The following is a 72,089-nucleotide window of genomic DNA, read 5'->3' on the forward strand; positions in this document are numbered from 1 at the left end:
CTTGCAAGTTGATAATTGACGGTGCCAGCTTTACAAATGCCATTAGCAAAGATCTCGTGCAGGCATTAGGTTTGTCCATGTGACGACACTCGCAACTGCAACACGTGGAGTGGCTCTACAACTCTGGAAAATTAAAGATTACACATAAGGTACGTGTGTCATTTGCTATTGGAGATTATATGGACAAGGTGGATTTTGATGTCTTGCCAATGGACGCTTGTCAGTTACTATTAGGAAGACCGTGGCAGTTCGATCATGACGCAATGCATGCAGGAAAATCGAACACATACACATTCATGCATGATGGAAGGCGACACGTACTTAAACCAATGGCAGATTCTGTGATCAAAATAGAACTGCACACTCCGGAAAAATTAACTGTATCGAAAATAGACTCGAAACCGAGGACGGTTTCGTTTGAAGGGAGAGAGGATGATACGGGCATGGCACCGTTGATTGTTGATGCTAATAAAACTGAAGCGGTTAAGGAGTTGAGCAATGAGTTATTTAATGGAATGGTTGATTATGTTCAGTGTTGTTCTAGAGAGGCTCAAAAAGAAAAAGAGTCTGCGATCCCACATAAAGTGCATCAAGGCAAAGATGGAAAAATATGTGAGGTTTGTGGACCTGGGATTGCTAAAGTTTTATCGCGACACATTTTATCTATTGTGCAGCTGAGACAGAAAGATAATTCACGTAATGCATGCAACAAACAAAAAACATTGTGTCGGGGCAAAAATACAGTGCAAGAGGTGCACCAAATATGCGACGGAAGATCATGCGGCAACAACCATGAGGAACTGGAGCCTGCAGAGGTAAAACCGACGTTTCGCACGCCTCCTGATTTTATAAGAATCGGCCTCGTTGATCTCAGTTTGCATGACAAGATCACGTTGCATGCAAATTAAGATGGTCTCTTGAAGTCCACGTCCAAATAGAAGACAAGAGATAGATTTCCTTTTGAGTTTGTGCTAGCTAGCCAAGTAGGAGTATGTTAGTTGGCTTCTGCTAGGATTTAGTCATTAAAATAATATGATTCCTTTTAGAGTCCAGATCTTTATTACTTTCTGTTTAAGCGTACGAGAGCCGAGCCATATAAGAGGCTGGCTTCGGCCAATGTAAAGGGGCAGATTAGTTTTGAGTTTATTGAGGAGTTATGAACAACACGGTAAAACGTTCAGGTTTTGGGCGGCCATATCTTGTGTATTTTCTGTGATTTTTCCATCGTGGAAATTTACTAGTGACGGAGGGTTGATCATCACATCGATGCCTACGTGCTGATTCAAAGGGGTCATTATTTTTAATTTGCGTATTTTTGTACGCGGGTGAAAATTATCTTGGAGGTTGCAAGGAGGAACAAAGGGACGAACTGTTGATCAAGCATCACCGTGAAAGATCGGGCCATCTACAAGCGCGAATTAGCATCTTGCTAGTTTGTGCTTCATTAATTATCGCAGTCCAAAGTGACCGGGGAGGAGAGTATAAGAAACTCAACTCTTTCTTTGGTGATATTGGTATTGCTCATCATGTCTCTTGCCCTCATGCTCATCAGCATAATGGCTCTGCCGAGCGTAAACATCGCCACATCGTTGAAGTAGGTCTATCCCTTCTAGCTCATGCGTCCATGCCATTAAAATATTAGGATGAAGCCTTTATTGCTGCCACTTATCTTATCAATCGTCTTCCTAGCAAAGTTATTGGACACATTACTCCCTTGGAAAAATTGTTTCATCAAACACCAGATTACACTTCCCTAAGAACTTTCGGATGTGCTTGTTACCCTAATCTTCATCCATATAATCACCACAAACTTGAGTTTTGGTCTACTCAATGTGTGTTTCTTGGTTATAGTAACCTTCACAAAGGGTACACGTGTCTTGAGATCTCCACTGGACGTATCTATATTTCTCGTGATGTTATATTTGATGAAACAATATTCCCTTTTGCAAAGCTCCATCCAAATGCCGGAGCCCTACTTCATGCAGAAATTGCACTCCTTCCAGAGTATACGTCTAGTCCAGATCACGGGGGCGAGTTAAATAGTGCTGATGATGTGAATAATCCAAAGAATTTTTTTCGATGATAAGAGTGCATCTACAAGGTGTGATTTCATGCAAGGAGATGCTGCCAAAGTTGTCACGGGATCCCAGGATGGTCCAGGTAGCAGCAGAACAAGATCCAAGGAAAATCCCCTTGTCAGTGCGTCAGACACGCGATCCCAGGAGGATCTCTGCGCGTTGCATGTGCCAGGAGCCGACAGTCCCAGCAGCGTGGGCCCCTCCAGCCAAGCCACCACGGGCTGATGCGGCTCACCGAGCGCCACGCGCATGGTGGATGGGTTGGTGGCCGACCAGACGACAGGGGTGGGGCCCAGCCTAAACGCCTCTCCCCGTGCGACCGAGCGGGCGACCAACGAGGGAGACACGCGGCTCGCTTCTACTGGAGCGCTGGTCACGGGGGATATCTCCTCGGATCTAGAGCGGTCTGGTGCAGCGAATCCGGCTGGATCTTTTGTGAATGGGGATTCTGCTGTCCCTGCGTTTCCACATCAACACACTAGATCTCAGTCTGGTATTGTTAAGAAAAAGGAGTAAACATATGGTACTATAAGGTATGGCAAAGTTAAACGTGCTTTTCTTACTAGTATGGGTGAACCAACTCATTTGCATGATGCACTTGCTAGTAAAGAATGGAAGAAAGCCATGGGTATAGAATATGAAGCACTTATGAAAAATAAATCATGGCGTCTAGTACCAGTAACAAGGGGCAGAAACGTTATAGATTGTAAGTGGGTATACAAAATCAAGAGGAAATCTGATGGGAGTATAGACAGATATAAGGCAAGATTACTTGCAAAAGGTTTCAAGCAGAGATTTTGTATTGACTATGATGATACTTCCAGTCCTGTTTTCAAGGTAGCTACTATTTTACTTGTGTTATCCATTGTGGTTTGCAAGGGTTGGAGTTTAAGGCAGCTAGATGTTCAGAACGCGTATCTTGATGGTGTTCTGGAAGAAGAGGTTTTTATGCGCCAACCACCAGGTTATGAGAACAAAAGCACACCTCATTTTTTTTGCAAGTTAGAAAAAGCTTTGTATGGTTTGAAACAGGCCCCAAGAACCTAGTACTCAAGGTTGAGCACATAGTTACAACAACTTGGGTTTACACCATCCAAGGCAAACACCTCACCATTTTTCTATCAAAAAGGCAATGTCACTATATATATTCTAGTATATGTTGATGATATTATTGTTGCTAGTTCAAGTTCAGATGCCACCACTTGTTTACTCAAGGATTTAAAGATGGAGTTTGCTCTTAAGGATTTGGGAGATATTCATTATTGTCTTGGTATAGAGGTCAAACAGATAAAAGATGGTATACTTCTGTCCCAGGAGAAATATGCTCGTGACATACTCAGGAGAGTAGGATTGGAAAACTGCAAATATGTAAGTACACCAATCTCAACTTCAGAAAAACTCACAGTTGAAAGTGGCGAAGCACTTGGACTAGAGGATGCAACAAACTACAGAAGTGTGGTAGGTGCATTACAATATTTAACTTTCACTCGTCCTGATATTTATTATTCTGTGAACAAAGTTTGTTAGTATTTGCATGCACCTACTACTGCACACTGGACAACAGTTAAAAGAATTGTGAGGTATCTACAGTTTTCCAAAGGACTTGGACTCAAGATTGTCAAGTCTTGATACGTCCATTTTGCATCATGCTTTTATATCGATATTTATTGCATTATGGGTTGTTATTACACAGTATGTCATAATACTTACGCCTATTCTCTCTTATTTTACAAGGTTTACATGAAGAGGGGGAATGCCGACAGCTGGAATTCTGGGCTGGAAAAGGAGCAAATATTAGCGACCTATTCCGCACAACTTCAAAAGTCCTGAAACTTCACCGGGGCACGTTTCATAATATATAAAAAATATTGGGCGAAGGAAGTACCAGAGGGGGGCCACCCACCATCCACGAGGGTGGGGGTGCGCCCTACCCCCTGGGTGCGCCCCCTGCCTCGTGGGCCCCCTAGCAGGCCTCCGGTGGCCATCTTCTGCTATATGAGGTCTTTTGCCCTGGAAAAAAATCATAAGCTAGCTCACGGGATGAAACTCCGCCGCCACGAGGCGGAACCTTGGCGGAACCAATCTAGGGCTCCGACGGAGTTGTTCTGCTAGGGAAACTTCCCTCCGGGAGGTGGAAATCATCACCATCGTCATCAACATCGATCCTCTCATCGGGAGGGGGTCAATCTCCATCAACATCTTCACCAGCACCATCTCCTCTCAAACCCTAGTTCATCTCTTGTATCCAATCTTTGACCCAAAACCTCAGATTGGAACCCATGGGTTGCTAGTAGTGTTGATTACTCTTTGTAGTTGATGCTAGTTGGTTTATTCGGTGGAACATCATATGTTCAGATCCTTTATGCATATTAATACCCCTCTGATTATGAACATGAATATGATTTGTGAGTAGTTATGTTTGTTCCTGGGGACATGGGAGAAGTCTTGCTATAAGTAGTCATGTGAATTTGGTATACGTTCGATATTTTGATGAGATGTATGTTGTCTTTCCTCTAGTGGTGTCATGTGAACATCGACTACATGACACTTCACCATTATTTGGGCCTAGGGGAAGGCATTGGGAAGTAATAAGTAGATGATGGGTTGCTAGAGTGACAGAAGCTTAAACCCTAGTTTATGAGTTGCTTCGTAAGGGGCTGCTTTGGATTCATATGTTTCATGCTATGGTTACGTTTACCTTAATACTTCATTTGTAGTTGCGGATGCTTGCAAGAGTGGTTAATCATAAGTGGGATGCTTGTCAAGTAAGGGCAGTACCCAAGCACCGGTCCACCCACATATCAAATTATCAAAGTACCGAACACGAATCATATGAACGTGATGAAAACTAGCGTGACGATAATTCCCATGTGTCCTTGGGAGCGCTTTCCTTTATATAAGAGTTTTTCCAGGCTTGTCCTTTGCTACAAAAAGGATTGGGCCATCTTGCTGCACCTTATTTACTTTCATTACTTGTTACCCGTTACAAATTAGCTTATCACAAAACTATCTGTTAGCGATAATTTCAGTGCTTGAAGAGAATACCTTCCTGAATACTGCTTATCATTTCCTTCTGCTCCTCGTTGGGTTCGACACTCTTACTTATCAAAAGGACTACAATAGATCCCCTATACTTGTGGGTCATCAACACTCTTTTCTGGCGCTGTTTCCGGGGAGTGAAGCGCCTTTGGTAGGTGAAATTTGGTAAGGAAAAATTTATATAGTGTGCTGAAATTTACTGTCACTTGTTGCTATGGAACATAATCCTTTGAGGGGCTTGTTCGGGGTATCTTCACCCCCGACCAGTAGAGCAAAGAGTTGCTCCTCAACCTACCGAACCTATTGAAAATGTTTATTTTGAAATTCCTTCGGGTATGATAGAGAAACTGCTAGCTAATCCTTTTACAGGAGATGGAACATTACATCCTGATTTGCACCTAATCTATGTGGATGAACTTTGTGGATTATTTAAGCTTGCAGGTATGCCCGAGGATGTTATCAATAAGAAGGTCTTCCCTTTATCTTTGAAGGGAAAGGCATTGACATGGTTTAGGCTATGTGATGATATGGGATCATGGAACTACAACCGTTTGAAATTGGAATTTCATCCGAAGTTTTATCCCATGCATCTTGTTCATCGTGATCGCAATTATATATATAATTTTTGGCCTCGCGAAGGAGAAAGCATCGCTCAAGCTTGGGGGAGGCTTAAGTCAATGTTATATTCATGCCCCAATCATGGGCTCTCAAGAGAAATTATTATTCAAAATTTCTATGCTCGGCTTTCTCTCGGTAATTGCTCCATGCTCGATACTTCTTGTACTGGCTCTTTTATGATGAAGACTATTGAATTCAAATGGGATTTATTGGAAAGAAGTAAACGCAACTCTGAAGATCGGGATCTCGACGAAGGTAAGGAGTCAGGTATAACACCTATGTTTGATTGTGTTAAATCTTTTATGGAGACCAATGCTTTCCGTGAATTTAGCACTAAATATGGACTTGACTCTGAGATAGTAGCTTCTTTCTGTGAATCCTTTTCTACTCATGTTGATCTCCCTAAGGAGAAGTGGTTTAAATATAATCCTCCCATTGAAGTAAAAGTAGTTTCACCTATTAAAGTTGAAGAAAAGACTATCACTTATAATGATTCTGTTGTTCCCACTGCTTATATTGAGAAACCACCTTTCCCTGTTAGAATATAGGGTCATGCTAAAGCTTCAACTGTGGTTCGTAAAAGTAATACTAGAACACCTACACCCTCTGAGAAAATTAAATTTGAACCTAGTATTGCTATGGTTAAAGATCTGTTGGCCGATAATATTGATGTGCATGTTATTTACTTCTGTGATGAAGCTGCTAGAATTGCTAGACCCGATACTAAAAATAAACATAGACTTGTTGTAGGCAGGCCTATTATTTCTATTAAAATAGGAGTCATTGCTATCATGGCTTATGTGATATGGGTGCTAGTGCAAGTGCAATACCTCATTCCTTATATAAAGAAATTATGCATGATATTGCACCTGCTGAGATAGAGGAAATTGATGTTACAATTAAGCTGGCCAATAGAGACACTATTTCACCAGTTGGGATTGTTAGAGATGTTGAAGTCTTGTGTGGGAAAGTCAAATATCCTGCTGATTTTCTTGTTCTTGGTTCCCCACAAGATAACTTTTGTCCCATTATATTTGGTAGACCCTTCCTGAATATTGTTAATGCTAAGATAGACTGCAAAAAGGATGTTGTTACTATTGGCTTGGGGATATGTCTCATGAGCTTAATTTTGCTAAATTTTGTAGACAACCCCATGATAAAGAATTTCCTAGTAAATATGAAATTATTGGTCTTGCTTCTATTGTCGTGCCTCCTAATGATCCTTTAGAATAATATTTGCTAGACCATGAAAATGGTATGTTTATGAATGAAAGAAGGGAAATAGATGAAGTATTCTTTAAACAGGGACCTATTTTGAAACACAACTTGCCTGTTGAAATTCTAGGGGATCCTCCTCCACCCAAGGGTGATCCCGTGTTTGAGCTTAAACCATTACCTGATACTCTTAAATATGTTTATCTTGATGAGAAAGAGATATATCCTATTATTATTAGTGCTAACCTTTCAGAGCATGAAGAAATGAAATTATTGAAAACTCTGAAGAAGCACCGTGCTGCTATTGGATATACCCTTGATGATCTTAAGGGCATTAGTCCCACTCTATGCCAACACAAAATAAAATTGGAGAAAGACGCGAAACCGGTTGTTGATCACCAACGATGGGTTAAATCCTAAGACGAAAGAAGTGGTAAAAAAAGAAATACTAAAGCTTCTGGAGGCAGGTATAATTTATCCCGTTGCTGATAGTCAGTGGGTAAGTCATGTCCATTGTGTCCCTAATAAGGGAGGTATTACTGTTGTTCCTAATGATAAAGATGAATTGATCCCATAAAGAATTGTTACAGGTTATAGAATGGTAATTGATTTCCGCAAATTAAATAAAGCTACTAAAAAGGAACATTACCATTTACCTTTTATTGATCAAATGCTAGAAAGATTATCCAAACATACACATTTATGCTTTCTAGATGGTTATTCTGGTTTCTCTCAAATACCTATGTCAAAAGAGGATCAAGAAAAGACAACTTTCACTTGCCCTTTAGGTACCTTTTCTTATAGACGTATGCCTTTGCATATTGTTGATAGAAGAGGAGCTGAGAACCCCGTTGCAGACAACTTGTCTAGGTTAGAGAATGTTCTTGATGACCCACTACCTATTGATGATAGCTTTCCTGATGAACAACTGGCTGTCATAAATGCTTCTCATACTGCTCATTGGTATGCTGATTATGCTAATTACATTGTTGCTAAATTTATACCACCTAGTTTCACATACCAGCAAAAGAAAAGGTTTTTCTATGATTTAAGGCATTACTTCTGGGATGACCCACACCTTTATAAAGAAGGATTAGATGGTGTTATTAGACGTTGTGTACCTAAGCATGAAGAGAAACAGATCCTACGCAAGTGTCATTCCGAGGCATATGGAGGACACCATGCTAGAGATAGAACTGCACATAAGGTATTGCAATCCGGTTTTTATTGGCCTACTCTCTTCAAGGATGCTCGTAAGTTTGTCTTGTCTTGTGATGAATGTCAAAGAATTGGTAATATTAGTAGACGTCAAGAAATGCCTATGAATTATTCACTTGTTATTGAACCATTTGATGTTTGGGGCTTTGATTATATGGGACCGTTTCCTTCCTCTAATGGGTATACACATATTTTAGTTGTTGTTGATTACGTTACTAAGTGGGTAGAAGCTATTCCAACTAGTAGTGTTGATCACGACACCTCTATTAAGATGCTTAAAGAAGTTATTTTTCTGAGGTTTGGAGTCCCTAGATATTTAATGACTGATGGTGGTTCACATTTTATTTATGGTGCTTTTCGTAAGATGCTTCCTAAGTATGATGTTAATCATAGAATTGCATCTCCATATCATCCACAGTCCAGTGGTCAAGTAGAATTAAGTAATAGAGAGCTTAAATTAATTTTGCAAAAGACTGTTAATAGATCTAGAAAGAATTGGTCCAAGAAACTTTATGATGCATTATGGGCTTATAGAACTGCATATAAAAATTCTATGGGTATGTCTCCATATAAAATGGTTTATGGAAAAGCTTGTCACTTACCTCTCGAACTAGAACATAAGGCTTATTGGGCCATTAAAGAGCTCAATTATGATTTCAAACTTGCGGGTGAGAAGAGGCTTTTTACCATTAGCTCACTTGATGAATGGAGAACCCAGGCTTATGAGAATGCCAAACTGTTTAAAGAAAAAGTTAAAAGATGGCATGACAAAAGGATACAAAAATGTGAGTTTAATGTAGTTGATTATGTATTGTTATACAACTCTCGTTTAAGATATTTTGCAGGAAAACTCCTCTCTAAATGGGAAGGTCCTTATGTCATCGAGGAGGTCTATCGTTCCGGTGCCATAAAAATCAACAACTTCGAAGGCACAAATCCGAGGGTGGTGAACGGTCAAAGAATTAAACATTATATCTCAGGTAGTCCTATAAATGTTGAAACTAATGTTATTGAAATTGTAACCCCGGAGGAATACATAAGGGACACTTTCCAGAGTGTTTCAGACTCCGAAAAGGAATAGGTATGAGGTACGGTAAGTAAACCGACTCCAAAACAGTTCTAATAGCAATTTTTCTCTGTTTTGGAATATTTAAGAAAATAGGAAAATAAGAAGTAGTCCGGGAAGGACACGAGGCGTCCATGAGGGTGGAGGGCGCGCCCTACCCCCCTGGGCGCGCCCCCTGCCTCGTGGGCACCTTGTGTGCTCTCCGGACTCTGTTTTCTTGCACGATACTTCTTTCGGTCGGTAAAAATTCATTATATAATCTCCCGAAGGTTTTGATCACCATACCATGCAAATATCTCATGTTTTTGTTTCGAGCTGTTTTCTGCCAGGGCTGTCAAGGCCAGGCAACATGTCGTCTCCCTCCTCCTCCAACAATGAGGGCAATGATGCTTGGCTAATGAAGATAGAGCTGAACAAAGAAGAGCCCGGAGAGATCAACAAGGATGATGGGATCAAGAAGGCCATGGGGGATCAAGTTCCGGCAGTAGTAGACGAAGACATCCTTCAACCTCATCACAATCTCTTTACCCCAACGGAGATTGAAGCTTTCAAGATGATTGAGTTAGCTCGCATTCAGAACAAGTATCTCACAAGTGAAAATATTTTGTTGAAGGAGCATATCATCGCACTCAAGGGCATTATCCGCAAATTGGAGGATCTCCTACACTCGATGTGCGACTATCCATCATCACCAACACCTTCTTCACCAACAAAGAAGAACTGGGTATCGGGTATGGGCACTCCCCTTGGCAACTGCCAAGCTTAGGGGGGTGCCCCAGTATCGTATCATCATCACACTTTTATCTTTACCAGTTTTCTTAGTTCGATCCTTTTGGTAATATCTTGATCTAGTAGAATAAAGTTTTAGTATGATCTAGTTTTGAGTTTTTCTTTATGATCCTTCTATGTAATCGAGTCCGTGAGCTATATATATATATATAATAAAGATTAGTGTTGAGTCAAGGGCTTGATTATCTTGCTATGATCTTGAGGGAATATAAAGAAAAGAGAAAGAACAAAAAGAAATAAAGAGATCATATGGATCTTATGGAGAGTAATGACTTCACATATAAAGAGTACGATGAATAAAAGTTATTGAGAGTTGACAAACATAGGAAGTAATAAAGAAGAGAGGTTTTCACATATAAATATACTATCTTGGACATCTTTTATGATTGTGAGCACTCATTAAAATATGACATGCCAAAGAGTTGATGTTGGACAAGGAAGACAACATAATGGGTTATGTTTTCTTACATCCGAAATAAATTATATTGTCATGGATCATCCAACATGTTGAGCTTGCCTTTCCCTCTCATGCTAGCCAAATTCTTTGCACCAAGTAGAGATACTACTTGTGCTTACAAGTATCCTTAAACCCAGTTTTTCCATAAGAGTCCACCATATCTACCTATGGATTGAGTAAGATCCTTCAAGTAAGTTGTCATTCTTGCAAGCAATAAAAATTGATCTCTAAATATGTACGATTTATTAGTGTGGAGAAAATAAGCTTTATACGATCTTGTGATGTGGAAGAAATAAAAGTGACAGACTACATAATAAAGGTCCATATCACAAGTGGCAATATAAAGTGGCGTTCTTTTGCATTAAGATTTCGTGCATCCAACCATAAAAGCACATGACAATCTCTGCTTCCCTCTGCGAAGGGCCTATCTTTTATTCTTGTCTTATACTTCATACAAGAGTCATGGTGATCTTCACCTTTCCTTTTTACATTTTATCTTTTGGCAAGCACAATGTGTTGGAAAGATCCTTATATATATGGCTAATTGGATGTGAGTTTTCATGAACTACTATTGTTGACATTACCCTTGAGGTAAAAGGTTGGGAGGCAAAACTATAAGTCCCTATCTTTCTCTATGTCCGATTAAAACTTCATACTCATAAGTATTGCGTGAGTGTTAGCAATTGTGAAAGACTAAATGATAGTTGAGTATGTGGACTTGCTGAAAAGCTCTTATATTGACTCTTTCCGATGATAAATTGCAATTGCTTCAGTTTCTGATATTATAGTTTGTTAGTTTTCAATGAAGTTTCTGATTCATACTTGAAACTGTGGATGAATTGTTACTTTAGCATAAGAGATCATATGACAATATATATATATATGTTGTTGTTCTAATAATGATCATGATGCTCTCATGTTCGTATTTTATTTTTATCAACACCTCTATCTCTAAACATGTGGTCATATTTTTCGATAATGGTTTCCGCTCGAGGAAAAGCGAGGTCTAAGCTTGGGGGAGTTGATACGTCCATTTTGCATCATGCTTTTATATTGATATTTATTGCATTATGGGTTGTTATTACACATTATGTCACAATATTTATGCCTATTCTCTCTTATTTTAGAAGGTTTACATGAAGAGGGGTAATGACGGCAGCTGGAATTTTGGGCTGGAAAAGGAGCAAATATTAGAGACCTATTCTGCACAACTCCAAAAGTCCTAAAACTTCACGGGAGCATGTTTCAGAATATATAAAAAACATTGGGCGAAGGAAGTACCAGAGGGGGGCCACCCACCATCCACGAGGGTGGGGGCGCGCCCTACCCCCCTGGGCACGCCCCCTGCCTCGTGGGCCCCCTGGCAGGCCTCCGGTGGCCATCTTCTGCTATATGAGGTCTTCTGCCCTGGAAAAAATCATAAGCTATCTCATGGGACGAAACTCCACCGCCACGAGGCGGAACCTTGGCGGAACCAATCTAGGGCTCCGGCGGAGCTGTTCTGCCGGGGAAACTTCCCTCCGGGAGGGGGAAATCATCACCATCATCATCACCATCGATCCTCTCATCGGGAGGGGGTCAATCTCCATCAACATCTTCACCAGCACCATCTCATCTCAAACCCTAGTTCATCTGTTGTATCCAATCTTTGTCCCAAAACCTTAGATTGGTACCCATGAGTTGCTAGTAGTGTTGATTACTCTTTGTAGTTGATGCTAGTTGGTTTATTCGGTGGAAGATCATATGTTCAAATCCTTTATGCATATTAATACCCCTCTGATTATGAACATGAATATGATTTGTGAGTAGTTACGTTTGTTCCTGAGGACATGGGAGAAGTCTTGCTATAAGTAGTCATGTGAATTTGGTATTCGTTCGATATTTTGATGAGATGTATGTTGTCTTTCCTCTAGTGGTGTCATGTGAACGTCGACTACATGACACTTCACCATTATTTGGGCCTAGGGGAAGGCATTGGGAAGTAATAAGTAGATGATGGGTTGCTAGAGTGACAGAAATTAAACCCTAGTTTATGAGTTGCTTCGTAAGGGGATGATTTGGATCCATACGTTTCATGCTATGGTTAGGTTTACCTTAATACTTCTTTTGTAGTTGCGGATGCTTGCAAGAGGGGTTAATCATAAGTGGGATGATTGTCCAAGGAAGGGCAGTACCCAAGCACCGGTCCTCCCACATATCAAATTATCAAAGTACCAAACGCGAATCATATGAACATGATGAAAACTAGCTTGACGATAATTCCCATGTGTCCTCGGGAGCGCTTTCCTCTATATAAGAGTTTTTCCAGGCTTGTCCTTTGCTACAAAAAGGATTGGGCCATCTTGCCGCACCTTATTTACTTTCATTACTTGTTACCCATTACAAATTACCTTATCACAAAACTAGCTGTTACCGATAATTTCAGTGCTTGCAGAGAATACCTTACTGAAAATTGCTTATCATTTCTTTCTGCTCCTCGTTGGGTTCAACACTCTTACTTATCAAAAGGACTACGATAGATCCCCTATACTTGTGGGTCATCAAGTCTCCATCTATGCTTGTGACTGCCTACTCAGATGCTGATTGGGCTGGGTGTGCAGATGATAGAAGATCCACTGGTGGGTTTGTTGTGTTCTTGGGAACAAATCTTATATCATGGAGTGTAAGAAAACAGGCCATAGTCTCAAGGTCAAGTACTGAAGCTGAATATAAGGCTCTAGCAAATGCCATAGCAGAAGTCATGTGGATACAGACTCTACTTTATGAGCTTGGAGTCAAAACTCCAAAGGCTGCAAGGTTATGGTGTGATAATATTGGTGCAACCTATCTTCAGCTAATCCTGTTTTTCATGCACGTACTAAACATATTGAGGTTGATTTCCACTTCGTCAGAGAAAGAGTAGCTTGTAAGCTACTTTACATACAGTTTATACCTACTGGTGATCAACTGGCTGATGGTTTTACAGAACCCCTCACTATGAGAAGGCTGGAGGAATTCAAGTACAATCTCAACCTTGGAGTATAGGTTTAGATTGAGGGGTGTTGGAATAGGTGTATAGAGATAGAACTCTGTGTTTAAACTTGTATTCTTTTTCTATCTCTTCTTCTGTCCAGGACTCGTACCGACCTTCTGTAAACGATCTGACGATCGTATCAACTTGTAAGCCACGACATTATCGATATATATACATGTGCGGCCCGAGCAAAGGGTTTAACGCTTCCCACAATATCTTACACCTCCAGGGGAAGCTAACTTGTGCTTCTTGCGGAAGCTAATTTTCTCACGGAAGCGAATCCGTACCTTCATGAGAAGCAAATCGGTTCTTTTGGCGAAATCACATTCTTTTCTGAGAAGCACATGACATGCTTCTTGTGGCAACACCAACTTTTTCCTTTCCCGTGCTTCTTGCAGAAGCAAATCTATGCCTACACAGGAGGCAATCATATGTTTCTCATGGGAGCATAGATTTTTCCCTTTCCAAGAAGCGCAGTCACGAAAGCAAATATGTGCTTCCATGAGAAACAATTATGTGCTTCTCATGGAAGCAAAAAAAATCACTAAAAAAATCATGATTTTTTCTCTTCAAAACCTAAGAAAAACCGGGTAAAAATCAATAAGCCAAAAATAGGAGGGAAGAACTCATCTAAAACATAGAAACACATACAAAAAAATCAAAAGAAGCGTTAAGCACACGATGTGTGATGATGGCTGGACGCATCACTTGGCGTGATCTAAGAGCATGAAAAATGACCTTCAAGATCTCGCGCAAGGGATTACCTCTAGTTAGTTAATTTGCTCACATGGAGTGCTCCTAATCGGCACTTTTGGCGCCAGATCATCAACCAACACTCACATGCAGCTTAGTTAGGTCGTGGCCCAATAAACATTGCCCCGCTTCAGTTTTGGTTGGGCCGAGTGTGTCTGGGTCCTATGTGGCTGGTGTTTAGACTCCCGCAATGGTCCCTAGGTTAATTCCGGTTTACAAAAAACGAAAGTCAAGACTGATCCACAAACGGATGCGAGATTTCGTTTAGTAACTTGGGGGGTCCTTAGTCTGAATGGATGCCGAAGGTTTGAGAGTCCCCGCTAAGATGCCTTAGGAAACATGTGTGAGGAGGGCAAACTCAGTGAAATACAACATCGTAAAGCTTCACAATACTACTCCCTCGTCTCAAAAACCCGTTTAATGACACATCCATATATAAATGGGAAACTCTTGTATACGGCACGCCGGCTGAGATTCGGCCGGTCAAGCGCGACTCGTGCGATTCCTTTTCATTGTATGGCTAGCAGTGCATAGGGTCTCTCTCGTGCGGTGGGGTGCATGACTGACAGGGCCCAATCCAACCGCTCAGTATCTTGCCTTATCCTTTCACGGACATTTGCATCCATTCATTTTTCTCGCTGACGATAGAAAGGATTCCCCTCCCGTGTTCTCTCACTTCCCCGACCGCACATGCAACCATCGATGCCAGCGAGGTCGTCGGCCCCAATCTTCATCCGCAACTAATGCCTGCGAGCTCCCATGTAGCTCCCAAGATGCGATTCTATCCCAATCACGTGATGAATTCATGATTGGGGCACAACCGCATTTTGAGCGCATAGCAAGGTGGATATAATTACAACATACAATGTACTGAATAGATGAGAATACAAGATAAAGGCTTACACTCGCCACAAGCAACATCATTCACACAACAATACATCAATACATGGCAAGCATCATACAGAAGAGCAGGATCTGGCTACGGATGAACACAAACGAAAAAGAAGAACGACATCCACCCTGCTAGCCTAGGCTCCCCGACCCGGAACCTATCCCTTGAACGTAGAAGAAGAAGCAGAAGAACTCCAAACAAGCAAGCATCGCACTCACGTCAGACCATCGCATTACCTGTACCTGCAACTGTTGTTGTAGTAATCTGTGAGCCACAAGGACTCAGCAATCCCATTACCATGGGTATCAATACTAGAAAAGCTTAATGGGTATGAAACGGATAAGTGGTGAGGTTGCAGCAAGCGGCTAAGCATGGTATGGTGGCTAACTTACGAGTACAAGAGTAAGACGAGAAACTACACAAACGGTCGCAAACTAGTAATGATCAAGAAGTGATCCGGAACTACTTACATTCAAACATAACCCAACTGTGTTCTCTTCTCAAACGCACCCGAAAAGAGACAGTCATGGTGACACACGCAGTTGGTGTATTTTTAATTGAGTTTAGTTCAAGTCCACTACAAACGGATATTAACAAATTCCCATCTGCCACATAACCGCGGGCACGGATCTCGAAAGTTTAAACCCTGCAGGGGTGTCCCAACTTAGCCCATGACAAGCTCATGATCCACGGAGACAATCCTCCATCTCGGGACCCTCCGATCAGACTCGAAATCCCGGTGCACAAGACATTTCGACAATGGTAAAACAAGTCCAACAAGACCTCCCGATGCATCGACCTAGCCTGATAGGAGTAGCATGATCTCATTCTTAGGGTACACCGGATGAGCGAAGCATACAGGTATATACCAAATACCCCAAGTTTCCTAGGGGCGGCCCCACACGGTGCTCTAGTTTGGACCAACACTCATGTGGAGCACTGGCCCGGGGGTTGATTAAGTCCGCGGGGTCCGAAAAGTCCCTATGCAAGTTTTAAGTTGTAATTAGGAAAATGGAAAACCAAGGTTGAGCCTTGCTAGAGGAGTTTTATTCAAAGCTAACTATCAAGAGGGGCCCATAAACCCTCACCGTGTTAGGGACGCAAAATCAAGGAACATAACACCGGTATGACGGAAACTAGGGCGGCAAGAGTGGGACAAAACACCAAGCAAAAGGCTAAGCCTTCCACCCTTTACCAAGTATATAGATGCGTTAATTAAATAAGAGATGTTGTGATATCCCAACATGGAACAATCTGCGAGGCACCTGCAACTAGCAACGCTATAAGAGGGGCTGAGCAAAAGCAGTAACATAGCCAAACAATGGTTTGCTAGGAAGGTAGGTTAGAGGCTGGACATGGCAATAAGGGAGGCATGATATATAAACAAGTGGTAGGTAGCGCGACATAGCGATAGAGCGAACAACTAGCAAGCAAAGATAGAAGTGACATCGGGGGTAATGATCATCTTGCCTGCAAAGTTCTCAGGGTTGTCGAAAGCTTGCTCCTCGTAAGCGTACTCAATAGGATCCTCGCTCATGAACTCGTCTCCTGGCTCTACCCAAAGCAAGAACACAAGCAACGGAACAACAATCAATCAAGGTGCAATGCACAAGCAACATGATGCAAGACATGGCATGGGATGCAAGATATGATGTGCAATGCATATGGGTACTCTAGAAGGAAAAAGATGATCATGACATCAACTTGGCAAACCAAGCATCCCACTAGAAAGATGGATCGATTTCGGTCGAAATCGATATAAGGATCACCGGAAATGGATGCACAGTTTGCAAATGACGAGCAAAACAAGGACGATGCAAAACAGCGCTTAACAACATCATGGCACTTAAGATGCATCATGAAACTATGCTACAACACTCCAACATAGCAACAAAGCACATGGTAGTGAAGTACAGATGAAGCTCTACAAATTATGAACACTGAGCTCCTGCTAGAACTCGCTAGAACAAGCCTAAAACAGCATGGCAAGAAAGCAAATGACAATCAGGTTACAGACTTAGCAGTTTCATTGATCTTGGCAAAAACAACATTAGGTGGCAATGTTTAGAGCTAGCAAACAACATGCTACAGGATCATATCATGGCAAAGAAGGGCATGGCATGCTAGTACTAAAGGCAAATAACAAAACTCCCTTACTGAACTTTAGCCAAAGATGCACATAAAAGATTGGTAGCATCAATGCAAACATGGCAAGTGATATGGACAATTTCAGACTTAGAAGAAAAACATAGCATGGTCGAAACAGATTCATGATAGCAACTTTGTAAGCTCATGCCACTCACCACAAAGCATTCATGGCATCACAAGGTAACCAACAGTAAGAATACACATTTATGAAGCTAAACATGGCAAGAGAAAGTTCATAGGGTGCATGGATCACTAGCAAAACACATGGCAAAAATGAACTTCATGTTAACAATCTGCCAGCAACAATATTTAGCAAAAGTAGAGCATGGTAATGACAAGCTACACTACCCCATAATTACAACAAGAGGCATGAATGGATAGAGCATCACCATATCTTCAAAACACTCTTACTAAACTTCATCAAAATATGCACGGATCTACTTGTGGCAACAAGTCAACATAGCAACATAATGTAACAGGAAAAGACTTAGCAGAAATACCAAGTGTTTGAAAATAGCAACATCATGTGGCCTACTTTGCATGTTGTGCTAGTTACCACAGAGCTCACACAAATACAAGGCTTGCACCACTATAAAGATGGAATGAAGATGCTCCAGAAACATGTAGACATTATGCTCAAAGGATGCACACACATAATGCTATGAAAATGACAAATCAACAAGTTATGATGGATTCCAGGTGACAACATCATATAGCACTTTTGCAACGAAGATTAAGGCATCAATATGGACAGTAACATGCATGCAAATGACACTACCATGAATAGCATCATGAGACGAACATTTCGATATATCATGCATGCAAATCGGAGCTACGGGTATGGAGATATGACATGTCAAAGAGAGTCTCACATGAATTAGGGTATTTCAGGACTTAGAGAGAATTCGACCTCGAGGGGGAAAAGTCAACGGTGGCGGAGTTGGATCGGGCCGAGCTCCGGCGAGATGGGCGGCGGGGGAGGCGGATCCGGCGAGGGAGGCGGCGGGATCTGGGCCGGCGACAAGCTTGCGACCGGATCTGGGGCCGGCGGCGTCGGGCGAAGCTCGGCGTGGTGCAACGCCGGAGCGCGGCGGCGGGGCAGCTCCGGTAGGCGAAAGGGCCGAGGCGGCAGAGGTCGGCGCGGCGGCGAGGGATGACGCCGGCGACCGAGGCGGCGGGGCGCGGTCGCGGGCGGCGGCAGGCGAGGCACGGGCCGGGAGGGCCGGCCTCGGGCTCACGGGCCGGACAGTGGTGGGCGGCGGCGTGGTGATGTGGTGGTGTCTGATTTGCCGAGGGGACGGCGGCAGACATGTTCGGCGTTGGGCGGACGTGTCCGGCGCGCAGAGGAAGGGGAAGACTAAGGTTTTGCCTGAATTTTCGGGGGGGAGGCATTTTTATAGGTAGGGGGCCTAGGAGTGTCCAAATGAGGTGCGGTTTTCACCCACACGATCGTGATCCAACGACCGAGAGAGTGGAGGGGGTTTAGATGGACTAGTGGGCTGTTGTGGAGGGGTGTTGGGATGCAATGAGAGAGGGGTTTTGCGGTTACCCGGTTAACCGTTGGGGCATCAAATGACCTCCAAATGGAACGAAATTTGACTGGCGGCCTACTGGTGATGTACCAAGGCCACTCGACAAATCTCGGCCCATTCCGAGAATGTTTTCTCCTGCTCATGAAACGAGATGTGAGAGGTGCAACGGGTGCATGTGTGAGTGTCGGATTCCGAAACGGACAATGGGGAAAATGACCGGATGCATGAGACGAACACGAATGCAAATGAGATGCACATGATGACATGAGATGCAATGCATGACACGAACAAAATGCAAAAACAAGGACAAAAACCCAACCACGGAGGATATAACATATCACATAGCCGGAAATGGCAAGAGTTGGAGTTACAATTATGGAATGTTACATCCGGGGCATTACAACTCTCCACCACTACAAGAGGATCTCGACACGAGATCTAGGACTGAAAGAACCCCAGATATTTGGAACGGAGGCGATCCTCGCGCTCCCAGGTGGCTTCTCGGTCGGAATGGTGAGACCACTTAACTTTCAGGAATTTGATTGACTTGTTGCGAGTTTTGCGCTCGGTTTCCTCAAGAATGGCAACAGGATGCTCATGATAAGACAAGTCTTCATGGATCTCAATCTCTTCGAAGTTGATAGTGCGCTTGGGCGTCTTGAAGCACTTGCGAAGCTGTGACATGTGAAACACATCGTGCACATTTGCAAAGTTGGGCGGGAGCTCAAGTTGATGGGTGAGGTCACCTCTTTTGCCAATGATCTTGAAAGGACCCACGTATCTCGGGGCAAGCTTCCCTTTGATACCGAAGATTTGAGTGCCTTTCATTCGAGAGACGCGGAGGTAGACATGGTCTTCGATCTCGAAAGCCAAGTCACGGTGCTTGCTATCATAGTAACTCTTCTGCCGCGATTGCGCGGCTTTGAGATTTTCACGGATGACTTTACACATTTCTTCAGCTTCTATGATCAAGTCGTTGCCAAGGAGTTGGCATTCACCAATATCGTACCAATTGAGAGGAGTATGGCACTTTCTGCCATAAAGAATTTCAAATGGGGCCTTGCCTGAACTTGCTTGGAAGCTGTTGTTGTAGGAGAACTCGTCATATGGGAGACAATCTTCCCACTTCATACCGGAAGAGATGACACAAGCTCTGAGCATGTCTACGAGGATTTGATTGACTCGCTCGACTTGGCCACTTGTTTGAGGATGGAAAGCCGTGCTGAAGCGAATGTTGGTGCCCATGGCCTTCTGCAAGGAGTCCCAGAACTTAGATGTGAAAATTCTTCCGCGGTCTGAAGAGATCAATTGCAGAATTCTGTGCAACGAGACAATTCTGGAGGTGTATAGCTCTGCCAACTGAGCTGTCGTGATAGATTCTTTGATTGGAAGGAAATGAGCCACTTTTGTAAGCTTGTCGATGACAACGAAGATAGCATCATTCCCACGCTTGGACTTTGGGAATCCAGTGGCAAAGTCCATTTCGATATGATCAAACTTCCATTCTAGATTAGCAAGAGGTTGGAGGAGACTAGCTGGTCATTGGTGTTCTGCTCTCACCCTTCGCCAGACATCACATTCATTCACGAATTGAGGAATCTCTCGATTCATTCGAGTCCACCAATACGACTGCTTGAGGTCATGGTACATCTTCGAACTGCCTAGATGAATGGAAAGAAGAGAATTGTGCGCTTCATTCATTATGACCTTCCTTAGATCACCTTTAGGAACCACAATCCAGTCCTCGAAGGATAAGGTGTCCTTGTCATCAATGCGATAGAACTTGTATTTGGATAAGCCCTTGGCAATACCGTGTTTCACCTTCTTCACCATGGTATCAAGGAGTTGTGCCTCCCGAATTTGGTCTTCCAAAGTTGGAGTGACTTGAAGGTTGGAAAGAAAACCTTGAGGAACAACTTGGAGATTGAGCTTGCAAAAAGCTTCACAAAAATCCGGTTGGAATGGCTTGAGAATTAAGCTGTTGCAATAAGCCTTTCTTCTCAAAGCATCTGCAATCACATTCACGTTGCTTGGAGTGGATTCAATACTTGGATTGTACTCTTGAATCCCCAACGAATTTGCCGGAGGTTGAGGTTGGGTTGAGTGAAGATATATTTGAGGCTCTTGTGATCGGTGAAAATGTCCACTTGCCTTCCCAACAAGAGATGTCTCCATGTTATTAATGCATGGACAACTGCCGCCAACTCAAGATCGTGAGTGGGGTAGTTCCTTTCGTTTGGCTTCAACTGACGAGAAGTATAGGCCACAACTTTCTTCTCTTGCATTAACACGACACCGAGACCTTGCAACGAGGCATCGCAGAAAACTTCGAATGGCTTGGACTCATCAGGAGGAGTTAGGACAGGAGCTGTGATGAGTTTCTCTTTGAGAGTGTTGAAAGAAATGTCACACTCAGGAGTCCAGGAATACTTGACATGCTTCTGGAGGAGGTTGGAAAGAGGCTTTGCAATCTTTGAGAAATTCTCAACAAATCTTCGGCAATAGCTTGCAAGCCCAAGGAAACTGCGGAGCTGCTTGACATTCTGAGGAGGTTCCCAGTTGACAATTGCAGAAACCTTCTCCGGATTAACAGCAATGCCTTTGGCAGAGATGATGTGGCTAAGGTAAAGAACTTCATCAAGCCAAAACTCACTGATACGTCTCCAACGTATCTATAATTTTTGGTTGTTCCATGCTATTATATTATCTGTTTTGGATGTTTATGGGCTTTATTATGCACTTTTATATTATTTTTGGGACTAACCTATTAACCCAGAGCCCAGTGCCAGTTTCTGTTTTTTCCTTGTTTTAGAGTATCACAGAAAAGGAAAATCAAATGAAGTCCAATTGACCTGAAACATCACGGAACTTATTTTTGGACCAGTAGAAGCCCACGGAGTATCGAAGATGGACCAGGAGAGTCCCGGGCTGCCCATGAGGGCGGGGGCGCGCCCACCCCCCCTGGGCGTGCCCCCTTGCCTCGTGGACAGCCCGAAGATCCATCGATGTACTTCTTCCTCCTATATATACCCATATACCCTAAAAACTTAGGAGAGCACAATAGATCGGGAGTTCCGCCGCCGCAAGCCTCTGTAGCCACCAAAAACCAATCGGGACCCTATTCTGGCACCCTGCCGGAGGGGGGGAACCCTCACCGGTGGTCATCTTCATCATCCTGGCGCTCTCCATGACGAGGAGGGAGTAATTCACCCTCGGGGCTGAGGGTATGTACCAGTAGCTATGTGTTTGATCTCTCTCTCTCTCGTGTTCTTGAGGTGATACGATCTTGATGTATCGCAAGCTTTGCTATTATAGTTGGATCTTATGATGTTTCTCCCCCTCTACTCTCTTGTAATGGGTTGAGTTTTCCCTTTGAAGTTATCTTATCGGATTGAGTCTTTAAGGATTTGAGAACACTTGATGTATGTTTTGGTGATCAACTTGTGGGTTCCGCCCATGAACCTATGCATAGGGGTTGGCACACGTTTTCGTCTTGACTCTCCGGTAGAAACTTTGGGGCACTCTTTGAAGTACTTTGTGTTGGTTTGAATAGATGAATCTAAGATTGTGTGATGCATATCGTATAATCATACCCACAGATACTTGAGGTGACATTGGAGTATCTAGGTGACATTAGGGTTTTGGTTGATTTGTGTCTTAAGGTGTTATTCTAGTACGAACTCTATGATAGATTGAGCGGAAAGAATAGCTTTGTGTTATTTTACTACGGACTCTTGAATAGATAGATCAGAAAGGATAACTTTGAGGTGGTTTCTTACACTACCATAATCTCTTCGTTTGCTCTCCGCTATTAGTGACTTTGGAGTGACTCTTTGTTGCATATTGAGGGATAGTTATATGATCCAATTATGTTATTATTGTTGAGAGAACTTGCACTAGTGAAAGTATGAACCCTAGGCCTTGTTTCAATGCATTGCAATACCGTTTACGCTCACTTTTATCATTAGTTACCTTGCTGTTTTTATATTTTCAGATTACAAAAACCTATATCTACCATCCATATACCACTTGTATCACCATCTCTTCGCCGAACTAGTGCACCTATACAATTTACCATTGTATTGGGTGTGTTGGGGACACAAGAGACTCTTTGTTATTTGGTTGCAGGGTTGTTTGAGAGAGACCATCTTCATCCTACGCCTCCCACGGATTGATAAACCTTAGGTCATCCACTTGAGGGAAATTTGCTACTGTCCTACAAACCTCTGCACTTGGAGGCCCAACAACGTCTACAAGAATAAGGTTGTGTAGTAGACATCACTCACATTTGGAGAACTTCGCGTAGAATTGATACTCTCTGAGCTTGTCGAGCACGAATCGCAAATGTTTGGCATGATCCTTCTTATTCTTGGAGAACACCAAGATATCATCGAGATACACCAGGATGAATTCATTTGTGTAGGGGTTGAAGATGAAATTCATCATTCGAGAGAATGTTGGAGGGGCATTGACAAGGCCGAAAGACATGAAAGTATATTCATAAGAACCAAAGCTTATTCTGAATGTTGTCTTAGGGATATCTTCTTCACGAATGCGAATCTGATGATAACGCATACAGAGGTCAAGCTTGGAGAACACCTTTGCACCTTTAGGTTGCTCGATTAGCTCATTGATGTTGGGAAGAAGTGGGTACTTGTTCTTGATTGTCTTCTTGTTCAATGGATGGTAATCGACGCAAAGTCGGTCCGTGCCATCCTTCTTCTGGACAAAAAGAACACCACAACCCCACGGAGATGAACTATGTCTGATCAGACCCAGACGCTCTTGTTCATCGAGTTGTTTCTTCAATTCCTTCAGCTCCTTTGGTCCAAGCTTGTATGGACGCTTGCAAATGGGTTCAGTACTAGGCTCAAGATCGATAACAAACTCAACTGGCCAGTGAGGAGGCATACCCGGAAGCTCTTCTGGAAAGACATCTTGGTACTCACAAACAACTGGAATCTGAGAAATAGCGTCTAACTCGCCCTTCTCATTGAGAGAGAACAACTGAATGGTTTCATCACGAGCGGCATAGATGATTCACATCCTCAGAAGGGTGCGTCAATTTAATCTCCCTGGCGGCACAATCAAGAGAAGCCTTGTGCTGAGAAAGCCAATCCATGCCCAGAATAAGATCAATATGAGAGTCACCAAGAACCATTGGAGAAGCCAGAAATTTATAATTGCCCATCCTGATGGTAACATCAGGAATTATCGAGTTGGATCTCATTGACATACCTGGAGAAACAACACCCAAAGGTTTATCCAGGTAAGACCAAGTGAAATCATGCTTTACAAAGAACGGTCTTGACATGAAACAATGCGATGCACCAGTATCAAATAAAACTTTAGCAGGAATAGAGTTAACAGAGAGGTTACCCATGATCACATCTGAAGAATCCTCCGCTTGAGTTGCGTTCAACATGTTCACCTTTGCATGCTTTGGATTGTGCTTGACGACTGCATTGCTTGAAGACCTCATAGGAGGAGGAGGCGGAAGGCGCCTCTGAGTGCACTTGTTTGCATAGTGACCTTTCAGACCACACTTGTTGCAAGTAACCTCTGAGAGCGGACGATGATAAGGAGGAGGAGGACCACCTATCCTTCGAGCTTGAGTCTGAGACTTGTTCTGATAGCCTGGGTTGGGTGGGAAGATCCACGACCACCTAAGTTCTTCTGCTGGTAGGGCTGACGAAACGAAAGAGGTGGAGGAAGCCAGAACTTCTGTTGCTTAGCTGCCACTTGAGAGGAAGAAGACAAGTGAACTGCATCCCTGATTCTCTTCTTTGAAGCTTCACACTTGAGCTGAGCAGCTTCTTGCTTGAGAGCCATGTTATAGAACTGATCGAACTGAGTAGGCTCAACAAGAACGAGAGTTAACTGAAGATCCTCTCTGAGGCCACCCCTGAAGTGATAGATCATGCTCTTTTCATCAGGAATGTCTTGCCTTGCGAAGCGAGCAAGTTTCCGAAACTAGATGTTGTATTGATACACAGACATACTTCCTTGCTTGAGATTGCGGATTTCCTCACGCTTGCTCTCGACAACACTTGTTGTAATATGATGAGCTTTAAAGTCCCGGCAGAAGTCAGTCCAGGTAATCACTCGACCCGCTCTAGAATCTTTGTACTGCTAATACCAATCGGCTACTTGGTCCTTGAGCTAAAAAGAAGCGAACTTGACGTAGTCCTCAGGCCTGACATTGCTACATTCAAAATGCTTGTTGATGTCCACGAGCCAATCATCGGCATCCGTGGCCTCGGCACAATTGCTGAAAGACTTTGGCTGATTTGCAAGAAACTGGTTGAGGGTAGCAACCTGAGGCTGATTGTTGAATTGCCCTTGACCTTGATTTCCTTGGTTGCCTTGGCCTTTTTTGCGCTCTTGCAAGAGTTGCAAAAGCATCTGGGTATTGTCGTTGGTGGCTGCCATGAAAGCTTGCCATGACTCCGGAGGCGGAGGAGGTGGCGGAGGTGGAGGGTTTGCCTGATTCCCATCATTGCGGTCCGGATTCAGACGCGTTGGAGGAGCCATCCTGAAGAGGGTGCCATCTGTTAGTACCATGATAGACAGATATACAAGCTGAATCAACAGAAAGACATTGCAACATATATTATTCACAATAAACATTCGAATAGAGATTGAACGAATGAATTCCAAAGTTAACATTACACAACCATTAAGGTGAGAAGCCACTTTGAAAGATATTTATGAATGCAACAACAAGGTACGACTGGAACAAATAAGTGGTAAGGATTACCCAATCACATACCAAATATCTGCGGGAAGAATAACTAAGAGCTACTTGAATTCCCACCTATAAACTCCTGAAACTTTGTGGTTATGCAATCTGGTGTTGGGGATATAGGGAGGCACAATATATATCACACAACTAACAAGCCCTATGCTCCAACTGTATCCATCTGTCAACACATAACCAAGAAAACTCCGGAAATCATGTACCTCAACCTTCGAAAAGCATCCATTATACGAGTTGTGACAATGCTCCTGAACTCCCTCCCCAGTACTGGGTGGCGTTGAGGTTATCTCACCACTAACTGCATAAAAGAGATTTTCAATGTCAGCGAACTCAAGTATTCTAGAACTGCAAAGATAAAATTGTGACGACAACACCTCGGAGCTCAACTCACCAGGACACTGCCACAACCCCTAAATGTCAGGTGGCACCAAGAACAATGTTCTCGTCACAAGAATATCGGAACGATCCCAAGATACCCGCGTGATCCTAATTGTTTTAGTGAAATTGAGGAGAGGAAAGTCAAAACATCTACGTCAGGAGACCTCACCAGAGCGTCGAAGGGGGATGAGGGGTAAAAACAATCCTACTCTCCGATATATATAATCCTAAGACTCAAAACAGTTTTGTTCTAGACTCAACAACGTCAATGATTCGATCGAGCAGGGGGCTCCTAAGTCGTGGATGGCTCTAATACCAACTTGTAACTCCCAAGATGCGATTCTATCCCAATCACGTGATGAATTCATGATTGGGGCACAACCACATTTTGAGCACATATCAAGGTGGATATCATTACAACATACCATGTACTGAATAGATGAGAACACAAGATAAAGGCTTACACTCGCCACAAGCTACACCATTCACACAACAATACATCAATACATGGCAACCATCATACAGAAGAGCAGGATCCGGCTACGGATGAACACAAACGAAAAATAAGAACGGCATCCACCCTGCTAGCTAAGGCTCCCCGACCCGGAACCTATCCCTCGAATGAAGAAGAAGAAGAAGCAGAAGAACTCCAAACAAGCAAGCATCGCACTCGCGTCGGACCATCACATTACTTGTACCTGCAACTGTTGTTGTAATAATATGTGAGCCACGAGGACTCAGCAATCCCTTTACCATGGGTATCAATACTAGCAAAGCTTAATGGGTATGAAAAGGATAAGTGGTAAGGTTGCAGCAAGCGGCTAAGCATGGTATGGAGGCTAACTTACGAGTACAAGAGTAAGATGAGAAACTACGCAAACGGTCGCAAACTAGTAATGATCAAGAAGTGATCCTAAACTATGTCGCACTACCTACCAATTGTTTATCATGCCTCCCTTATTGCCATGTCCAGGCTCTAACCCACCTTCCTAGCAAACCGTTGTTTGGCTATGTTACTGCTTTTGCTCAGCCCCTCTTATAGCGTTGCTAGTTGCAGGTGCCTCGCAGATTGTTCCATGTTGGAACATGGATATGTTGGGATATCACAACATCTCTTATTTAATTAATGCATCTATATACTTGGTAAAGGGTGGAAGGCTTAGCCTTTTGCTTGGTGTTTTGTCCCACTCTTGCCGCCCTAGTTTCCGTCACACCGGTGTTATGTTCCTTGATTTTGCGTCCCTAACACGGTGAGGGTTTATGGGCCCCTCTTGATAGTTCGCTTTGAATAAAACTCCTCTAGCAAGGCTCAACCTTGGTTTTACCATTTGCCTAATTACAACTTAAAACTTGCATAGGGACTTTTCGGACCCCGCGGACTTAATCAACCCCCGGGCCAGTGCTCCACATGAGTGTTGGTCCAAACTAGAGCACCGTGCGGGGCCGCCCCTAGGCAACTTAGGGTATTTGGTATATACCTATACGCTTCGCTCATCCGGTGTACCCTAAGAATGAGATCGTGCTACTCCTATTAGGCTAGGTCGGTGCATCGGGAGGTCTTGTTGGACTTGTTTTACCATTATCGAAATGTCTTGTGCACCGGGATTTCGAGTCTGATCGGAGGATCCCGAGATGGAGGATTGTCTCCGCGGATCATGAGCTTGTCATGGGCTAAGTTGGGACACCCCTGCAGGGTTTAAACTTTCGAGATCCGTGCCCGCGGTTATGTGGCAGATGGGAATTTGTTAATATCTGTTTGTAGTGGACTTGAACTAAACTCAATTAAAAATACACCAACCGCGTGTGTAACTATGACTGTCTCTTTTCGGGTGCGTTCGAGAAGAGAACACAGTTGGGTTATGTTTGAACATAAGTAGTTCAGGATCACTTCTTGATCATTACTAGGTTGCGACCGTTTGCGTAGTTTCTCATCTTACTTTTGTACTCGTAAGTTAGCCACCATACAATGCTTAGCCGCTTGCTGCAACCTCATCACTTATCCTTTTCATACGCATTAAGCTTTGCTAGTATTGATACCCATGGTAATGGGATTGCTGAGTCCTCATGGCTCACAGATTACTACAACAACAGGTACATGTATAGGTAATGCGATGGTCTGGCGCGAGCGCGGTGCTTGCTTGTTTGGAGTTCTTCTACTTCTTCTTCTTTGTTCAAGGGATAGGTTCCAGGTCGGGGAGCCTGTGCTAGCAGGGTGGATGCCATTCTTCTTTTTCGTTTGTGTTCATCCGTAGCCGGATCCTGCTCTTCTGTATGATGCTTGCCATGTATTGATGTATTGTTGTGTGAATGATGTAGCTTGTGGCGAGTGTAAGCCTTTATCTTGTATTCTCATCTATTCAGTACATGGTATGTTATAATGATATCCACCTTGCTATGCGTTTGAAATGCGGTTGTACCCCAATCATGAATTCATCACATGATTGGGATAGAATCGCATCTTGGAAGCTACATCCCACCATCAAGCGCATCCAGCAGGTCGTGTTGCAACCCACGGTCAAGTCCTTTGCATCTCTGGCGACCCCCGGCTTCAGTTAAATCTCCCATGTCGCCGGTGGAAGATCTTTAGCGTCTTGGACTGCCCACACGGTTGTAGCTTTTTGGATCCCGTTAGCACCTGTCTTCTTAAACGGTTGCATCTTTTTTATATCACTTTAGTTCCAGCTTTTGTCAAAATCGATATTTTTTTGCATCTTTTTTCTGAAACCACCGGTTCCAGCTTCTCAAATCACCGGTTGTATCCTTTTATTCTGTCAGTTGCAACTTTATTGGAATTTTCAGTACCAGTTCAAAATCAATGGTTGCAGCTTTTTGCCAAGCCGGTTGCATCTTTTCTAATCATCGATTCCAGCATTTTTAGTCACCGGTTCCAGCTTCTGTTCAGCTCGTCACATTCGTTGATAGTAGCTTTCCCAATCGCCGATTGCAGCTTTTTGACAAGCCGATTGCATCTTTTCCAAACACTAGTTCCAGCATTTTTCAATAGCTGGTTCCAGCTTCTATGTCAGCTGGTTGCATCTTTTTAATCGCTGGTAGTAGCTTTCCGAATCGCTGGTTGCAACTTTTGTTTCAGCTGGTTGCGTCGTTCTAAATCATCGTTTCCATCTTTTGAAAATATCGCCGGTTGCAACTCGCCGATCATCGTTTGTCTTGCTACACCGGTGACCCGGCGGTGCTAGAAGAGCATTCCACGCGGGCACCTTTTTTTGCTGCAACTGCTCAGCCAAAGCTACAACTAGCACACGCGACATTGGAGCTGGTGCCTACTGCCGGGGCTCCGGCGTTGCCTGTCGCTGTTGGTGAAGTGAGCCGTGAGCAACATCACGAGAGGAGGGGGGGCGAGCTCGCCGGGGGCGCACGCACAGCGGCAGGAGGAGGAAGTTTGACTGCATGCGAGGTGGATAGCGTTTTTTTCTGAAAGTTTTGACCAGAAGAAGAATGAGTCGGGGTTGAGATGCCAGATTAGACAGTCCCGGCTCGCCGCATCGGGCGGCTGGCGTTCGACTGGTCCAACAGTTGGGCCGGCGTGCCAGCGCAGATCACCGCCCTAAATATTTTTTTCCTTATTAGCGTTCCGTTAAAAAAGAACTTTTTGAGATTTGGACTTGTGTAGCACGTGCACGATTGCTAGTTCTTCACAAACCTACAGTTGTGAGAGACATATCTCAGCCCTACACTTCTCCCTTCTGGCAAGCAAAGCCTTATTTCATCACAAATCACCGAGCAGGTTACAGACACCAACAGTATGCATATAAGCACCTCGTCTCAGGTTGACGTTACAGGCAAAAACGTCACGTTATTGCAGTGTAATCAGGTGGATTCCGGCGTCGATCGCAGTTAAAGCGTCAGCGGAAACTGTTACTCCCAAGCATGTGCCTACTCGCTCGGCGACGACACCGTGGGCGGCGACGGCGACGGCGACAACAAGGTCGACGAGGTGGACATGGGCTCGTGGAGGACGGTGTTGGTGGAGACCGCGATGGCGTTACCGTCTAGCTGCAGCATCACCGCCCCGAGGATCTCGGTGAGCAGCTTCTTGAACTCCGCCTCGTCCACCGCCTTCCCGTCGTCGGCGTTCGCCATCTTGAACGCCTCGTTCACCACAGCATCCACCTGTGCATTTTTATGAAAGATCGTGGATCGTTTAGAATTTTAGCCAACACTCAGAACATTCTATTTCACATTTATCAGCTTCGGAATAAATGATTTAGTATTACATGGAAATGATCTCTTCTAAATTACCTGGTCAACAGCTCCATATGGTGGTAGATTTACTGAGGCGGCCAACTTGTCAAGCGCGACGCGAAGGTACTTCTTCGATGTCCCATCTTTGTGTTCCTTTGGTACATCTACCCAGACGGAATCCAGCAGCTGGGAGAGAAAAATTGCATCGACGTGTATCGATCAATATCGTTTAACTGGATACAGTTTCCATAGATAAAATCAAACTTGTGGAACATGTATCTTAGTATGAGTATACCTTGTCGAACTCGAACTTCTTAGACAGTATCTTCCTAATGCCAGCCCCATCAAAGGTGTTTTCAGTGTGCGCCACAATTACCGGGCACTCCTGGAGTCGCTGGGCGATCACTGCCAAGTACTTCTTGAATTCCTGGAAGAAGACCTCTTGCGACGCCGGGCGATCGAGCTGATCTGCCGGCAGTTCCTGCAATGCAGGTTCTATGACCTTCTCCATAACCTATCAAACACTCAATTGTCAGCAAACGCTCCACGAGCTTTGCCAAAGACATGAATTATTATGGTTCCAATTTCTGTTGTTTAAGCTGCACAAGTGTACCAGAGAATCCGAAGCCGGTGGCATGCCGTGATCGACCGTCAGCTGTCGAAGAGCGGCGGGCAAACATTGTCGCAACAACGCACTTCCGGACTCGATTTGAGAGAATATGGCGACCGCCTCTGCTTCGTACGCCGTGCTCTCGACAAACTCGTTCAGGTCTTCCCCGTCCATCCTGAGGATCATGATCGGGTCCCTCTTGAGCCCGGCCGCCATGCCGAGGAGTATGTCGGACAGCACGTGCTGGAACTCCGGCTTGCTCACCGAATCTTGCTTCCCATGGGTGAACTCATTTAGAACCTGCATCGCATATTACACATCATTATAATTATATCAGTAAACTTAGCGCGATGGGCTGCCAGTCATTGATCCAACTAGCTGAGTCATGCGCGCCATGTGGTGATGATGTCGTGCAATGTGGCAAAGGTACACACACGTCACTGTATGGGTGTTGTGCCGTAACGATGTCCCCTGTTACTTTGAGAAGATAATGTTCCATATCTATACCCCTATATAGTATGTGAATAATTTTAAAAGATGGTCGTTGTATGAAGCCAATTCGACGATGCACAGATGACAAATCTGAGCACTACTGACCATTGAATATCATCTACATTCCACCAGATTCTGCCACATGTACAATCTATAAAACTTTATGATTGAACTTAAGCATAATGCACAAACCTCAAAACACAAGCAATTCTCCTTTGTTCTAGAATCTTCCGTATCATAATTGGCCAAACTTTTCTTTTCTAGAGGATTTGCCATAATTTGTTTTTACCTTATGCTTTACAACGCACAATTCCATGAATCTTAGAATAGATTGATTTTTTTTATAAAAGCTAATTGATTTTGAATGAGATGAACTATAAAAATTAAACGAACATCTATATCATGCATATATGACTCAAAGCTTACATGCTATAGCGTAGTATTTAGAGTGAATTCCGGTTTTTACCCCCTATTTTGACTTTTTTGACACTAATTACCCCATTTAGCGGGATTTCATCCGTTTTACCCCATTTAGCACAAGTGTTGCCACAATTTACCCTCTTTTAAATTTTGCGTGCGTTCTGACCTACGGGTCACAATTTGTCAGGTCTAGCTGGCATGCCACGTCAACGGGTTTTTTCTGTCTATTTTTCTCCCTACTAAACTCATTTCCGGTTTGAAGTATTCTGATGGGACGATTGTACTTGATCAGCACGTCATATTACCATTGAATAAATTATAGGAGAAATTGTTACCAATATAATCTAAAATCATGTATGTTTTTCTTCAGTTATCATATATGGCCTTAAGTATGGATGGTTCTGTAGATTAGATTAAAGTGGTGTAAATATACTACTTTACTAACTCTGATGCACCTACATATCTAAATATCTAGGTAGCAAATATGTTGATTGAAGAGTATGTGTTGTTACTTGCTAGCTGTAAAGGAAGTTTGGATCTTTGTATCTTATGATGCATGCTGAAACGTGTTCGTTCACCGTATTAGAGTATATTATGATTGCAGCCACTAATTCATTTTTCTTTTTCTTGCACAAAGCGGATGGTAACGGAGATGTAGAGTGTTAGGCATATTTTACATGTCCGTGGATACAAGAATCCAGAGCCAGAGATGATTGAGAGGTATTTCATTATTTATTTTGATATAAAGGAGAAGATGAAGGAATTGGGTTCCAACCCTTGGGACAGCGCTAATTATCAGAAGAAGGGGGCCAACGGGAACTCCATGATTGAGTTAACAGATGATGCAGGCATGGTGAACATGCTAGAGGAACTTGATGCTTATAAGAAAATCAGTTTGAATGTTAATTGGGGGAGAGCAACACAAACGAGAAGCCATGGGAGGCGAGCGTGGCGCGCGGCCGACTTGGACGTTGGACGTGCCGCGAGCGACCTCCATCGGCTGAGCCGGTCAGAAGAAGCGGCGCTGCCCAGTTCAGCAGTGAGAAAAATAGCCAGGAAAAACCACTGACGTGGCATGCCAGCTGGACCCGACAATTGTGACCCACCAGTCAGAATGCTCAAAAAAATTAAACGGGGTAAATTGTGGCAACATTTTTGCTAAATGGGGTAAAATGGATGAAATCTTGCTAAATGGGGTAATTAGTGTCAAAAATGTCAAAATAGGAGGTAAAAACCGGAATTCACTCTAATATTTATTGATAATTTGGTTGCCAAATCTCATGTGTGCAATACACGTGTACCTTACTAGTAGTAGCTTAGTTTTCTTAATTACTGGGTGCTAACTTTGAGCATAGTTAAAAATTGGGGGGCCAACAAAAATCAAAATACAAAGATGTTGTTACTGTAACTGTTAAAATATTACTCCCCCCATCCCGAATTACTTGTTGCAGAAATGAATAATTCTGGATAGAGTGAGCAGTAAATTGTAGGCATTTAAATATATAGTAACGTGGAAAAAATACGTTCCAATACTTATGAGTTTTGCTTCGGTACATCCCCTTCAAAGTTTGCACGGATCTTGAAGTTATAGATCAAGCGTATTGAATTGATTGATTTGAATACAAAACACTATATTATCCTTTTTGAATCAAGGGGTACCTTCTAATCGTGTGTACCAAAGCAAAGTTTGATAATTATTTAATTTCCTAAAATCATATTGAACAAGATCCAACTTGGTTTTTACCCCTCCAAAATCTAAATGGTTCTCAATCCCCTTTTATAATTAGAGAATCTGATAAGTAGATGGAAAGATGCTTCAGAATACATGAGGTGATAGAGTTGGGGTTCAGTTAGAATGCCACATGATCCAATACTCACTACGTCGTGAATTACATGTCACGCAAATGATAAAATTGACTTTATCTAAAACTAAAATACATGTAGATACATCCATTTCCATGTCAAGTAATTCCAGACAGAGGGAGCAGATGATAACGTTTGGTTGGATGGAGCATATCAAACGGCTAATATTTAAAGTTATTGGCACGCTGTTTGGTTGGATGGAGCATATCAAACGGCTAATATTTAAAGTTATTGGCACGCTATATGGCGGTATAGACATAGTAGATGTGTCGAATATATGCATACGTGTAGAGCTGACCAGATTCTCTTTACAGCCATTTGGAATCCCAGTTGAGTATATGAAACCACGTGCCCTTCTGCATCATTCTAGAGGCATGAAGCGTGTCCACAAAGCAGAGTACTACTTGTACATTATACTACTTATGCTTTTATGTGCTAGTATAATAGCACGTCACTACACATCCAGAACTTCCTAGACATACTGAATGAAACTGGACGACGGATAACAGTGTTGGCTACACATCGAGTGGACACTTTCACCAAGGAAAGTTATGTCCAGCTACAGGTCTTATATATATTGCAAAACAAAACCATTAGGAAACTCAAAGTCTTGAACGGTGAGGATGATACACGTTAACATACGGAGGGGAGTTCTACTTTTACATACCTCGGAGTAGATGTGGTCCGCCTGCGCCGACGACCCCCTGGCCGGCAGCCCGATGGCGGCGCCGATGTCCGCGACGGCGGGCTGGAGCTCCCTCAGCGACAGCCTCCCGTCGCCGTCGGCGTCAAGGTGCCGGAACTTGTTCTCCACGAACTTGGCGAACGCCCCCTCGTTCTCCACCAGCTCGCGGATGTCCGACCCGTCCAGCACCTGCGCGTTCTTCCTCCTCGCTTGCTGCTGGCCGCTCTGCATCGTGTCAACCTCCTCCTTTTATATCACGATGAGAAGATGAAGAAGCTCCAAGTTGCAGCAATGGCGGCAGGTCCCTCGTGAGCACGACGCTGATGGGTGTGTCTCAGGATTAAGGTGGTCACAGGCTAAAGTAAAACTACTAGTACTTGTTTCTAGCCTTTTGCGTGTGAGACTGTGAGTGACGATGGCGGCGGATCGGCTTGCCCTGTAGTTGGTTGGTCTTGTATTTTATAGGCCCGTGATGCCTGACTAGCTCGGGTTGTTGGACGGATAAGAGGGTTGTGCAACGTCGCCCGATGGGAATGAAAGGCGGGGGGCACGTGTGAGGACGCGCGGCGACACATGGCGGCGTGTACCCTTTTTTTATGCTTTTGCCGTCGCTTCTGGCTGGTCGGTGCTTGTCCTCTACGACTTGCGTACCTTTAAAAAAGAGAAATGATTGCGAGTGAAGTGTATCATATGTTCTTGAACTATTTCATAAACGTCACGTATGTTCTTGCACCACGAAATTTATTATTCAGGTTTTCAAAATGCAATATGCATGTTATTCGGTCTCCCAACTATTCTAAAGATGCCACATAGGTCCTTAAACTATTTTGAAGGTGTCACATATACACACACTTGATACACTTCAATGATTTTGGAAGACCTAGATGACACTTTGCACAGTTTGAAGACCTGCATGACATCTTTAAAATAATTCGAGGACTTAGGATGCACTTCGAAATAGTTTTTTTTTCTTTTTTCTTAGAGAAATAGGGAGTTTATGAGAGTGGCGTTTTGGCACATTGGAGCGCGCGCTCTTGGTTTTTCAAATATGTTTTAAACATATTTTAAAATATTAAAATATTCAAACAAAAACTTGGCGCGTATGATATTGTACATGCTCACAAGTCGTTTTGTGAGAAACCGACAACTTATGTACCGCGTGTGAAAAGGACAAAATCCAGTGTTAAAAAATGTTTTCACGAGACATTCTTTTGTCTTTTTTACACAAGGCATAAAAAATGTCGGCTTCTTCGAAACTTGACGTGCACACATATAATGTCGAGTTGTACGTGCCAAATTTTTATTTGAAATATTTTTTCCGCGTGCAGGAGCGCGCGCTCTTGGGAGCACCAACGAATTCCCGGGAATTTATTCTTTAGGTAATAGGGTTAGAGAGTTCCTTGATATAAGGTGGACCTATTTGAAGCCAAGCAGCAGTACGTGATTTAATATAACTATAATTAGCCAGGCAATCTGCTATCCTATTTTGATATCCAGTGAGCTTTTAAGGAATAAACTTCGGTCCTTCTTCAAAGAATCCGACTGAACAAGTACTGGTTGCTTTGTATGCTGATAGACCTAAGGCCATACCTTGCATCATACTTCCTCACGTTCCTAAATACTTGTTTTTCTATGCATTTCAATAAGTGACTACATACGAAGCAAAATGAGTGAATTTACACTCTAAAATATGTCTACATACATAGTATGTAGTAGTCTTGCCTAGAAAAACAAATATTTAGGAACGGAGGGAGTACTATGTATTTTTGCTTTCAGTGCATTGTTACAATTGAATGTAACTCGATATGCCGCAGAGATCGCAGTCACATTTTCTCTTCCTAATATCATACCTGCTGCCGCCATCACTTGATGAAAAACGACTCATTGGTGAAGAGCATTAGATCTACTAGCAAAAGAGCCCATACGTTGTAACGAGAGAGAAAATAACACATGCTTTTAACCCAATAACCATGACTCAAGACCCTAATTGGTCCACGTCCTTTACGGTGGCCTCGGCACTCACACAACGAAAACACATTTGAATATGGTCAGTCCTAAGACGTCCTCTCTCTCTCTCAAAAAGATGAGAAATATGTTGTTTTCCCCCGCGAGATTTCTCAGAGGTGTGCATGTATGGTTATTGATGTTTCATTTCCTCTCAATATGGTTTTAATAGGTGTTTATTTGTAATTTGGATCGCCGCCAGTACGAACGAAAAACGGACTGTGCACTATATATTAAGTTTGCACCAAAAATAATATTTTAGAAATATTTAACAGCTAACAATAATATCATATTTAGATTGTATATATTTTTTTAATCAAATTTCATATATAACATGTTAAAACCGGAGTTACGATTTAAAATATATGAATAATTTTGTTGCTGCTGATTGATTAACCAAAAAGTCAGAGATTTTCTGATAAAATGTAAAAAAAGAGTTCGACTATGATTTAAACATGTACTGCGGATTAATTTACAGAAAAGAATGGGGATTTTTTTAAAATGGCACGACGGTGAACCGACAAAAGCACTCCGTGCTTTAGAGGATGTACTGTCGACAACTCAATTTAGATAAACTGATTTCATATACTTGGATCACAACCCTGAATGTTTCCCCTCGAAACTGTAAGCATAAAACCTGATCCAAGTGCACCACAAAATTTGCTCATTTTCTCAACATCAAGCTAAAATTTCAGAATCAAATTGCCAAAAAATATTTCAGAACTGAAAACACCCGGAGTACAATCGGATATAGATATATGTCCACGGTCCAACACTAATGATCCAACTCAATTTAAGGTGTATTTGAATTAGTGAGCGCTGCTTGTGGATGCAACTCAAACTAAGGCACAATATATATTTGGAACTTACACCAAGCTGAGCTTGACCTTGTACAATGAACTGTCCTGAAACCCACGCGCGCGCACACTGCGCCAGGAAGTTCTCCATTGTCCCCGCTCGCATACTGCGTTAGGAAGTTCTCCATCGTCCATGGCCCCTGGGCGGTTGTAGAACAACTCCGCCATCACATCACGCAACTGGCTGCAATCAGAAGAACGGCGAGGGTCTCCTCATCGTTGATCTCTCTGTATCCACCAGCCGCACCAACAGGTGAGCGGGCACATGATACCCTGCTCCCAGATTAGCTTAAGCCAGAGAAACCAAAGTTGGGTTAGTAAGTTCGGAGTAAAAATAGAAGAACAAGTAAGTGATGCAGTGGACAGCTAATTTTCTGATATAGTAACATCACAGCAAAAACTGTGGATATTACCTAGCACAAATTGCAATACCAGAAGGAAACATCTCAGATAGACCAATAAAATTTGTATAACAATGTGCACTCAGTTGCACATTAAGTTGCTCATGACATAAATGTCTGGAAAACAAACTTCTCGCCTCAGAGAGAAAAGCAAATATGTAGAAATACTTCGGATTTCATCATTTCATAAAAAGAAGATTATTGAATCATAGGTACTGGGGTATGGTTATCATAGAAATGTATTAGCTTTGACATCAGGAAGGACTCTGCTACTAACAGTTCATTAATCCCTAAAACAGTGTTGTATATAGTTTCAGTTTCAAAATGTGACTCGTTCCCTGCAAAGAACTCATGCACGCATCCATCCAGTTCAATGAAAGAGCTACCAGGCTGCTTGGTCTTTCTGCTACTGTATATTCCTGTCCTCACTTTATTTGCATCAACACACCTTGATGTGGTAGCATAGATAGTTGTTTGGCTCCAATACTTGGATCCTTTCTGCTACATATACTCTGCAAGTCCCACCTCTCCGCAAGCTCTGCAGGCAAACAACAACGACCGCCACATTACCACATCAGGAGCGATGGGCATAGGCCGACAGGCTCGGCGTCGTCACCCAAATAGCAGGAAGACGCAACCTTGTATCGCAGGATGGCCTTTCATGGAGAACTGACCCAAAGATGATGTTGTAGATCTTGTGAATGGGCGCCCACCACAAGTCCAGTACTCCACCATCTGCAGCCGCCGCGAGCCCACCAGCATAGGCCACACGCCCTACCGTAAAACGCTGCACACTACTGCCTGCAACGCTGCTAGACCCATAGCCTGCAGGCCACCATCATAGTCGCCACTAACCCGGGTCTTGACTTTGACCCTGCCCTTTTAATCAAGTTCATAGTTCCCAGATCTTTGGGTTTGAATGTGATGGCAATCTGCATCATGGTGAACATAATGACTTTGACCCTGCCCTGCTTGTTGCTTTTAGTGAACTCGGTGTGCTTGGCATTGGCGATGTAAATACCGTCGAGCCACGTCTCATACTGGAAACATAATGAGCCCCACATTCATTTTTATCTCGAAATAGATATATAGATGCGAAACAAAATTCGACACTTGGTTGCTCTACTTTTAAAAGAATCAATACCATTGCAAAGCTTGTGACAAAGACTGCAATATCCAAGTTGGGGACATGAATAAATTATTAACCAATTAGTCCCAGATCTCAATGTAATCTGCTGCCTTTATTTCCAAAATACCAACTGCATCTATTGTGTGCTGCCTTTATTTCCAAAATACCAACTGCATCTATTGTGTGCGATTTCTTCCAATCAACACATCGAACTATCATCTTAGGTATAATCTAGATGTTACCTTTGACACGTAGCTGGTCAATTTGACTTCAACTTGAGAACTCCAATGAGTATTTTTCTCAGTGGATGCCTGCTTCTTTGTTTGGCTATGCACCCACACATCAGCCTGAACCAGCACCGCTAGGAGCCAGCTCCAGCTCAACCCGCACCGCACTAATGCAATCCCAGCAAAGGCCTCCCTCCTCCCCCAACATCAGCTCCCATAGCTGGCCCTATAACTCACCCTTGCGCTAGCCGAGTTGTGGTCGAGCTCTCCATGGGCTCCGGGGTTGTGGGACTCCGGAGGCGGCTGGCGTGTTGTGGGACTCCGTGATGCCGTCCATGGCCACAACAGCGGCTACCTCCAGTATCGCGAGATCCACGACGACCCAGGAAGGAGAGGGGCGGCATGTGCCAGCACAACGTCGAGTTTAATGGCAGGGTGGTCCGGCCACGGACACGGACCTGTTGCTCCCCACCATCGCGCCGCAGTCCCTCCACCCGCTACTAGAGCACACGTCGGTCTCCAACTGCGACGCGCCACCCCCGTCCTGCTGCCCGTCCCTGGCATCCTCCTATAAGGACTGCCTCATCTTCAGGCCCCACCACCCACCGCCGCGGCCCTCGCCTCCTCCCCAGCCGCCACCGCACCACTACTGCCGCGATTTCGATCCAAATCAGAGACACGGGAGCAAAGGGAGGCGCGCGCGGACGGTGGTGGTGGCGGTGGCAAAGGGCGGCGGCGCGGGCGGCGGCCGAGCGGAGGGCTGAGTTTGGTGGGCTGAGGCCCAGACGGATCAGGGAGAAGTCCAACTGACTTAAAACAACATCGACCTACAGAAATTTTGACGATGAAACTATAGACGGTTCCCCGAATTAGTACCACCTCGCATATATGTTTTAAATTCAAATTGAAAGCGTAAATTTACAGAAAGAAAGCGTATTGTGACGGTGAACCCACGGAGTCAATCCGTGCTTTATTATTAAAAAAAATTAGGATTAGGGATTAGGGATTAGGGATTAGGGATAGATAGATTATAAAAATTCACCGAGGGAACGGAACGCGTGCCTCGCTCCATGTGGCCCAGGCACGCCCCGTATAACATGGGCCGCCACGGCGGCAGGCACGTTCGTCGTGTAGAATTTTTCCTATTAGACTGTTTTGGGTCTATAATTCAGTCTATTGGGCAGTGTATAATAATAAAAATAAATAAAATAACTAAACTGGCCGTTATCTTTGGCTTCTGGGTACTTCGGACATTATTTGTATTCCGAACATTATCTTGGTCGATTTTTTTGAGGCAAATTATCTTGGTCGAATAAAGTTCCGTTACCCCTCCAAAAAAATGGCCTTGTCATGCCGGCACGCGTGCCCAGCTTCGGGGCCCAGGCACGGCCTTAGACGGGCCACGTGCCGGCACAGCCCAATTGTATGTGTGCCGGGCCCCAGGCCAGCTCACTACGGGCCGGGCACGCTGGCTATGAGGCTGGTACGCCTTGACCAGCCCATTTGGCCACGTTTGGCCCTTCTTCCTCGTGTCGTCTCCTTCCAAGCGAATTTTGCTAACCTAGCCCAGCCCTCTTTCGGTCGCACACCTCCGCCGCCAACCTCCAGCTCCGGCTCGCGAGACACCGCCACCACCCTCCCGCTAACCAGCCACAGCCTCCCCAACGCCCCTGAGCGCGCCGCCACCCTGCGTCCCCTGACCATCGCGCCGTTGTTCTCCGACCTCCCTGCCAGTCGCCGCCGTCGCCGCCCTGACCAAGACCACGACGCCGCCGCCCCTTAGCACGCGGAGCGAGACATTCGTCGGTCGAATTTGCGCCGCCCCAGTCCAGTCCAGCTCCAATACTGCATCGGTCTATCTATTGTGCTCCCGTCCCCCCTGGCAGTGGCGACGATGAAGATGTCAGTACGCATTTGCTGTTTAATTTTCCAGTGACATGGCAATCTCGTAGCTGTAAACTGCTCTCTCTATTGTGCAATCCCTTGCAAAACTAAGTTTAGTACATAATGGGTCCCTGAGCGATGATCCTATCGGAGAGGAATTAGCTGGTTTGATTGGGAATTTATGCAGATAAATTGTTGAGGCTGATCCTAATTTTGTTTCGCGTTAGTGTTTAGTCCCAGTTCTCAAACTTCGTAGCTAGATACTGAATAATTTAAAAGCTGAATCTTCATTACCTATCAGCTGTCTTTTCTAATCTGAAGTTCTGAACATCCAAAGCTCTTTATTGTTCTGCAGTGAGAAAGCAAATGCAGGGCATCTCACCAACTTCGAAGTTCTCGACTTCTTACGGAAAAGAGGTGCAAAAACTGATCCCATGGGATGTTTGGGGGCCGTTGCTGCATCAGAGTGTAAGGTATATGTTGTTTCTCTGATGCTTGACCCAATGTGTATGCTCAATAACCTGTTGATGCGTGTCCCCTTTTTATGCTTAAACTGGTCTCATGTTTATTGTTGTGACAAACAGGTATACGAGTACCTCCTGAAAACTCCTGCTTGCAATCAGACAAGGGAATCAGTTACTGAATTTGCAAGCAGATGTGAGGGTTTCAAGCTTACCGATGCTGACAAGCAAAACATTATCAATTGGAGGCCAACCTCAGCAGCTGATGTTTATGCGGTATTGCCATGTTTATTTTGCTGATCTTAAGATGCCCGTTAGTATGCTATCTATGTTTGCTGATACAAACCAAGAATGTGGATATAATATGCTGATACTTTGGACCATTTGTGACATCTTGAAATAGAAGTGTCTTTTGTTATGGTATTTAGTTTGCTTATACCTCATCACGATGAAAGATTGAACTCAACACTCAACATTGCCCAGCTTTGACAGATTTCTGAAAATAGTGATGCAAATATATTTGGGTAGCAATGATGCATTTTTCAGAAATATGTGCTTACATATGTGTCTGATTTATCGCTAAGAAATCTAAGTTATCCCAACGTTGGATGTTTATTATAATGTATGGATTCTGGCATCTGTAGGTCATCTGTTTATCTTTAATTGTTGAATTAAACCAGTATAGAATATAGATGAGCTCTGTTCTTTGGGCATGGGTGTGTTACTGTACTTTCGCATGTATAGATGTGCATGCAAAATCTTATTGGCAAATGTTTTGGGGACCAAACTACTGTAACTACCGACCTTATGCCACTCGTTGATCCCTGTTATAAAACATTACGCTATCACAGAATGAAATTGATTTTCTTGTCCAGAGATTTTGAGAGAATCGTTGGGTGTTGTAGTCATCTGTTCGCAGACAAGTACCACAGTCTGTTTTGTTGTCTCACCTCCCATCTTCTTGATGTTTTAGGTTAATACCTCATTCATCTAATTTGGTCCGTTCTCCGCTGCAGATGGTAGAGGAGTGTGGGAAGAGATTTTGCAAGGACGAGCGAGGATTGCCGCAGGATGAAGAGGACCGTGCCAAGGAACTTGTGGCTCTTGTAAACGAGATTTTTCCAGCACCGCCTGCAAAGCCAGAGGATGAAGTGGATGCGAAGCCAGAGGATGAAGTGGATGTGAAGCCAGAGGATGTAGTGGATGTGGATATGAAGGACAGCTGAAAGGGTTTAGTTCTGCTATATATATAAACGGTTTGATTCTTGACGAGGGATACAGACTTTTCGGATCGACCTGTAGCTTATCTATGCATCTGCATACATGTTCTGGGTAACTGCTCGCGGTGGCAGAAGGCCAATATTGTTTGAGGCATCAATGTCAGAAACAACAAATTGACCTATGAGCTTCAATCGCAGTTTTGAGGTTCTCTTCGTCCTTGCTGGTAACGAAAATGAACTCAAGAACTCGACATTTGCTTTACCTGTAAACTCGAATTTCCACATTTATTGGAACACATATATCTGGCTGGGTGCTCCAAGAAGCTGCCCAAACGGCAAAGCTTGGAAGCAGGAGTAGGAGGCACCTGTAACTCATTGTTTTAAACTGGGGGTCCTCCAACTCCAACTCTAACCTGAGTCCTAAACCAACTCATCCATTGTGGACGAAGCAGCATATGAAGACCGGTATCACCTGAAACTTTACAAACACAAAGCAGCAGCATCCCTACTTACCTACTCGCTCTTATATTATGAGAGGAGGGTACCTTCCTGCATTAAGCCGTGAGCTTGGCCCGATGGATGTGCGCACAAACAAAAGGCGGCTCAATCGTCGACCAACGGGCCGCACCATATATTCTCTCTCCCCCCTTCCTTCTTCAAGACTTGTACTGGAGCGAATCGGAGGCTGGGCGCCACCACTGTATCCTCTCATTCTATCAGCAGAAACAGTAGCGGGATCGTGGAACAGAACATAGCAACGGCACGGACCCGTACGCTTCCTTGTTTCGACGTGCAGGACCAGGAGGGAAACTTGATTTTGATCCGCGTGCGTCAGTGCGTGCCTGCGTTCTTGCGTCTTGGCGATCGGCCATGCTGGGCGGCCGGAAGTTGCTGCTTTTTTCCATTCTTTCCCAAGGAAGAGTTGTGGAGGCAAGCATCAGGATTGACCGCGAGAGCCTTGAGCATGTTCCTGCATTGTCATGTTTACATGTTGGGCCTCAGTCGGCCTTGTGCTCAACAATGGCAAGGTTGATTGGTCTTTTTTCTTTCTTTCTATTTTGTTTTTTTGGCTGTGTGCATTCTGGATATCCATATTCCATTTTTGGCGCTAATTGAGGCTGAGCTTGTCGAAGAAGAGACAACAGCGACGCATGCAGTTCGTGTGAGCGCGACGCGTCTGATTCGTCACTGCGTAGGCATGGGCCAGGGCCTTGCGAAGCCGATAGGGTTGGTGAGTTGTCTAGGGTTGTGTCGCTAGAGCTGGATACGAGTAGCACCACCCTACCGAATGTTGTCTGTGCACCTTGTACACACCGGTCACTGGGCGTGCCAGTGTCCTTGCGATGCCCCAGCTTTTTTTTTGAACATCAGTACAGACACAAGCGCTCATATACACACGCATACACTCATCCATATAAACGCACACACGTACACCCTACCCCTATGAGCACCTCCGAGAGACTGAGCCGGCATATCATCTTGAGATTTACAAAGTCACCGTAGGCGCCTCGTCATCGACGGGAACGTCTCCTCCCACTGAAAGCGTATCGTCGAAAATCCTGAAATAAATCCAGGAATAATGCGCCAGGATTTGAACCCTGGTGGGTTGGGGATACCACTGTCTACCTAACCAACTCAACCACAAATTGATTCGCGCGATGCCCCAGCTTGTTTGTACGGACTAGCTATATATAGGCCCGCCGGTAGACCAGGGAAACCTTTCCAAACCATTTCTCTCCGTTAGGTGAGTTGTCTACGTTTTGTATGCTAGAGCAGCACCACCCTACTGGATGCCGTCCATGCATCGTCGGTACACATATCTTCTTCGAACCAACCTTGTACACGCTTCCAAAATGCTTTTAAAGTTCTTCTCAACAACAACAAAAAAGTATAAAGCAAAAAAAGGTAAGAGCATCTACAACCGAATTTGGCAAATCCTGCACCTATACACCTGCGGGCGCACAGGGCCGGCCCTGAGGGGGGGCAGTAGGGGCGGCCGCCCCGGGCCCCTGAAATCCAGGGGCCCCCAGCTAGCCCAGCCCAGGCCCCAAGGAGAGGACCATGACTAAAAAATGTAGCGATAACGCACCATGTTTTCTTTCCAAGCGAGTAAATTGAGTAGTTCGCGATGATTGCGCGGCTGATTTCTTTGTTGCCCAGATCGTGAGTCACGACGACTCCAGCCACACATCCAAGTCGTCCTCATCTACCCCAAGTGCCGCCTCCGATGGACTGTTAAACTCCATGATCGATTTGTCGACGTTGTCGTGCTCGGACAGCTTGAAGGCTAGACAGTGCCGAGATCGACCCATTTTTGAAGGCCAAATGGTGATAATTTGTTGAGTTTTCTGTTTCCTGGTAATTTTGCTTCATGGCAGCGACGGGAGTCAAGGGTGAAGGCTGAAGGGCTTCACGATTTACCATCTGAAGGGTCATCTTCAGGTGAGTATGCATGGGTAGAATTAGGTTTCCGTTTGAGTTTCTCCCTTCCTCTCATGTGTGTGATCTGATCTATGATTATATTTAATTATCTCATAAATTCGTGCAGGGGAGTAGCATCAGAAGTTTGGTTATCACTCCAACAGCTGGGTCTGGCATGGTAAAACTATAATATCTAGTTCGTACTTATTAAAATTGATGTGCATATTCTTGCTTATGTTCTTATATCATCTTAGTAAATTGTTTTTTTAGCAGTTCTTTTAGAACATCGTGATTAGTTCTTTGAGAACCATATCTATTTTAGTTAAGTAGACTTTGTGATACAAAGGCCATTAAGCGAAGCGCGAAGCTGTTTGCCATAGAGGGCGATTAACCTCATCTCATAGCGAAGAGATCGTTAGCATGTGTGCCTCTTTATATGAAGATATTCACCCGTAAAGAAAAGGAGATGTCTTCAAATGCTTTGCTTCTCGCCGTAATCTCCTTTGTGGTCTGCCATTATGGCGCACTGAACCATCTTGGGGGTATTGATGACCCGGAGCCAAGAGAGGGTATTAGCAATTCCCGCTTTATGAACGAGCAAATACGTCGCCATCAAAATCACTTCCTGGCATGGTAGCGCTTCCGCTGTCCGAGGGTTCCGAATGTCAACAAAGATGACACTTTGATGCTCCCATGAAATCAAAGCTCATGGATCCTTGTGATGGATGCCTTCATAGGCTTGCAACCTTGCTGGCCCAACATGGCGTTTACGTTCACCTTAATAGTACAACTAACAGGAGGACGGATTGAGGATGAGACCATTATAAATGACTTTGCATCAACGATCGCTCGTAGAAAATTTTAAGGGGCCCCCAATTATAATTTCACCCCGGGCCCCAAAATGTCAGGACCAGCCCTGCGGGCGCGTTCGTGAACAACATCCGCCGGTCCCTCATATGTTGCGCCGCATATTTACATATCTCAAATTTTGATCCTTAAATCCATACAATCCATGCACGTAGATCGTACGATACAAATTATCGGAATTCAAAAGTTTAAAACAAAGCAAAGCAAATCATAGTTCAACAAATCGGACATGTCAAAATGAAATTAATGTCTGAGCATGCTGGATGGCATCGGATCACTGGCCGGGCGCCTGGTCCGAACGGAATGCGTCGTGCTACAGACGGAATGCGCCCTGCTCGTCCTGCTCCGCCTGCATCCGGGTTGCCTGCTCCGCCTGCATCCAGGCTGTCTCCTCCGCCTGCATCCGTGTCGCAACCGCCTTCACCGCCTCGTACTCTCTACATTCGTTGATCTCTTTCTTCTTATCCGCAAGCCACTTATTCGCATGCTCATCCAAAAGGGTTCCGTTCGCCAATATGATCCTCGCATCCTCCGCGTCCCGTGCGAGTTGTAACCTCTTCTTTTCAAGCTCTATGTCGCCAAATGTCTTGGCCTTCTCGAGTTCTCATTTGATCACCGCTTGTTGCGTCACGGGACGCACATGCCTTCTTCCATTTGTTTTTCATGACCTGGCGATTATCCTTTGACACGGTGACTTTTTCATTCGTCACCCTGGAAACTATAGGCCGCTAGACCCAGGAAACCTTTACAAACCATTTCTCTCCGTTAGGTGAGTTGTCTACGTTTTGTATGCTAGAGCGGGATACGGGCAGCGCAGCACCATCCTACTGGATGCCGTCCATGCATCCTCCGTACACATGTCTCCTTCGAACCAGCTTTCTACACGCTTCCAAAATGCGTATAAAGCAAAGGAGGGTACATGAGCTCTGTTTGGCATTCCCGCCACACAGAAAGCATAGGGCATTCAGCCCCATTTTGACCATATAACGATGTTGGTGCATCCAGTCACCGGCTAAGCAACACCTTGAATTTTCCTAGCTCCAATACGTTTCACGTTTCATCGCCGCGGTTGGAATAGATTGGGGAGCGCGTGGCCAACAACAACAATAGAATGAGCGACAATAGAAAATAGGCTTGCTGTGCAAAAATAGGAAAAATTGTTCTGGACCGTTGGATCCAACATGGATGGCCCATATTCTCGCGGAGACATCCCAGGCCACTTAATGGACATTTTATGGAAACCCCCCTATAATGTGTACATATGAAACATGACTTTTAAGTAATGACCTTAACTTTCTCATATTCATTGGTTTGTTCTCAGTAAATAAGACTAGTTTTCAGATCCTCTCAACGTTGCCCCATCTTTGCACATATCTATTTCATGTATACTTAAGTACATAATGGCTTCTACTAGATCACTGATTACCAAAGAAAAATGAAATTGTCGACCCATAAAAAATTTGTCAATATATATTACAATATTTGTATACACTTGAAATTTGAGATATCTCATTCAAGTATATGTCAAACTGGACCATCCCAAGCAAAATCGTTAACCAAATGAACAAAAGTGACTCAAGTAGAAACATGCATCATTTTTTTTAAATATCCATCATCCGAACAGCTCTTATATGCAGGAACACAATAATTCTTTCCAATAGCAAAAGCATGGCAGGAAGCGAAGCAACAAAGACCCGGGAATAATCTACGCTTATTACAGGCAGAATTAATAAGTAGAAACATGCATACAACAGGTTAACAACTACCATATGCAGAATTACATAACTCTGATTTCAATTCTCAGCAAGGATTGGTCCATGATCTACAACTCTGATACAAACTCAGTGCAAAGCAGAGTGGAAAGATCACTCAGTTACAGGGGTTTTGGCATCAAGCAAGACTTGCTCTCTCCTGGTAATCTGGTCACTTGGACATGAGCATCTTCGGTGCTGGCTTCTTGCTCACCGAGGTTTATGTGCTGGTAAGATGACACCAAACAAAGTCTGAATCAGAGCACAAGACCGTGTAAGTCCCACACATCCATACTTAAATTATTTGCTCCTGAGCTGATCTAATGAGTAAAAATATCATTTCACTAGCAGGAAGAGAACTGTAATTTGTACACTTTACTTAATATCATTACTAAACTTGCAATAACAATTTGATCAGGTATAATTTCTGCCATAGTGGGGAGATGAAATTCCTACAACGTTCTCTCGAATATGTGAGTGGAAAGATAATTCGAATGCCAGCTAATTCATTTGGGTATTGTTACTATCTAGAACGAACATTATATCTATTTATGGGTTTGATGAGGTCCCATTTCACTCTTGCTCCAATGTACTCCCTCCATTCCTAAATAAAAGACCTTGTAGAGATTTCAATATGGACTACATACGGAGCAAAAGGAGTGAATCTACACTCTAAAATATGTCTATATACATCCGTATGTAGTGCATATTTAAATCTCTAAAAGGGCTTATATTTAGAAACGGAGGGAGTACACAACAACATAAAAGTTTCCTACATCTACATAACAAAGCATACATAGTAAGGAGAAATAAATGGTTTCGAATTTTTTAAATGGACTTTATGACTATTCTATAATGTGGATTAATAGTGTAAACAAATAAATTTTTAAATGGAGTTTGTCACGGCCTCTACTACTACCGCGACAGGCAACAAGGAGGCCCGGCCCAAGAGAGCTAAGAAGCCCAACAGGCTGTTCGACCCGGCCACCTGGGAGCTGGGTGGGTGATCGATAAGTAGGTGTGAGCCCGAGGGGTTGGGGCACGGCATTGTAATCAGTCAATCGATCTCACCTACTCTCCCCTTTCCTCCCAACTCCTGTAACCTCTCCCCTCCGATCCCCTTTCTCTCTCAAGAACCCTAGCTACCGAATCTCCCTGTATCTCCATGAATTGAGTAGATCGAGCAAGAGGGACGTAACATATGGTATCAGAGCTACCGGATTACTTGAAGAAGCCGACGTTCACCACGCCCCAGCAGCGACAAGCCGACGAGATGGAGCAGAGAGTGGAGGAGATGGCGGCGGCGCTCAAGGCCATCCATGAGCAGAACGCGGCCATCCAAAAGGCGGTGGCGGCGACAACCACAATCATCACCGAGATCCAGCCCGTGGTGGCCGATCTGGCCGCCTGGAAGCCTACGTTGGAGAAATCGCTCTCCGACGTGCAGCAGGAGTTGGGCGGGGTGCACAAGGAGCTGGACGTCATCGCGCGGAACCCCGTGCTCTGTCTCAAACCGGGGGATTTGCCTCCCATCTTCCATCGACCGGGAGGCGCGCCGCAAAATCAAGCCGGCAGCAGCCTCCAAGGGCCTGAAGGCCACCGCATCGACCAAGCTCACCGGGGGGTCGGCTCTAGAGTGGTCACCACTCTAGTCCCACCTCCGCTCATGGGTATGGCACCGTCCCCAAATTTCCTTTCCTCTACGGGGCAATTTTCGGTCGATCATCGCTCGCGAGCACCAGGGCGGTCTCCTTTGAGGGGCATGTCCAGATCTGGCAGTCCTTTGCCTCCATGATCTCGTAGCCCTTACCGCCACCACAATTCTGTCATTCCGAGGCCTAAGATGGATTTCCCTCAATTCTGAGGGGAACGCCCTCGCAGTTGGAAACGAAACTGCGAGTCGTACTTCCGCGTCTTCCGATTAGATCCGGTGCTTTGGGTGGACACAGTTGCGATGCATTTCACTGGGGCCGCAATGGTGTGGCTCGAAAACAGTGATTTTGATCTGCGATACATGGAGTGGGAACACTTTTGCACCATAGTCTGTGAGCAGTTTGAGCGGAATGAGTTCACGGTGTTGTTGGGTCAGTTGTTTCATCTGAGGCAAACTGACTCCGTGACTGATTACACCACTAAGTTCACGAAAATAATGCATTCTTTGTTAGCCCACAGTACTACTTGGGATCCTGCTCTGTTTCCTTCGCGGTTTGTCGATGGGTTGCATGATGATATCCGCGTTGTTGGTTTGGTTCATAATCCAAAAGACCTCGATACTGTTATTTCGTTGGCTTATTTACAGGAAGAGGCACTGGAGATTTCCAAGCGACGGGAGCCCAGGCGCTTGAAGAGCATCACAGGCAATGGCATGAGCAGCCGGGCCCATCTCAAAGGGGCCATGCCGTTGCCAGCACCTCCTGGACGGCCACCACCTGCGATCGCTGCGCCGGCAGATGAACGTCGTGGAGCAGCTGCCGATGGCCTAAAGGGAAACAGCTCGATGGAAGATCGACTGACAACGTTGCGAGCCTATCGTCGAGCCAAAGGCCTCTGCTATATGTGTGCAGAGAAATGGAGTTGAGAGCACAAGTGTGCAGCAGCAGTGCAACTTCATGTGGTGCAAGAGATGTTTGATGTGTTGGGTCTGTCCAGTGGCTTAATGGGCGAGGAACAGTCAGATACTGCAAGTGAATGTCACACCATCTCTAGGGCAGCAGTGCAAGGCTCAGTTGCACCCCAGACTCTGCGGTTGCAAGGGAAGATTCAGAAGTAGCAGGTGTTGATGCTTGTTGACTCAGGTAGTTCGCACAGTTTTGTCAGTTCATATCTGGCCGGCCGATTGCAGGGAGTGCATAAAATCTCAAATGTTCTGAAGGTGAAGATAGCGGATGGGGGACAGCTTCTCAGTGACCAAGCCATAACAAAATGTGGTTGGTCAGTGCAAGGGCAAAAGTTTACTTCAGACCTCAAGGTTTTGCCTTTGGGATGTTATGACATGATCATTGGAATGGACTGGCTGGAGCAACACAACCCTATGGACGTGCACTGGGGTGACAAGAAGATGGCCTTCATGCACCACGGGAAAAAGGTCACGTTGCGAGGCATACAACCACACACCAAGGAGTGCTATCCGGTGACTATGGATCAACTGAACTTCATGGTGAGCTATAACGATGTACACCAATTGGTTCATCTCCAGGCGGTGGATAACAAGAAGAAACAGCAGCCTGAGATGGAGGTCCCACCACCAATAGCCAAACTCATCGATGAATTCCAGTCTTTGTTCGAGGCTCCGAAGGGCCTGCCACTTGCAAGGCCCTTTGATCACAAAATACCGCTCAAACCGGGCGCTCAACCAGTGAACATCAAACCCTATCGGTACAGCCCATTTCAGAAAGACGAGATAGAGAAGCAAGTACAGGAGATGCTAGATCAAGGCATCATTCAGCCCAGCTACAGTCCGTTTGCTTCACCAGTTCTGCTTGTTCAAAAGAAAGATCTGTCTTGGCGATTCTGCATGGATTATCGGCAGCTCAATGCTACTACCGTCAAGGATCGATTTCCCATGCCAGTTATTGAGGAGCTTCTTGATGAATTGGCAGGATCCAAATGGTTCACCCGCCTGGACTTGAAGGCTGGGTATCACCAGATTCAGATGGCGCCAGAGGATGTCTACAAAACTGCATTCAAAACTCATCTGGGGCACTATGAGTTCAAGGTGATGGCATATGGCCTGTGTTGTGCTCCGGGAACTTTTCAAGGGGGCATGCATTTTGTGTTGGGACCTTTGTTGCGGCATGGAGTCCTTGTGTTCATTGACGATATCTTGATCCATAATGAGACTTTGGAAGAGCACATCAAACTCCTTCGACAAGTTTTTGAACTGTTGGAAAAGCATCAACTCAAGGTGAAGTCGTCTAAGTGCAAGTTTTCCCAGCAACAACTCACCTACCTGGGACACGTCATCAGTGAGAAGGGTGTCGCTACCGATGAGAAGAATATCGCAGCGGTCAGAGATTGGCCAACACCCACTGGAGTTAAGCAAGTTCAGGGGTTCCTTGGTCTGGCAGGTTACTATAGGCGTTTTGTACGCGATTTTGGGCTGATCAGTCGCCCGCTGACGAATCTGCTGAAGAAACACTCCGTTTTCGTGTGGTCGGCCGAGGTCGACGAGGCGTTCCACCATCTCAAACAGTCATTGATCTCAGCACCGGTGTTGGCTCTTCCTCGTTTTGACAGGCCATTCGAAATTGAAACTGATGCATCCAAGTTTGGCGTGGGGGCTGTGTTAATCCAAGATGGGCACCCGCTAGCTTTTCTCAGCAAGGCATTGGGACCAAGGAACCGTGGTTTGTCCACCTACGAGAAAGAATACATGGCAATCTTGATGGCCGTTGATCGCTGGCGTTCCTATTTGCAAGGGAGCGAGTTCATCATCCGCACGGATCAAAGTGCTCTATCGCATTTGAACGATCAATGGTTGCTGACTCCCTGGCAGAGACGTGCTTACACAAAACTCATGGGGATGCAATACAAAGTGATGTACAGGAAGGGTGCTGAGAACAAGGCGGCCGACGCCTTATCGTGACGAGATGCAGAAGTTTCGGCTATGTCAGTGGCCCTGCCAGTTTGGCTCGATGAAGTAATGCAGGCTATCGGTCTGATGCAAACGCAAAAGAGATTTTGCTTCGCTGTAACGAGATGGGAGACACAGCCTCAGATTATTCTGTTCTTGATGGAGTGATTCTTTACAAGGGCAGAGTGTGGATAGGAGTGAACCCAGCCATGCAACAAAAACTTCTGCATGCCATTCATGCTAGTGCCATAGGGGGCCACTTTGGCATCCATGCCACCTATGACAGACTGCGACGTCTGTTCGCCTGGGCTGGAATGAAGCAAGACGTGGAGAACTTTGTGTCAGACTACAACATTTGCAAGCAAGCGAAAAGTGAACGGATTCGCCCTCCTGGATTGCTCGAACCACTACCCATTCCTTCCCATGCTTGACATACAGTGACTCTGGATTTCGTGGAAGGACTGCCAATGTCCCGGGGTTATTCGTGCATTATGGTAGTGGTGGACAAGCTGACCAGGTATGCCCACTTCATTCCGCTTGCTCATTCTTTCTCAGCCCTGCAAGTCGCAACCGCATTCATGACTCAAGTCTACAAGCTTCATGGGCTGCCTCATGCTTTGGTCTCGAACCGTGATAAGGTTTTCACCAATCTGTTGTGGAAGGAAATGTTTAAACAAGCTGGGACCAAGCTCCGGATGTCTTCTGCATATCATCCCCAGACTGATGGGACCACCGAAAGAGTGAATCAGTGCATGGAGACCTACCTTCGCTGTTTTGTTCATTCCTGCCCGCACAGATGGTTCCAGTGGCTGCACCTCGCCGAGTTCTAGTACAATACGTCCTCGCACTCTGTGTTGCAGGCTTCGCCGTTCGAGGTTCTATATGGGCACCCTCCTCGCCATTTCGGGATCGTGGACGTGTCCGCCACCGCTCCAGTGGATTTGGTCACCTGGCATGAGGAAAGGGCAGTGGTTTTAGCCCTATTAAAGCAGCAGTTGGAACGGTCCAGGTAGCGGATGAAAGATCAGGCGGATAAGCGTCGATCGGAGCGGGTTTTTGCTGTGGGGGACTGGGTATACGTGAAGCTGCAGCCGTATGTGCAGGTCTTAGTCGCGGCTCGGGCTAACCACAAGTTATCATTCAAGTACTTTGGTCCTTTTCAGGTGACGGCGCGCATTGGAGCAGTGGCGTATCGCGTCCAACTTCCAGAAGGCAGTCACATTCACCCGGTGTTCCATGTTTCCCTGCTGCGGGCAGCTCTGCCACCAGGCACCGACGTAGTGACCGTCCTGCTGGAACCGCCGTTGGCTCACGCGGCGCCGGATTTCCCTGAGCGTGTGCTCGCTCGCCGGGTCGTCACCAGAGGACAGGCGCAACTTCCCCAAGTGCTGGTCAAGTGGTCTTCGCAACCGGAGGCGCTAGCGACCTGGGAGGATTTCTTCGAGCTCCGGAGCCGTTTTCCTGGAGCTGAGGCTTGGGGACAAGCCGTGTTTGAAGACCGGGGGGATGTCACGGCCTCTACTACTACCGCGACAGGCAACAAGGAGGCCCGGCCCAAGAGAGCTAAGAAGCCCAACAGGCTGTTCGACCCGGCCACCTGGGAGCTGGGTGGGTGATCGATAAGTAGGTGTGAGCCCGAGGGGTTGGGGCACGGCATTGTAATCAGTCAATCGATCTCACCTACTATCCCCTTTCCTCCCAACTCCTGTAACCTCTCCCCTCCGATCCCCTTTCTCTCTCAAGAACCCTAGCTACCGAATCTCCCTGTATCGCCATGAATTGAGTAGATCGAGCAAGAGGGACGTAACAGAGTTCTATGACTAGCATTTGAGCATCAATTTTTTTAAATGGAATTTTATGACTAGCATTGGCCTTTTTGGACCGTGTGTTCTCACCTGATAGTGTTGGTACACCGTTTGTGATTTTTGGAACTATGGGCTCTCCTAAAGGTGACATCGCACTACTTCCCTCCATTTCAGATTGAGATGCACCAACAAAACGGCGGGGGTGAGCTTAGTAGTTGACGAGCCGCGATCTATCCAGCATACCCAAACCAGACATTGTGTTCTGCACCAAAATCCAAATAGCTGATTGTTTAATCACCTTGATATAACAAAATGAGACATCAGCCCAATTACAAGACTGCCAAGTTAAGGTTGCAAATTAAAGAGATGCACACAAGCAGACTTATTTTTACATACAAAAGGTAACAAAGGTGCAGTATTTTTTACAACCAGCGTGTTATTACAACTGAATGAGGAAGAGCAAAGAGCTAACACAATAGTTTCACTACAGCAAATCTAGAATGATTTTTGGTTTCAGTGCCATTACTGGATAAATAGATTGTAAACTCTCAAAAACTAGTGAAGTGGTACATATTGTTAGTGTGTAATAAATTTCAGCCTTGTACTGACAAGCACTTAACTTTCAAGTACTTTAATAGGTAGATGAGATTAGTTTGTTCTCATGTACAGTTCCAGCAAGTTAATGAAGTTCACAATATCAAATTGGTCGAAATCTAGTCCAAGCAAAATATAGCAATCTGACTGGGAATAAGAAAAAACACCTATATATCCAATTGGAAGATAGTTACCCATTGAATGATCTTTTATTCCCAAAAATGATACTCCAGTCTATTAGTTTTGATGCTCTTTTCATCTACATTCCATCACATGTGCGAGGGGTCTCCAAAAAATACTCTTGCGATTTCTTACTATGACAACTATAATGGGTCAGTAATAATGTTTTCTACAATTTCATACTCCCTCCGTTCCAAAAAAGATGACTCAACTTTGTACTAACTTTAGTACAAAGTTAGTATAAAATTGGGTCATCTATTTTGGAACAGAGGGAGTATAATGGAACATGCTTAATAAGGGGGCCACCAGAGTTCAAGATTCTTATCTTCTACTACTATGGAGTCTATAGTACAGAAATACTTGAATTTTGATTAGCTATCCACCAAGACTAGTGAGCAATTATACGCCATTGGTTTGTTCCAGAAGATGAATATCCATCGTCCGCCAGTACGCAACCCAAGTGACCCAACAACTGACATTTATGTAATTCGCTCTGTACGGACATGTGCCAAAGCGACTGCGCGACCTTTCTGGAATCCTCGCGGATCCAAATGCACCCACTCACAATATCAATGGGTTTGTTCTTGTGCAAAAGTCTGCTATTTAAAATCTGTTGTGGCTACTCTGAACTCCACTGCTATCAATGATTGGAGGATCGGACTATAATTAACCCTCACAAATGAACGGGTAAACAACTAGTACTTTCACAAATCAATGACATCTGCACCACCAAAAAAAGAATCGTATCTACACTGAACTTCCAACGGATTGGACAATAAAGTTTTGTACATCTTCAACAGAAATTTAACACTAAAAAGAACTGTAGTATGCAACACACTACTAGGAAAAGGGCTATAGATGGAATGGACACTAATGGCGCACCTGTCATGTGGTACGCCACTACTACATAGCAGTGGCGCACCATGTGCTGGTGCGCCATTAGTGTGAAAGACACTAATGGCGCACCTGGCACATGGTGCGCCACTAGTAACATAATTTTTTTTTTATTTTTCCAAACATACTAATGGTGCATCACTGCACAGTGCGCCATTACTAGTGCTAACTAGTAATGGCGCACCGGCCACACAGTGCGACACTATTGTTGTTTTTTTATTCCTTTTTTTGCAAAACTACTAATGGCGCATCGTAGCATAGTGCGCCATTACTAGTTTAAACTAGTAATGGCGCACCGTAGCATAGTGCGCCATTACTAGTTTAAACTAGTAATGGCGCACTATGCCACGGTGCGCCATTAGAATTTTTTTTTGCAAAACTTCTAATGGCGCATCATCAGCAGGTGCGCCATTAGTATGTTGGGTTACTAATGGCGCATGACTGTGTGGTGCGCCATTAGTAACCTGGGACCAGTTAGATATTTTGGACAGCCACACCTACACACTCACTTTCCCCACTTCATTCCCTCCACCTCCTTCTCCAAGCTTGTCGGCTGCCTCCTCCTCCTCACCTCATTTGCACCATAGATTCATCAAAATTAAGTGGTGAAACTACCTTTTTTGATAGGTAAGTAAGGGGCAAGCTATCTTCATGTTGTAGATCTATTTTTTTTTCTTCCTAGCTCGCTCCAACAACGTGCACATGCACTTTTTGTGGCCTAGCTAGATCTATGTATGGTCGTGGTGTTGCATATGTTTATGGTGTTGCATATATGTTTGTGTTTGCAGGTACCGGTATTTGAAATGCGATAGTTGCCAATATTTTGCCGGAATGTTGATTCATTTCTGTTTCGGCGAGAATTTTGGCACTATGCATTCTTTTTGGTCCTATTTTTAGGGAAAGTCATGCCAAATTTTTTCTTGGTTCTAAAATATCGTTTTGCTCTACCCCGCAGGCGACCATGGTTCACACGATGACCGAAGGCATCATGAATAGGTTTTTGAGCTCCGCGAAGGCCGAGATGCTTCAAAAGAACGAGACGGAGATAAGATGTCCGTGTCGAAGATGCAAGCTGAAGAGCCTTATTGCAGACCCGGATTCCGGGTAGGTGCGGGACCACCTGCTCTTGCGTGGTTTCATGGATGGCTATCGGTGGCAAGGTGATGAAGATGACTATGAAGTCGTCCATGGGGGCCGGGCAAGAAATGAGGAAGGGCAGAAAGACAACCACCGCGGCTCGGGCGGGCAAGAAGACGAAGAATCTCCAGGACATGATCACGACAGTGATGCTGTACACAGTCATCATGTAGAAGATGCCGGACATGATGATGAGGAAGATGCCGGAGCAGACGAAGGGCATGATCATGAAGATGAAGATGCCGGTGGAGCAGACGACGATGGACCATCGATGGGCTGGGTGCAGGACCCTCATATTCAAGAGCTGCTTCTCAAGCAGACGGATAACGCAAGAGCTGCCGCCCGAGAGAAAGCCAAGCTGGATCAACTGGAGATAGACGCGGTTACTCCATTGTATGAAGCATGCAGGCCCGAGGATACCCGCCTGAAAGTAACGCTCATGGCTCTGGTGATGAAGGTAAAACACAAAATGACCGACGCATGCTTCGACGAGAACATGTCATTCTGGCACGAACGTCTTCCCAAGGGAAACAAGTGTCCGACCAGTTTCGAGGAGGCGAAGAAAATCGTGTGTCCTCTGGATTTACCGCACGTGAAATACCATGTGTGCATGAACAATTGCATCATTTATCGTGACGAGCACGCGGAGTCTACCATATGTCCGGTGTGCGGCATCACTCGATACAAGAAGAGGAAGAAAGCTTCTCGAAAAGTGGTGTGGTACTTTCCGATCACTCTCGTCTGCAGCGGTATTTCGCGGACCCTAAGGTAGCAAAGCTCCTGCGTTGGCACGCGGATAGGGAGGAGAAGAAGCGAGAAGATGACGCAAATGATTCGGAGATAAACAAAAAATACAAGATGCTGAGTCACCCAAAGGATGCGTGCCAGTGGCAAGCGTTGAATTTCGAACACCCAGAATTTGGGAAGGATCCAAGGAACATCATGTTGGGCACGAGCACCGATGGAGTCAATCCGTTTGGCAGCCAGAGAAGCACACATAGCACCTGGCCTGTGTTTGTGTGGATGTACAACCTTCCCCCTGGTTGTGCATGAAGAGGAAGTACATTCACATAAGTATGCTAATTGAAGGGCCGAAACAACCAGGGAACGACATCAATCTGTATCTGGGGCTGCTGAAAGAGGAGCTAGACACGCTGTGGAAAACGCCAGCCAATACATGGGATGCCGCAGAGAAAGAATATTTCCCTATGAGAGCCGCACTGCTCATGACGGTGCACGACTATCTCGGTTACGGATATCTCGCGGGGCAGGTGGTCCACGGATTTTCTGGATGCGTCAGGTGCATGGATGACACAATGTATCGCCAGCTAGATAGAGATCCCGGGTCTTCGAAAACCGTGTTCATGGGACATCGAAGGTGGCTTCGCGACGATGACCCGTGGAGGAAACGCAAGGATCTGTTCGATGGTGAAACCGAACCCCAAAGATGCCCGCGTACGAGGAGCGGCGAGGAAATAGACCAGCTGTTGAAAAATTGGAAAGATTGCCCACTGCCGCCAGAGCCGAGAAAGAAGTGAAAGGCGCCAGAGCCGCTGCTGAAGGTATGGAAAACGAGGTCTGTTTTCTGGGACTTGCCATACTAGAAGATCCACCGTGTGCCTCACAGCCTTGATGTCATGCATATCACGAAGAACGTGCGAGAGTCTGCTTGGTACCTTGCTCAACATGCCAGAGAGGACCAAAGATGGGCCGAAAGCAAGGGCAAACTTGAAATCAATGGGCATCAGGGAGGAGCTTCACGCTAATGATGATGATGATGATGAGGCGAAGCAGGACACGGAAAGTCGTCGCAAAGGTAAAAAGGCCAAGAAGACCGGAAATGACTACCATCCCGCATGGTTCACTCTAAGTCAGGAGGAGATCGAGCAGTTTTTCACCTACCTCATAGGAGTAAAACTTCCTTACGGTTACGCGGGGAAGATAAGCAGATGCCTAGACCCACGAAGCAGCAGCGGGATGAAGTCTCATGACTATCACGTGCTGATGACGCAGATACTTCCAGTTGCAATCCGTGGGATCATGGACGCGCACGTCCGTGAAACGCTATTTGGCCTATGCAACTTTTTCTACGTCATCTCTCGGAAGTTGGTTGGCGTGAGGCAACTCAGAAGGCTACAGGAAGAGATCGTGGTGATACTATGCGAGCTTGAGATGTACTTCCCGCCCGCATTCTTCGATGTTATGGTTGTTGGGGAACGTTGCAGAAAACAAAAATTTTCCTACGGTTTCACCATGATCCATCTATGAGTTCATCTAGCAACGAGTGATCGGATTGCATCTACATACCTTTGTAGATCACGCGCGGAAGCGTTCAAAGAACGGGGATGAGGAAGTCGTACTCGACGTGATCCAAATCACCGGAGATCCTAGCGCCCAACGGACGGCACCTCCGCGTTCAGCACACGTACGGTCAGCGTGACGTCTCCTCCTTCTTGATCCAGCAAGGGGGAAGGAGAGGTTGATGAAGATCCAGCAGCACGACGGCGTGGTGGTGGATGCAGCAGTCACCGCAGCAGGGTTTCGCCGAGCTTCTACGAGAGGGAGAGGTGTAGCAGGGGAGAGGGAGGCGCCAAGGCTTAAGGGTGCGGCTGCCCCTCCCTCCCCCCTCCTTTTATATAGGCCCCCTTGGGGGGGGGGCGGCCCTTGGAGATCAGATCTCCCAAGGGGGGCGGCGGCCAGGGGGGTTGGAGTACCCCCCAAGGCAAGTGGGGCGCCCCCCCACCCTAGGGTTTCCAACCCTAGGCGCAGGGGGTGGGCCAAGGGGGGTGCACCAGCCCACTATGGGCTGGTTACCCTCCCCACTTCAGCCCATGGGGCCCTCCGGGATGGGTGGCCCCACCCGTTGGACCCCCTCGGGACCCATCCGATGGTCCCGGTACAATACTGGGTGACCCCGAAACTCTCCCGATGGCCGAAAATGCACTTCCTATATATAATTCTTCACCTCCGGACCATTCCGGAACTCCTCGTGACGTCCAGGATCTCATCTGGGACTCCGAACAACTTCCGGGTTACTGCATATTCATATCTCTACAACCCTAGCGTCACCGAACCTTAAGTGTGTAGACCCTACGGGTTCGGGAGACATGTAGACATGACCGAGACGGTTCTCCGGTCAATAACCAACAGCGGGAACTGGATACCCATGTTGGCTCCCACATGCTCCTCGATGATCTCATCGGATGAACCACGATGTCGAGGATTCAGGCAATCCCGTATACAATTCCCTTTGTCAATCGGTACGTTACTTGCCCAAGATTCGATCGTAGGTATCCCAATACCTCGTTCAATCTCGTTACCGGCAAGTCACTTTACTCGTACCGTAATGCATGATCCCGTGACCAGACACTTGGTCACTTTGAGCTCATTATGATGATGCATTACCGAGTGGGCCCAGAGATACCTCTCCGTCATACGGAGTGACAAATCCCAGTCTTGATCCGTGTCAACCCAACAGACACTTTCGGAGATACCCGTAGTATACCTTTATAGTCACCCAGTTATGTTGTGACGTTTGGTACACCCAAAGCACTCCTACGGTATCCGGGAGTTACACGATCTCATGGTCTAAGGAAAAGATACTTGACATTGGAAAAACTCTAGCAAACGAACTATACGATCTTGTGCTATGTTTAGGATTGGGTCTTGTCCATCACATCATTCTCCTAATGATGTGATCTCGTTATCAATGACATCCAATGTCCATAGCCAGGAAACCATGACTATCTGTTGATTAACGAGCTAATCAACTAGAGGCTTACTAGGGACATGTTGGTGTCTATGTATTCACACATGTATTACGATTTCCGGATAACACAATAATAGCATGAATAAAAGACAATTATCATGAACAAGGAAATATAATAATAATCCTTTTATTATTGCCTCTAGGGCATATTTCCAACAGTCTCCCACTTGCACTAGAGTCAATAATCTAGTTACATTGTGATGAATCGAACACCCATAGAGTTCTGGTGTTGATCATGTTTTGCCCTAGGGAGAGGTTTAGTCAATGGATCTGCGACATTCAGATCCGTATGTACTTTACAAATATCTATGTCTCCATCTTGAACATTTTCACGAATGGAGTTGAAGCGACGCTTGATGTGCCTGGTCTTCTTGTGAAACCTGGGCTCCTTGGCAAGTGCAATAGCTCCAGTGTTGTCACAGAAGAGTTTGATCGGCCCAGGCGCATTGGGTATGACTCCTAGGTCGGTGATGAACTCCTTCACCCAAATTGCTTCATGCGCTGCCTCCGAGGCTGCCATGTACTCCGCTTCACATGTAGATCCCTCCACGACGCTCTGCTTGCAACTGCACCAGCTTACTGCCCCACCATTCAAAATATACACGTATTCGGTTTGTGACTTAGAGTCATCCAGATCTGTGTCGAAGCTAGCGTCGACGTAACCCTTTACGACGAGCTCTTCGTCACCTCCATAAACGAGAAACATTTCCTTAGTCCTTTTCAGGTACTTCAGGATATTCTTGACCGCTGTCCAGTGTTCCTTGCCGGGATTACTTTGGTACCTACCTACCAAACTTACGGCAAGGTTTACATCAGGTCTGGTACACAGCATGGCATACATAATAGAATCTATGGCTGAGGTATAAGGGATGACACTCATCTCTTCTATATCTTCTACCATGGTTGGACATTGAGCTGAGCTCAATTTCACACCTTGCAACACAGGCAAGAACCCCTTCTTAGACTGATCCATATTGAACTTCTTCAATATCTTATCAAGGTATGTGCTTTGTGAAAGACCTATGAGGCATCTTGATCTATCTCTATAGATCTTGATGCCTAATATATAAGCAGCTTCTCCAAGGTCCTTAATTGAAAAACTCTTATTCAAGTAGGCCTTAATGCTGTCCAAAAGCTCTATATCATTTCCCATCAAAAGTATGTCATCTACATATAATATGAGAAATGCTACAGAGCTCCCACTCACTTTCTTGTAAATGCAGGCTTCTCCATAAGTCTGCATAAACCCAAACGCTTTGATCATCTCATCAAAGCGAATGTTCCAACTCCGAGATGCTTGCACCAGCCCATAAATCGAGCGTTGGAGCTTGCACACCTTGTCAGCATTCTTAGGATCGACAAAACCTTCCGGCTGCATCATATACAATTCTTCCTTAAGGAAACTATTAAGGAATGCCGTTTTGACGTCCATTTGCCATATCTCATAATCATAGTATGCTGCAATTGCTAACATAATTCGGACGGACTTCAGCTTCGCTACGGGAGAGAAAGTCTCATCGTAGTCAACCCCTTGAACTTGCCGATAACCCTTAGCGACAAGTCGAGCTTTATAGATGGTAACATTACCATCCGCGTCCGTCTTCTTCTTAAAGATCCATTTGTTTTCTATCGCTCGCCGGTCATCGGGCAAGTATGTCAAAGTCCATACTTTGTTTTCATACATGGATCCTATCTCAGATTGCCTGGCTTCAAGCCATTTGTTGGAATCTGGGCCCGCCATCGCTTCTTCATAGTTCGAAGGTTCACCGTTGTCTAACAACATGATTTCCAAGACAGGGTTGCCGTACCACTCTGGTGCGGAACGTGTCCTTGTGGACCTACGAAGTTCAGTAGAAACTTGATCTGAAGTTTCATGATCATCATCATTAACTTCCTCTCTAGTCGGTACAGGCACCTCAGGAACATTTTCTTGAGTTGCGCCATTTTTCGGTTCAAGAGGTAATACTTCATCAAGTTCTACTTTCCTCCCACTTACTTCTTTCGAGAGAAACTCCTTCTCTAGAAAGGATCCATTCTTGTCAACAAAGATCTTGCCTTCGGATCTGAGGTAGAAGGTATACCCAATAGTTTCTTTAGGGTATCCTATAAAGACACATTTTTCCGACTTGGGTTCGAGCTTTTCAGGTTGAAGTTTCTTGACATAAGCATCGCATCCCCAAACTTTTAGAAACGACAGCTTAGGCTTCTTACCAAACCATAATTCATACGGTGTCATCTCAACGGATTTCGACGGAGCCCTATTTAAAGTGAATGCGACAGTCTCTAAAGCATAGCCCCAAAAGGATAGCGGTAAATCGGTAAGAGACATCATAGATCGCACCATATCTAATAGAGTGCGATTACGACGTTCGGACACACCATTACGCTGAGGTGTTCCAGGCGGTGTGAGTTGTGAAACTATTCCACATTTTTTTAAGTGTGTGCCAAATTCGTGACTCAAGTATTCTCCCCCACGATCTGATCGCAAGAACTTGATTTTACTGTCACGTTGATTCTCAACCTCACTCTAAAATTCCTTGAACCTTTCAAAGGTCTCATACTTGTGTTTCATTAAGTAGACATACCCATATCTACTCAAGTCATCAGTGAGGGTGAGAACATAACGATAACCACCGTGAGCCTCAACACTCATTGGACCGCACACATCAGTATGTATGATTTCCAATAAGTTGGTTGCTCGCTCCATTGTTCCTGAGAACGGAGTCTTGGTCATTTTTCCCATGAGGCATGGTTCGCACGTGCCAAATGATTCGTAATCAAGAGACTCTAAAAGTCCATCTGCATGGAGCTTCTTCATGCGTTTGACACCTATGTGACCAAGGCGGCAGTGCCACAAGTATGTGAGACTATCATTATCAACCTTACATCTTTTGGTATTAACACTATGAATATGTGTAGCATTACGCTCGAGATTCATTAAGAATAAACCATTCACCACAGGAGCATGACCATAAAACATATCTCTCATATAAATAGAACAACCATTATTCTCGGATTTAAATGAGTAGCCATCTCGAATTAAACGAGATCCTGACACAATGTTCATGCTCAAAGCTGGTACTAAATAACAATTATTGAGGTTTAAAACTAATCCCATAGGTAAGTGTAGAGGTAGCGTGCCGACGGCGATCACGTCAACCTTGGAACCATTCCCGACGCGCATCGTCACCTCGTCATTCGCCAGTCTCCGCTTATTCCGCAGCTCCTGCTTTGAGTTACAAATGTGAGCAACTGCACCGGTATCAAATACCCAGGAGCTACTACGAGTACTAGTAAGGTACGCATCAATTACATGTATATCACATATACCTTTCGTTTTGCCGGCCTTCTTGTCCGCTAAGTATTTGGGGCAGTTCCGCTTCCAGTGACCACTCTCCTTGCAATAAAAGCACTTAGTCTCGGGCTTGGGTCCATTCTTTGGCTTCTTCCTGGCAGCTTGCTTGCCGGGCGCGGCAACTCCCTTGCCGTCCTTCTTGAAGTTCTTCTTACCCTTGCCTTTCTTGAACTTAGTGGTTTTATTCACCATCAACACTTGATGTTCCTTTTTGAGTTCTACCTCTGCTGATTTCAGCATTGCAAATACTTCAGAATGGTCTTTTCCATCCCCTGCATATTGAAGTTCATCATAAAGCTCTTGTAGCTCGGTGGAAGCGACTGAAGGATTCTGTCAATGACCGCGTCATCCGGGAGATTAACTCCCAGCTGAGTCAAGCGGTTATGCAACCCAAACATTTTGAGTATGTGCTTGCTGACAGAACTATTTTCCTCCATCTTACAGCTGAAGAACTTGTCGGAGACTTCATATCTCTCGACCCGGGCATGAGCTTGAAAAACCATTTTCAGCTCTTTGAACATCTCATATGCTCCGTGTCTCTCAAAACGCTTTTGGAGCCCCGGTTCTAAGTTGTAAAGTATGCCGCACTGAACGAGGGAGTAATCATCAGCACGTGTCTGCCAAGCGTTCATAACGTCTTGGTTCTGTGAGACGGGTGCATCACCTAGCGGTGCTTCTAGGACATAATCTTTCTTGGCAGCTATGAGGATGATCCTCAGGTTCCGGACCCAGTCCGTATAGTTGCTGCCATCGTCTTTCAGCTTGGTTTTCTCTAGGAACGCGTTGAAGTTGAGGACAACGTGGGCCATTTGATCTACAAGACATATTGTAAAGATTTTAGACTAAGTTCATAATAATTAAGTTCATCTATTTAATGAACTCCCACTTAGATAGACATCCCTCCAGTCATCTAAGTATAACATGATCCGAGTTAACTAGGCCGTTTCCGATCATCACGTGAGACGGACTAGTCAACATCGGTGAACATCTTCATGTTGATCGTATCTTCTATACGACTCATGCTCGACCTTTCGGTCTTCTATGTTACGAGGCCATGTCTGTACATGCTAGGCTCGTCAAGTCAATCTAAGTGTTTGCATGTGTAAATCTGTCTTACACCCGTTGTATGTGAACGTTGGAATCTATCACACCCGATCATCACGTGGTGCTTCGAAACAACGAACTGTCGCAATGACGCACAGTTAGGGGGAACACTTTCTTGAAATTATTATGAGGGATCATCTTATTTACTACCGTCGTTCTAAGTAAACAAGATGCAAAAACATGATAAACATCACATGCAATCAAATAATAATAGTGACATGATATGGCCAATATCACATAGCTCCTTTGATCTCCATCTTGGGGCTCCATGATCATCTTGTCACCGGCATGACACCATGATCTCCATCATCATGATCTCCATCATCGTGTCTCCATGAATTTGCTCGCCAACTATTACTTCTACTACTATGGCTAACACGTTTAGCAATAAAGTAAAGTAATTTACATGGCATTTCTCAATGACACGCAGGTCATACAAAAAATAAAGACAACTCCTATGGCTCCTACCGGTTGTCATACTCATCGACATGCAAGTCGTGATTCCTATTACAATAGCATGAACATCTCATACATCACATATATATCATTCATCATTCATCACAACTTTGGCCATATCACATCACAAAACACTTGCTGCAAAAACAAGTTAGACATCCTCTAATTGTTGTTGCAAGTTTTACATGGCTGCAATAGGGTTCTAGCAAGAACGTTTTCTTACCTACTTGAAAGCCACAACGTGATTTGTCAACTTCTATTTACCCTTCATAAGGACCCTTTTCATCGAATCCGCTCCAAATAAAGTGGGAGAGACAGACACCCGCCAGCCACCTTATGCAACTAGTGCATGTCAGTCGGTGGAACCGGTCTCACGTAAGTGTACGTGTAAGGTTGGTCCGGGACGCTTCATCCCACAATACTGCTGAAGCAAAATAAGACTAGTAGCGGCAGGAAAGTTGACAACATCCACGCCCACAACAAGTTGTGTTCTACTCATGCAAAAAGAACTACGCATAGACCTAGCTCATGATGCCACTATTGGGGAACGTTGCAGAAAACAAAAAAATTCCTACGGTTTCACCAAGATCCATCTATGAGTTCATCTAGCAACGAGTGATCGGATTGCATCTACATACCTTTGTAGATCACGTGCGGAAGCGTTCAAAGAACGGGGATGAGGAAGTCGTACTCGACGTGATCCAAATCACCGGAGATCCTAGCGCCGAACGGACGGCACCTCCGTGTTCAACACACGTACAGTCAGCGTGACGTCTCCTCCTTCTTGATCCAGCAAGGGGGAAGGAGAGGTTGATGAAGATCCAGCAGCACGACGGCGTGGTGGTGGATGCAGCAGTCACCGCAGCAGGGCTTCGCCGAGCTTCTACGAGAGGGAGAGGTGTAGCAGGGGAGAGGGAGGCGCCAAGGCTTAAGGGTGCGGCTGCACCTCCCTCCCCCCCTTTTATATAGCCCCCCTTGGGGGGGGGGCGCCGGCCCTTGGAGATCAGATCTCCCAAGGGGGGCGGCGGCCAGGGGGGTTGGAGTACCCCCCCAAGGCAAGTGGGGCGCCCCCCTCCCTAGGGTTTCCAACCCTAGGCGTAGGGGGTGGGCCAAGGGGGGCGCACCAGCCCACTATGGGCTGGTTCCCCTCCCCACTTCAGCCCATGGGGCCCTCCGGGATGGGTGGCCCCACCCGTTGGACCCCCCGGGACCCATCCGGTGGTCCCGGTACAATATCGGTGACCCCGAAACTCTCCCGATGGCCGAAACTGCACTTCCTATATATAATTCTTCACCTCCGGACCATTCCGGAACTCCTCGTGACGTCCGGGATCTCATCCGGGACTCCGAACAACTTTCGGGTTACTACATATTCATATCTCTACAACCCTAGCGTCACCGAACCTTAAGTGTGTAGACCCTACGGGTTCGGGAGACATGTAGACATGACCGAGACGGTTCTCCGGTCAATAACCAACAGCGGGATCTGGATACCCATGTTGGCTCCCACATGCTCCTCGATGATCTCATCAGATGAACCATGATGTCGAGGATTCAGGCAATCCCGTATACAATTCCCTTTGTTAATCGGTACGTTACTTGCCCGAGATTCGATCGTAGGTATCCCAATACCTCGTTCGATCTCGTTACCGGCAAGTCACTTTACTCGTACCGTAACGCATGATCCCGTGACCAGACACTTGGTCACTTTGAGCTCATTATGATGATGCATTACCGAGTGGGCCCAGAGATACCTCTCCGTCATACAGAGTGACAAATCCCAGTCTTGATCCGTGTCAACCCAACAGACACTTTCGGAGATACCCGTAGTATACCTTTATAGTCACCCAGTTACGTTGTGATGTTTGGTACACCCAAAGCACTCCTACGGTATCCGGGAGTTACACGATCTCATGGTCTAAGGAAATGATACTTGACATTGGAAAAACTCTAGCAAACGAACTATACGATCTTGTGCTATGTTTAGGATTGGGTCTTGTCCATCACATCATTCTCCTAATGATGTGATCTCGTTATCAATGACATCCAATGTCCATAGCGAGGAAACCATGACTATCTATTGATTAACGAGCTAGTCAACTAGAGGCTTACTAGGGACATGTTGGTGTCTATGTATTCACACATGTATTACGATTTCCGGATAACACAATTATAGCATGAATAAAAGACAATTATCATGAACAAGGAAATATAATAATAATCCTTTTATTATTGCCTCTAGGGCATATTTCCAACAATGGTGCATCTGCTGGTCCATATCGTGGAGGATATCATCCAACTCGGGCCGACGTTCCTGCACAGCATGATGCCGTTCGAAAGGATGAATGGTGTCATCAAAGGATACGTTTGCAACATGTCACGTCCAGAGGGAAGCATAGCCAGGGGCTTTCTGACCAAAGAGTGCATCTCCTATTGCACGAATTATCTAGGCATCGAGGACCCCATTGGTCTTCCCGTCAACAGGCACCTCGGCAGGCTCGGTGGATGGGGTCACCGTGAGGGTCGCCGCGAAATGCATGTCAACTTGGAGGGTCGACTCGCCGACTTTGAAAGAGCAAACCTAGTCGCGCTACAACACATAGACATGGTCGATCATTAGGTGGTAGAGCACAAAACCTTTATTGAGAAGACGTACAATGACCAAGGCCAACAGAGGACGGACGGAGATATAATCAAAGAGCACAACTCATGTTTCACGCGTTGGTTCAAGCAGAAGCTTATGTCGTACCCTTTACATGAGGATTCTTCCGCGGAAGAACAACTCATATTCGCCTTGTCACAGGGCGCCGAGCACAACCTGATGACCTATGAGGCGTACGATATCAACGGTTACACATTCTACACCAAGGACAAGGACATGAAGAGCGATGGTTATCAGAACTCCGGGGTAACGATGGAATCCTACACCGGTAACGACAAGGACAGATACCATGGAAGGATAGAGGAGATCTGGGAGCTGAGCTACGCTGGAGAGAAGGTCCCGATGTTCCGTGTCAGATGGGCCAAGAGCATCCTAAAAGAAGACCGGTATTTCACCACCATGGTTATACCCGAAGCCAAATCCAAGACCGCGGGCGCAAACGTCACCGCGAAAAATGAGCCATGCGTACTGGCTTCCCAAGTGGACCAATGCTTCTTCATTACCGACCGGCCAACAGAGGACGGACGGAGATATAATCAAAGAGCACAACTCATGTTTCACGCGTTGGTTCAAGCAGAAGCTTATGTCGTACCCTTTACATGAGGATTCTTCCGCGGAAGAACAACTCATATTCGCCTTGTCACAGGGCGCCGAGCACAACCTGATGACCTATGAGGCGTACGATATCAACGGCTACACATTCTACACCGAGGACAAGGACATGAAGAGCGATGGTTATCAGAACTCCGGGGTAACGATGGAATCCTACACCGGTAACGACAAGGACAGATACCACAGAAGGATCGACGAGATCTGGGAGCTGAGCTACGCTGGAGAGAAGGTCCCGATGTTCCGTGTCAGATGGGCCAAGAGCATCCTAAAAGAAGACCGGTATTTCACCACCATGGTTATACCCGAAGCCAAATCCAAGACCGCGGGCGCAAACGTCACCGCGAAAAATGAGCCATGCGTACTGGCTTCCCAAGTGGACCAATGCTTCTTCATTACCGACCCGTCAAAGCCCAGTCGTGTTGTCGTGAGGAGAGGAAAAAGGAAGATCATCAGAATGGATGGAGTAGCCAATGAGCAAGACTTCGACAAGTATGGTGACCCGAAGATTTAACATGATGACGACGATGAAGTAGCGGCATACACCACAAGAGGAAGCAGGACCATCCTACCTAAAGGACGTCCGTTCCACAGAAGAACTCCATTTGCGAAAAAGAAGGGCAAGAAGATTGTGAACAGATAGCTAGCTAAGATCGATTGTATTTAAATAGTAGCCTTCATTTCTCGATTGTATTTCATGGGCACTTTTTGAACCCATGAATGTTTTTAAATTTCATGGACACTCGATCTCGATCCCCCTCCATCTCCATCGCTATCCCACCTCGCCAGATCCGGTCCCCCTCGCCGCCGAGCACCCCCCGCACCATCTCCCCCGCTCCACCGGCCGCCGCCACCGACCCCCCGCACCCTCCCCCACTCCACCGCCGCCGACGACCCACCACACCCTCCCCCGCTCCACCGGCCGCCGCCGCCGACCCCCGAGCCGCACCCTCCCCCACTCCACCGTCGCCGATGACCCACCGCACCCTCTCCCCCGCACCCTCCCCGGCCCGCTCCACCGTCACAAATGAATGCAACTAAAATTGCAAAAAAAAACAAATTTGATTATATTTTCAAATAACAAATTTGATGATATTTTCAAATAATAAATTTGATGATATTTTTTCATATTCATAAATATTTTCAAATAACAAATTTGATGATATTTTTAAAAAATTATTATTGTTTTTATAAAAAAATATCACTGTTATGATTTAAACAAGTTTGAACATATTTAAACACAAATAAATATCAAACAACATTTTAAATGCATAAAAACAAAAATTGGGGAGCCTGGGAATCGAACCCAGGACCTCCTAGTGTGTGTGCTGCATGCTGACCAGTCGGGCTAGTGGGTGTGTTCTGATGGAGATAGGGTTAGGTGGAATATAACCTGACCAGTCGGGCTAGTAATTAAAACAAAATTCTAATGGTGCATCAGTGGGAGGTGCACCATTAGAATCATCATACTTATGGCGCACTAGGGGGAGGTGCGCCATTGCTAACCCTCCCCCACTCCACCTATTCCCCTCGCACTGTGGCCTCCCTCCCTCCCTCGCCAGATCCCCCACTCGACCCCAACCGTACGCCGCCGCCCCCTTGCTCCGCCCCCTCCATTCGCCGCGCCTGCACGCCGTCGGCGACGCCGCCGTTGCTGTGGTCTTGCGCTGCCCCGACGCCACCGCCGCGACCCCCGCGGGACTCCACCCCCACCGCCCTCGCGCCCCCTGAACGGGATCGGTCGAGCGCGCGCCGCCCGCTCCTCTCCTCTCCTCCTCGCTCTGACGAGCGAGGGCCTCCTCCGGCCCCTGCAGCAGCCGGCGAGCGCGGCCCCGATGCACCCACCCTGCCTGCCCCTGTCGTCCTCCGCCACCGGCCCCTGCTCTCCTTCGACCACGGCGAGCTCGGACCCGGACGAGCTCGGACCCCGACCCCGACCCCGACCCCTTCGGCGACCAGGTACCTCTCCTCCTTCCTCCTTCCTCCCTCTCTCCACCATTCCCCATTCCCTCCCTCCCTCCCCTCGACCGTGGCAGTGTTTGTTTTAGTGACAAATATGATCAATAGGCAATACTAGTGGATATTAGGCCTTTTTACAGGCAATAATAGTGGGTGATGTACCTGGATGTCTGTGGGCGATGCTCAGGTGGTATGTATGATGTCTCTGCTTTTTTTGAGATTGCTGCTGCTATCTCACCAGATTATATGTAGTGTGTCATTCTTGCTATGGTCATGTAAGAGAAATGCTCTGCCTTGCTAATTTTACCATGAGATTTGGGGTAATCAGCTAGTTCTGGTCAAAGCAAGTGGTTTTCCTGAGCTATGCCTTGGTTAGAAAATGATGCATGATGGTTTGTTCAGAAGAGGAATAATCCCAGGATAACACGTATCATGGGGTCAAACCTGGGACCCCTATTGTAATTTGATTTTGATTATTAATTTTTCTGTGAGTAGATGAATTACAGTGTTTGTGTTGTAATGAAACTTGAGCTGAAATAGAACTTGACAGCCTGTACAGTGAATATATACAGTCATTGTAATTTTTGGGAGTAATTTTTGGTGTCAAATCACTCAAGCAGTAACTGAATTTTCAAACTGAACTTGACACAATACTATTCAGTTAATTTGCTTGGACAGTAGTATGTATGCTCATCACTTTATGTATGGTGTTATTGAAGGAAATATGCCCTAGAGGCAATAATAAAGTTATTATTTATTTCCTTATAATCATGATAAACGTTTATTATTCATGCTAGAATTGTATTAACCGGAAACATAATACATGTGTGAATACATAGACAAACAAAGTGTCACTAGTATGCCTCTACTTGACTAGCTCGTTAATCAAAGATGGTTATGTTTCCTAACCATGAACAACGAGTTGTTATTTGATTAATGAGGTCACATAATTAGTTGAATGATCTGATTGACATGACCCATTCCATTAGCTTAGCACCCGATCGTTTAGTATGTTGCTATTGCTTTCTTCATGACTTATACATGTTCCTATAACTATGAGATTATGCAACTCCCGTTTGCCGGAGGAACACTTTGGGTGCTACCAAACGTCACAACGTAACTGGGTGATTATAAAGGAGCATTACAGGTGTCTCCAAAGGTAGATGTTGGGTTGGCGTATTTCGAGATTAGGTTTTGTCACTCCGATTGTCGGAGATGTATCTCTGGGCCCTCTCGGTAATGCACATCACTTAAGCCTTGCAAGCATTGCAACTAAATGAGTTAGTTGCGGGATGATGTATTACAGAACAAGTAAAGAGACTTGCCGGTAACGAGATTGAACTAGGTACTGGAATACCGACGATCGAATCTCGGGCAAGTAACATACCGATGACAAAGGGAACAACGTATGTTATGCGGTCTTACCGATAAAGATCTTCGTAGAATATGTAGGAGCCAATATGGGCATCCAGGTCCCGCTATTGGTTATTGACCGAAGACGTGTCTCGGTCATGTCTACATTGTTCTCGAACCCGTAGGGT

At 45.3% G+C, this 72,089-nt stretch overlaps 2 protein-coding genes across 2 annotated transcripts; one reads left to right on the forward strand and one right to left on the reverse strand.

Moving 5' to 3' along the window:
• Positions 1–29,658: 29,658 nt before the first annotated feature.
• Positions 29,659–34,672, reverse strand: LOC123190169 (uncharacterized). Its single transcript, XM_044602764.1, has 5 exons — positions 34,212–34,672; positions 30,773–31,069; positions 30,455–30,673; positions 30,217–30,345; positions 29,659–30,087 (listed from the first exon to the last, which is right to left on the reverse strand). The coding sequence occupies exons 1-5, from the start codon at positions 34,458–34,460 to the stop codon at positions 29,851–29,853; spliced, it is 1,131 nt and encodes a 376-aa protein (XP_044458699.1). The 5' UTR covers positions 34,461–34,672; the 3' UTR covers positions 29,659–29,850.
• Positions 34,673–40,370: 5,698 nt separating this feature from the next.
• Positions 40,371–42,625, forward strand: LOC123185900 (uncharacterized). Its single transcript, XM_044597713.1, has 4 exons — positions 40,371–40,749; positions 41,087–41,204; positions 41,316–41,468; positions 42,209–42,625. Exons 1-4 carry the CDS (start codon positions 40,742–40,744, stop codon positions 42,416–42,418), a joined length of 489 nt encoding a protein of 162 aa, XP_044453648.1. The 5' UTR covers positions 40,371–40,741; the 3' UTR covers positions 42,419–42,625.
• The last annotated feature ends 29,464 nt before the right edge of the window (positions 42,626–72,089 follow it).

This window comes from Triticum aestivum, chromosome 2A (assembly GCF_018294505.1).
Source record: "Triticum aestivum cultivar Chinese Spring chromosome 2A, IWGSC CS RefSeq v2.1, whole genome shotgun sequence".
Lineage (NCBI taxonomy): Eukaryota > Viridiplantae > Streptophyta > Magnoliopsida > Poales > Poaceae > Triticum > Triticum aestivum.

Coding starts and splice junctions, on each gene's coding strand:
- LOC123190169 (XM_044602764.1), bottom strand. CDS start 34,460: ATGCAGAGCGGCCAGCAGCAAGCGAGGAGGAAGAACGCGCAGGTGCTG. Junction 31,070..34,211: donor CGGACCACATCTACTCCGAG/GTATGTAAAAGT, acceptor TATGCGATGCAG/GTTCTAAATGAGTTCACCCA. Junction 30,346..30,454: donor AGAAGTTCGAGTTCGACAAG/GTATACTCATAC, acceptor TTTCTCTCCCAG/CTGCTGGATTCCGTCTGGGT.
- LOC123185900 (XM_044597713.1), top strand. Junction 41,205..41,315: donor TTGCTGCATCAGAGTGTAAG/GTATATGTTGTT, acceptor TGTGACAAACAG/GTATACGAGTACCTCCTGAA. Junction 41,469..42,208: donor CAGCAGCTGATGTTTATGCG/GTATTGCCATGT, acceptor TCTCCGCTGCAG/ATGGTAGAGGAGTGTGGGAA.